Source organism: Lathyrus oleraceus, chromosome 3, assembly GCF_024323335.1.
Source record: "Lathyrus oleraceus cultivar Zhongwan6 chromosome 3, CAAS_Psat_ZW6_1.0, whole genome shotgun sequence".
NCBI lineage: Eukaryota > Viridiplantae > Streptophyta > Magnoliopsida > Fabales > Fabaceae > Lathyrus > Lathyrus oleraceus.
In genome coordinates this window covers 513,234,891-513,306,979 of record NC_066581.1, presented here as the reverse complement: position 1 = coordinate 513,306,979, position 72,089 = coordinate 513,234,891, and the positions used below count along the sequence as shown (strand labels likewise).

Here is a 72,089-nt window from a genome sequence, read left to right as displayed (position 1 = left end):
AGGGAATCTTGATGAATTGTGAAGAAATGTGAAAGTGCAAAATGGAGAAAAATGAGAGAATTCTTGTGTTTTGCTTTTGGATCTGAAAAAATGGAATGTGATTAAGCATTCTGTTATGATTAGATCATTTATACCAAGGCTTAATCCAAAAAAATAATCAAGATTAGCAAATGGAAAGGATTAGTGTAATGTGCATTTTCAAGTGTTAGGTCCAATATGCCCTTTTCCAAACCAGTCCACATATCAGCTCAAAACCAGTTCACACAAGTCCAAAATATCATTTGTGATGTGCTGCAAAAGGTCTCGTATGCATATGGCTTGTATTTCTCAAAATCACCTTTTCATGCCAAAAATGCAAATGTGTTCACTTAAAAAATGCCATTTTGCCATGAGAGTTTTTGATGAAATTTGATTATGCACCATGAAAGATCATATGAAATGTGGTTTGCTCAAAGAAAAATCACCCAAATTGGCCATTCCATGTGAAAGTTATGCCACTTTGAATTTGGGCATTTTCTGAAAATGATTGGACCATATCTTGCCAACCACACATGGGAATTTCAAGTTCTTGAACTTTTTGGAATGGTGAGATCAAGATCTTCAACTTTCATGTTGGACAAAATTCCATTTGAAGCTTGTATGATGAAGTAATTTTGAGGAGAAAAACTTTCCATTTTGGGCAGTTGAAATTACAGGTCACCCGCCAATTTTGGAAACTTCTTGTCTGACTTTATTTTCTTCAACCTTGATCTTTGATACGTCAAATGAGACTTGTATGGACATGAATGAGGCCTTTCAAACCATCTCACACCTTCCAATCCATAAAATCAGGCACAGTTGACCACAGTTGACCACAGTTGACTTTCTATGGTTCCAGCTGAAATTCAGCTTGACTGATGAGCTTTGATCATCCAATCTTTGGCCAAACCACTTCACAATGATCCTTAGACCATATGAACTTGATAAACCCACCCTAGGGCCTTGTCTCAATGAAAATAGCACATGCTTGCTTGTTTGACTGATTCTCCTGACCAGTTTGACCTAATTTGTCACTTGAACTTGCACTTGGGCAAATGGCTATGCAATGCTATGCAATGGACTTTGTTATGCTAATGACCTAATATGAAATGAATGTACACAATGTAGGGTGCAAATTTGAGGTGCTACACATATTAGATAACAAGATGAAGTAATAACAAGGATGTATAAAGATGAGGTAAAATGATAGTGATGAAGAATGATGATGATGATGATGAATGATAGATTGTAAGAATATAAATATTAGGAAACTAACTTGCAATAAAGTAGAAGTTAGAAGTTAGCATTGCATAATATAAATGTTAGAAGTTAGGTTAAAAGAACAATCACTTAAGGACCATCTATCAACAAATCAAAGGACCCAAACATATGCTTCTCCATGAGATAACTTACCATCAATTCAAAGTGCCAAAAATGATCAATTGATCACTCATCAACAAGTTTTGAAGAAGATTGAATCAACCGAAGGATATTCATCTATGGATGATTTGAGATGATGAAGATTAATCAATCAATCAATCACACAAGATGAATAAGAATTGGAACAAAAAGAATTAAAGAGGTAATAGTTAGATTAAAGGGAGTTAATATTGCAAGTAATAAAGAAGATTAAAATCAAATTATAATGCAATTAATCCAATTATTATAATAAAAAATAAAATGAAAATTAAATTACAAAATAAAAAAAGAATAAAAATGGAATTAAAATGCACTTAATCAAATTATACAACTAATAGAATTAAATTAATTGCAAAATAAAGGAAAATAAAAAATAAAGAAATAAAAATAATTGATAAAAATAATAGAAATAAAACCAAATAGTAGAAAATAAAAATAAAAAATGTGAAATTAAAAATAAATTGAACTAAAAATAAAATAAAATAAAACAATTAAAATAAACAAGAAAAAAACAAGAAAATAAAATAAAAGAAGGGGGTATGAACTGAAATCATGGGGTCCAAATAGTGAAAGGGAAGGCCGAATGCGTGTTGGAGGCCCAAGGCAAGGTGTTGACCTGATCAAAACAAAGGTGATCCATCAATAGATCAGTTCCATTGGATCCAAACTGAAGGTCCAAACACGTTGCCTAGTTTACTCACCATAACCACTAGATCTGATTACTAAAGCAAGTATGCACAATCAATGGTCCTGATCAGTGGAGAACACGTGGTCCAAGTCAAATGCGTTGGTTAATGTCCAATCATCCACATCATTTCAAGCAGCCAATGAAAATAAAAGAAATGGTAAAACGTGATTGGATGATTCAAATAAACTCCAAAATTTGGAGGGAAGCAACGCGTGAGCATCGTCTTTAACCTCCATCCATGTTGAAAATCATGTCCTGCAACTCGAGGTTTTAGGTAAAATCAACCATGGATTTCACCTCCCTTATGATCATCGTTGCAGGCTTCACACTTAGGAGCCATTGGTTGGCTCTGAGTGTGGAGAATTTGATCAAAAATTGTATGAACTTCAAAACCTAAAATAAAAATTAAATAGCAATGGCACAGTAATTGAAGCTTGAAGGTTAGGGGAAATGATCAACATATCATCACAAGTACTGTGGTAACTTGTTTTAATCAATTTGATAGTGTTTTCTACCTTGCCAGAAAGTTGCTCAAGTGCAGATTCCGATGGATTTAGGGGAGCTCAGGCACAGTGGTTTCAGTTGGTTCTCTTGATCCTCTTAGCTTCAGTGATGCTCTGGGAAGGTGTCTGGACGCATGGAGTGAACTAAAAGTGCTCCAATTTCTATGACGATATCCTCTGTTTTGGTGAAGGTGCAGTGGGATTATGACAGCGTTTCGATGGCTCTAAAGTTTGGAAAAATGGTGCAACACGATCCTCTATTTCTAGGGAAGGTGATGGTAGCTCATACGTTCCAAATGAAGGCGTGAATTGTGTGATCACCATCTGAGCACGTGACTGAATTGGCTCGGATTGATGAGTTGCCCAAGTGACCAAATCCACTCTAAATTGCATGCAAACCATTCAACAATGATGTTGCAATCATTTGGTTTCTAGAAGCCTTCTTAATTTCGTCCTTTTCTGGTATTTTGTACTGATTTGTATCATGGTATTTTTGTACTTCCCTTGGTACTTGCTTGTGTTTTACTTCACATGGCCACACATCCTGCTCATGGTTTTGGCCTATATTGGGCCTGCTAATGAATGATACTCTTTGCTCTTGGCACATGCTCTTGTTTTTGTGTGTTCATGTCTGAATTTGGGAACTTGGTATGACATTTCAATGGCTTGTCCGAGCTTTTATCTTCATGGACATCATGTTGCAACTTTGTTCCATAGCCATTTTATTGCAGCGTTGCACCAACTCATGGATGATTTTGTGTTTGCATTGACATTGTTGGTGGTGTTGCTTATTGTACCCGAGTTGCACCATTCTTAGACTTTCATCATGGTTGTTTTCATCCTCCATGAAACTTGGCTTGTAAACTTGCATTGGAATATGGTTCATTTGCTTGTTATGTCCATGCTTTCTTTGTTGTTCATTAAGGTGACAAACTTGGAGGATGATATGTTGAACCATCATTTGTGCACTAGGATTGAATGACATTACCTTGACACGAGTGGTTTTAATATGCTTGATGTAATCTTGTACCATGACCATCATTTGCTTACATATGAATCATAACACTAGATTGAATCTTGAACCATGGATGAACTTGAAATTAATGGTATGGTAGCCTAACTTGAACTTGAAAAAATGGAGCACACTTGAATGATGCTTGGTGAATGATGCATACTTGTTCATGACTTGAAAATGAATGATCCCTCATGACTTTAAACTTGTTCCAAGAATCATGCTTAAAATGGCTTTTGAATCCTTATCAGAACCAAGTTAAAAATGAGTTATTTGATACTTGGCTCCATGTCAAGAAAGCTTGATCAATTCTTGGAACAAAACCTTGGCCATGGAGGTATGCTTTTCCACTTTCTTATCACTTAAAAAATGATGAACATTTTGAATTTGCTTTGACTTTTCTTTGATGAAAGTGAACTTTTCATGACATGGTAACAATGCCTTGATTATACACTTTAATTCAAACACAATAATCCTTGAATTCTCACTTGTAATTGATGTGGAACACAACTACATATATGAGCATGTTGAAAACAAACATCCAACTTGAGTGCATAATGGTTAGATATTTCAATAATGCAACAAGAATGAATAAACCCTAACCACAAAAGCAACACACAATGCTAGGTGACCTTGGTATAGCCCTTGGGAAAGCAAATGCAATGAAACCCTAATCCTCATCTTTCAATCAAACCAATAGGTAGCCATGCTTCAGGACCAATGCTAATGAAATTTCATGATGAATGGATGATATAAATGTTAGGGGGGAAATGAGGTTGTGAGAATGGTTTCTACTCATAATTCCATGGTTCTTATTTACCTGATCAAAGATACTTTGAGTGACCTTAATGAATGTCTACAAGGTCTCTTCCAACCGTGATGGCTTCCTTTGAAACATAACTTGTTGGCTTTGTTTCATCCCTTGGTTAACATTTGAATTTTGATTATTATTCCAACGAAAGTTTGGGTGATCTTTCCAACCCGGATTGTGTGTGTTAGAATACAATTGGACCTCCTCACTTTTCCCTTCTAGCGAACACCTTCCATTCGCATGTTCTCCTCCACAGACATCGCACCTAAGTGCTTGTACCTGGCCCACGTTAGATTTAACTAAGCTTCTTTCGGCTAGCTTTTTATTTAACATTTCAATCTGAGCTAAAATAGCATTATGGGTATCAATAGTTAACATACCTTTGGGCGTGCCCACAGTTTCCATCTTGACCGAATTTCACTCTTAGAGTGGTACTAATTCATACACATCTTCTCAATAAGGTCTTTTACTTGTGGTTCAGCCATTTGGCGGATAATACCTCCCGCGTAAGCATCCAATAACATGTGAGTTTGACTCTTGAGACATTTGATGAAGTTTTACATCTGCTCCATATTATTCATGTTGTGAGGCATCTGTGTAAAAAAAGTTTGAATCTTTCCCAAGAGTCATAAAGTGACACATTGAGAACACAAACAACCTCAATTTTACCTGGTCTTTAGTAACATCAGTGGGGTTACACATTGAAGTTGTTTCATAGAAGCGTGCAAGATGCGCCCATGGATCTCTAATCGCGTTCTCGTCGAACATATTTTCTCTTAAACCTGAAAGCACATAATTTTTAATATCAAAGTTAGCAGGGTCTGCCAATACAAACCCTCTTGAAACCTGTCCTTCATCGGTTCGTTTACAATAATCCCCCATAGTTAGGGGTTGTGTAACTGCCATTATGACTTCTTCTTCAGAGTCAGAAGAACTTGATAGTTGCTCTTCTTCTGGTATTCCTCCATCCAGAGTTGTTTCTCTAACTACTTTTCAGAGAACACATGCGGTTCTTTCAATTTCTGGATCCAATGGTATTAATGTTGATCCTGAACTGCACATACACGAACAAAAAATACCTAAATATCACTATGATAAATAAGAAAATAAAAAAAAATTAAAAGACTTAAAAAATAATTAAAAAATTTGCATAAACGTCACCTTGTTGAAAAATCAACAGTCCCTGGAAACGGCGCCAAAAACTTGATGACTTCTCGACAAGTATATTGATATTGTCGAAGTAATAAAAATATCGAATCAACAGGGACTGCCTTCAAGCAAGACAAGATGTGTGAAATGTATATAAAACTAATTTAAAAGGGGGTTTTCGAGTTTCAGTATGAAAAGTAAATAAACGAGTTAACAATATGACGACAATGGTCAGGTTGTGTTCTAGATTCTCATATTCCTCTATTATTGATGTTTGATACCTTGTATGAATAATCTTATCACTATAACACCACAACAAATTAACAAAACCGTTATGGCCAATCCCTCATGAAATAACTCACTAACCACTACTCAGAGGTTTCTATCCCTAGTTCGCCAACGTAAGCAGGGTTAGGCAATGTATAAAACGTTAATTCCCTATGCCACTACTCAGGGTCTCATATTCCTATTCAACCAGCATAAGTATAACAGTTTCCCTAGGTCCAACACATAAACTAATGGTTAGTATTCCCTCTGTGCCTAAAATCAGATTTAAAGAGTATCTCACATAAAAAGCATTAAGAACAAGAAGCAATCGAATGACATTATAGATCAAAAGATTTATACAATGGTCAAATCAACATAGAATCTAACAATATAGAAATAGGTTCATCTTAACACAACCTAACCTAGATGAGCTTAGCTACTCATAATGCAATTAACAATACCATAATTGATAGATAAAAATAATATATGAAATCCCTTGAAGTAATGGACTCCAATGACTTCAAATGCTCTAAAAATCACCACTTGTGCTCTCAAAATTGTGCCTTGATCTCCCAATTTTGTAACCCTTATGAAAATGCAGAAAATCCCCTTTTAAAGGCGTTAGAATGGACCAAAACGAATCAGAAAAACCCAAAAAAAGTAACTATGACGCTCATGATACCTTCCATCGCATGCAATTCAGCTTTAACGACCCTATCACATGCGCGACATTACACAGGATTATTCTAGTGGCTGCATGTTTTTGCTCCCTTTTTGACTCAAATTTTCACTAAGTCCACAATTCTCACACTTAATTATTTTTTCTTCATTCTTTGGTCATTCTTCTTCATTTTAGCTCAACTTTCACTTGTTTTTCTCCGATTCTTCGACTAAACATATGCAATGAGGGACTGTCATCAATACACAACCAACAAAAACAAACATTCCAACTCAATAAAACAACACTAACATTAAACAACAACAACTAAAAATACCTTAAGTCTCAAAAACCATAACAATAACAATAATAATCGCAATAACAACAATATTACTGATACAACCATGGACAAAGTTTTACATACTATAAATATGGCGAGAGAATCGAAGAAAAGTGTTGGTTTGAGGTTCGAGCTTCCTTCCTACTTGGAGAAAATGAAGAATGGTGTTCCGGTTTATTAGGTGGAGAAGATGAAGAATAATGTTTCAGTTCATTAGGTAGAGAAGAATGGTGTTTCTTTCGTTTGCTAGGGTGAAAAAAGTTTATGACACATAATGGAAAGTGAATAAGACTTAACATTCTGATGAATGAGTAAAATATTATTTAGAGTTAGCATCTCGATTTATAGAAAAATCGAGGGAACACAACTGAGGTAAAAATTAGGTTCAATTTAATTAAATAAAATATTAATCAATATATCATGTTGGTTTTCTATAAGACCAAAGGATAAAATTTAAGAGTGTCATTTTAGTTCTAAATAAAATACGAAATTGCAAGAGTTGGGAAACGAAGCTCAAACTCTGAGCTACATTTTCTGTCGATTTTCTACAAAATCGAGGGATAAGATTTAATTTTTTTAAAAATAAAATAAAATAGCTCATTCTAGGTTATTTGCCCTTGCTTTTTCATCGGCTGAAGTGAAAGTTTTGTCATGAAATGTATTATTTGTAGTAGTGTATAGTGTCTAACCGAGTTGCAAAGCTAGGTTATCACTTCGGCTAAATCATGTGACTGAGGTGAAAAATAATTTTTCACCCTGATAATGTTGGGTCACCATGAGAAGCATTCATATTGGGTCAAGAACAACACACAAATGAAAGAGACACCACATATTTACCAAACCTTAAGGTGATAGGTGCATGAGTCCTCTCACCCTCCATTTTTTCAAATAATATAAGACTAACAACTTAGTTGTTTCTCAATAGGTCAATCACTTGATGTGATATATGATAGACTTACCGTTAGACTAAACTTTACATTAGACAACCACTCGATATGAAAAGCAAATCGCATCCAATATAAAATGTCTTTTGTAATTGGTATCCCTTCCTTCATGACTTTTTTTTTGTTTATTCTATTGACAATTATATTCCCCCATTAGAACATGTCTTCGTGTTGGAGTTGCAAAACAAACTCGGTCTGCCGGGCAATGCGCGTTTTGCCCGCACTTTCTCACAGGGTGGATCAAGGTTTTAAACCCCACCCTTAAAATTTCTGCCCCGCCCCGCCTCGTTTTTTGCGGGTTTTTGTTGTCACAGACTTTTACGTACAATTTTGAAATTTTTAAACCTAAAATATTCAATGCCTGTGGACCCGCCCTCACTTTTAAGCGGGATGGGGCAACGTTTTAGGTCCGCACAGCTCCATCCCATTTTTTGTGGCCTTTTGCATAACGGACCTAAACAGTGCAGACATACCCATTTATCACCCCTACCTTCGTGCCAATACTTTTATGGACTCTAACATTTCATTGACATTCATGGAAATCTCTGAACTTGAAAAAAAATTCACTATCCTCATATTTACATATTTTGCATTTGTTTAACCTTTATTTAGCTGGGCAAATTTGACTGACCTAAGACCTATTGTTTGTCATTCTCAAATAATATTTTATTTATTTTCGGTGCATGCAGACTAATTGTGGATTTTTTACCAATATACCCCACTTTTTCGAATAAATTCCCAAAATAATTCAGTTTTCAAAAAATTTCCCAATATACCCCACTTTTAGAGGGAGGCGCCAATTGGATTGGCGCCCCCTCTTAAAAATTGCAAGGAGGCGCCAATTGGATTGGCTAGGGCACCTGCCCTAGCCAATCCAATTGGCGCCTATGTGTAATTTTTAAGAGGGGGCGCCAATCCAATTGGTGCCTCCCTTAAAAAAGCCTCAAATGAAAAAACTTCCAACATGAAAGTTGTAGATCTTTTCAAGACAATGAATTTGGATATAAATTTTTCATCATTTGGATTTTTTATGAGAAAGTTATGGGCAGTTGAAGTTGGACTTCTGAGTTTTTTAACTGTTATCTGAGTCATAATGTTTTGTATTATTGCATGTGTTTCTTTTAGGAATATGAATTTTTGTCCAACATAACATTTGAAGTAGAAATCTTAAATTTTCCAATGCACTTGGTCCCACCTCAAAATAATTAAAAATGAGTGAGTTAGTCCCTGCGAACTTGACCCAAAATTAGGGTTTCTGTCAAAACAAGTGTATGTGAATTTTGCGAAAAGGGACCAACTTCAAGCCCTTTAGTTTGAATGATAAAAGCCTAAAATGACAAAACCTTCAACATAAAAGTTGTAGATCTTTTCAAGATAATGAATTTGGACTAAAGTTTTGCATCATTTGCAAATTTTATGAGAAAGGTATGGGCACCTGAACTTGGACTCTTTGACATTTTATCTGTTATCTGACCTATAATGTTTTGTATTATTGCATATGTTTGTGTTAGAGTTATGAATTTTTGTCCAACATAACAAGTGAAGTAGACATCTTAAATTTTCCAATGCACTTGGTCCCACCTCAAAATAATTAAAAATGAGTGAGGTAGGTCCTTGCGAACTTGACCCAAAATTAGGGTTTCTGTCAAAATATGTGTATGTGAATTTTGCCAAAAGGGACCAAATTCAAGCCCTTCAACATAACAATAACAAGTCCTTGAATTAGGGTTTCTAACCTATAAATTTTTGTATTATGATATGTGTTTATTTTAGAATTATGAAAGAAACCTAATGTTTGGAGTTTACACAAAGATAAATTTGACATAATACGAATTGATATTAATAAAATTTGGATTTTACACAATGAATCCTAATGGTGATGACCGGGATCACCTAACCGACCTCCGGTCCCACATCCCCTAGCTACCCTAACCCTTGGCCCTAACCCACGTTGACGATTCTGCACCGGTGTTTGTTCATCTGATGGTCCAGGAGCGTCATTACCTCCTACAGGAGAAGATCCGTTGAGGTATTCAGCCAACTCAGCATAGTCTTCAGTATTCAATGATGGTGTACCGGCGTAGCTGAGCTCATGACCCATGCCAGAGAAGTTGGGGTGTGGTTGACTCATGGATGGGCGACCAGGACGGTTGAAGGGGGACATGGGTGACAATGATGGGTCTAGGAAAGGTTGGAAAGGTTGTTGGGGTGTTTGGAAGAGATATGGTTGTGGGATGTTTTGGTATTGTGATGTTTGGGGTTCTTGGCTACGGTAGGTGATGGGGCGGTTAGTGTTTTGGGTAAGGCGACTTTGGTAGGGTGATGGTGTGGGTGCGAAGCGATGTTCGGTCGAAGGTTGATGGTCCATTTGTTGGTGGTGGTATGGGGGATGTTCTTGGTTTTGGGGTTGGGTGAATGACATGTTTTGGTTGTATGTTTGTGTGTTTGTGGAACGGAAAGTTTGTCGGATAGGTGGTTGTGAGTAATCGGGCTGAGAATGTTGTTGGGGGTTAGATGTTGAGCCTTCTTGTGTGTAACTTGTCTGGCGTGGGTCGTAGAGGTACATATCATCGGCGATGAATTGAAATCCAACTGATCTATACCAAGCCATATAAGTACGACTTGGTTTTACCTCATTTGGCATGACTGCGTCAGTTAAGACATGGTCATGACGGTGCTTCCACTTGCGACACTCTGATCTTGCGAAGGTTTGCCAAGGGTTGTAGTTCCATTGGTCGTTCACTTTACGCATATGCCATTCTCCTAGGCTAGCTGGGGGATCTGGGATATTCTGGACCATACCAAACTGCAGCTTCACACGATCGGTGTTGTGCAGCTCCACTGTTGTGAACCGTATTATCGGTGTGCATGTTGTCCATACAGCTACGTCTTCAGGGTTGATCTGATGCTCATGATCCATATTAAGGTATGGACGCCAAATGAACTGAAATGTTAAAGACAATAGGATTTAAATGAATGTAGAAAAAGTCAACATAATATGAAGAAATAATGTAATTATTTTGCTTACGTCTGCCGGTCGAAGGTGATCCAACAGGTTGCGATATTGAGTAATACAGTGTCTCGGACATCTGCTGTAATTCATACCGCGTGCCGACCATCTACACAAAAAAGTTAAAATAAATTAGTTATGGGTAATAAACTGTAAGGAAGGAAGTAAAGATATAGCAATTTAAACAACTTACTTTTTTGCATATGGAAAAGTGAAGGGGTTGTTATTGACCGGTGCTAGAGACGGTAGTCTTGACCATCCCCATGTCTTGACCATCCTTCATAGCATCAGGTAATGTGTCAAAGATGACATATCAGAATCCTATATTTTTTGAGAATGGTCAATGCAAGTTTTTCCCCCTAAAGATACGAGACGATGAAGATGTTGAAAGCATGTTTCTTAGTCATGAACATTCAGGCATGGATTGTATCGAGTTGTACATTACTCTACAGCCATGTATACCGTCTCAACAGTCTCAACTAACAGATCAGGATCCAGCTGGTGGAGATGCTGCAGATGATACACAATGGTTAGATGAACTCAACCCAGAAGCAGAAGTAGAGGTCGACGTTATTGATGAAGAAGAAGAGGAGACTGAGATACAGGTTGATCACATCCTGAATAACGACGATGAAGATGAGGCTCAACCACCACCAATACCTCCTACTCATGCCTATATTCCTCCTCAACATATGACAAATATGGCTCTTAACGACGATGAAATGTCCGACAGTGTCTTCTATAATCCGTATCCGAGACCAGTAGGCGAATTAAAGGTGGGAGACATGTTTCGTACCAAAGAGGAATGTGTCTTGGCAATCAAAAAATACCACATGAACAACTTTGCTGACTTTACGGTGAAACACACTGATTCTAGAAGGTATGTTATCGAATGTCGTAACATGCTTTGTAAATTTCATTTGGCTGCATCTTACAAGAAGAAAAATGACTCTTGGGAGATCGCTTCAATAGACCCACCACACAGTTGCGTCGCAACAACCGTTGAACAAGATCACCGTAAACTGAGCACAACTTTGATATGTCGAGACATTCTGCCATTGGTAAATAAAGACCCATCAGTGAAGGTGAGTATAATTATATCCCATATCCGAACAACATATAATTATACTCCATCTTACAAGAAAGCATGGATTGCGAGGACAAAGGTTGTTGAGCAGGTTTTCGGAAACTGGGAGGACTCATTCAAGGAATTACCACGGTTTTTATGGGCACTAAAAACTTATGTCCCAGGAACTGTGGCAATTCTGGAGACAGTGCCAGCAATGATGCCAGACGAAACCTGTGCTACAGGTAATAGAATATTTCACCATCTCTTTTGGGCATTTGACCCGTGCATCAAAGGTTTCGCTTTCTGCAAACCTCTCCTGCAAATTGATGGCACTTGGTTATACGGAAAATACAAGGGTACGTTGCTCATGGCAGTTGCACAAGACGGTAACAACAATGTATTTCCCATTTCCTTTGCTCTTGTTGAAGGTGAAACGGCTGGTGGATGGGGTTTCTTTCTTCGACATCTCAGAACGCATGTCGCTCCACAAGCCAATCTATGTTTGATTTCTGATAGACATGCTGCCATCGAAAGTGCCTACAACAACCATGACAACGGATGACATGATCCTCCTTCTACACATGTCTACTGTATCAGACACATTGCACAAAACTTCATGCGTGCTATAAAAGATAAGAATCTTCGCAAGAAGGTGGTGAATGCTTGGTATGCTTTAACTCAACCGTCTTTTCAATATTATCGTGATGAGATTCGTCTGTCTAATGAAGACGCGGGGAGATGGATAAATAACATCCCAGTAGAGCAGTGGACAAGAGCATTTGACGGTGGTCGTCGATGGGGCCACATGACAACAAACATTGTGGAATGCATGAACGGGGTTTTCAAAGGAATTCGAAACCTGCCGATAACCGCCTTGGTAAGATCAACCTATTATAGGTTGGCTTCTATGTTCGCAACCAGAGGTGAAAGATGGAGTGCAGTGTTAGTGTCTGGACAAGTATTCAGTGAGTGTTGCATGAAGGTCATGAAAGAGGAGAGCATCAAAGCTACGACACACGCTGTAACAGTGTTTGACCGTCAAAGACAAAATTTCAGCGTCCAGGAAACAATGGGCAACAGCGAGGGGAGACCAAATTTAGCCTACGCGGTTAAACTACACAGAAGTTGGTGCGATTGTGGAAAATTTCAGGCCTTCCGCATACCTTGCTCCCATGTCATTGCAGCATGCGCTTATACTCGTCAAGACGCTTACACCCATTTATCTGATGTGTACAAGGCAAACACCATCATGAATGTATATAGTCAAAGCTTTTCAGTACTACCAATGGAGGATTACTGGCCTCCATATGAAGGAGATATTGTTTGGCACAATGAAGAGATGCGTAGAAAGAAGAAAGGAAGGCCAAACAGCACACGTATCAGAACAGAGATGGATTCCACAGATAAAATGATAAGATTATGTAGTATCTGTCGTCAACCAGGACACAACAAAAACAACTGTCCCAATCAAGGAGCATCATCTAGATCTTAAGATTTTTGTAACATTTTATCTAGACCTTAAGCTTTTTGTAACATTTTATCTTGATCTTATGCTTTTTGTAACATTGTATTTTTGTAACAATCAATCAATATATATCATTAAGTTCTTGTTACAACGAGTTTCATAACCAACATCAGTACAAAACATCTGAAAACATAAATAATTCTAACTGATTACAACAATCAAATTAATGTCGTCTCGACCAAACATCATTTCCCTAGCATCCTTATCAGTCTTCATTCGCACCCAACCAAAGATACTGTCAAGTCTCTCAATACTTCTGATTTTTTCCCCTTCTGGTATTTTCCCGTCTAACCATCGAACCAGCTCCCTCTTCAGTTGATCTAACGTGGTGATGTTCCAAAACAGCATCAGCAATTGAGGTTTGTCTCTCGCATAAATCACCTTACCGTATCGGCGACGAACACCAAACATGATAGCCAAATGATTATATGAGTTGTGGAACAATAGGTCACACAACGCATCTATTTATAAGACAAAAAAGGCATTTTATGAGGGACTCGCCAATTGAGTTGGCGCCTCCTTTTAAAACATACACATAGGCGCCAATTGGATTGGCTAGGGCAGGTGCCCTAGGCTAGGGCAGGTGCCCTAGGCTAGGGTAGGTGCCCTAGCCAATCCAACTGGCGCCTCCATTCAAGTTTTAACAACAGTCGCCATATGAACAACTTTCATGTTCATCAAAAATCCATTTGAAACTTGGAAGCTCATCATTCATTTCAAAACATTATAGATCATTTTGACAGAAACCCTAATTTTAGGTCAACTTCGCAGCGACCTAACTCACTCATTTTTAATTATTTTGAGGTGGGACCAAGTGCATTGGAAAATTTAAGATGTCTACTTCAAATGTTATGTTGGACAAAATTTCATAGCTCTAAAAGAAACACATGAAATAATGCAAGACATTATAGGTCAGATTACAGTTGAAACCCTAATTTTAGGTCAACTTCGCAGGAACCTAACTCACTCATTTTTAATTATTTTGAGGTGGGACCAAGTGCATTGGAAAATTTAATATGTCTACTTCAAATGTTATGTTGGACAAAATTTCATAACTCTAAAAGAAACACATGAAATAATGCAAGACATTATAGGTCAGATTACAGTTGAAAAACTCAGAAGTCCAACTTCAACTGCCCATAACTTTCTCATAAAAAATCCAAATGATGCAAAATTTATATCCAAATTCATTGTCTTGAAAAGATCTACAACTTTCATGTTGGAAGTTTTTTTATTTGAGGCTTTTTTAAGGGAGGCGCCAATTGGATTGGCGCCCCCTCTTAAAAAATACACATAGGCGCCAATTGGATTGGCTAGGGCAGGCAGGTGCCCTAGCCAATCCAATTGGCGTCTCCTTGTAATTTTTAAGAGGGGTCGCCAATCCAATTGGCGCCTCCTCCTAAAAGTGGGATAGATTGGGAATTTTTTTGAAAACTGAGTTATTTTGGGAATTTCTTCGAAAAAGTGGGGTATATTGGTAAAAAATCCACTAATTGTTATAGAAAAGATTCAATTATAGAAGTTTTCATTTTTTAATTCAAAATTCACTGTCACAAGTAAGGAGAAAAAACCTTGTGAAAAAGCTAGGTAAGACGAACACAACAAAAGCCATGATTTTCAACATTTTCAATTCTTTTGTTTCCTGTGTAAGAGAATCATCTCAGAAGTTGACCCTATCACTCATCTTTAATGAATCTAGTATGAAATCGTTGAATTTTTCAATGCAACATTTCATTGGTCGTTTTTATATAATGTCTGCATGGTGATATAGTTAGCTGGTGATATACTAAGGTCAGCTTTGGAATTAATTTTCGGTGTTGTATTGTTAGCTGGTGGTGATATAGTTGAACCAATAACTACAGTTGTTTAGACCAAAGCATGTTTCAATATCAAATAATTTAAGCTTTTTTGGAAGTATATATCTTTACAGCTCAAAAGACTCATTATGCTTCTATACGAAATGTGTGAAAACCAATAGCATGTTTTGACCATTTTTTGTTTATAAATTTAATATATTTATGGAGGCTATCAAAGATTAGTTTTTGTCGGAAAAATACTTTAAAGATTAATTTTTATGCACAATATTTACACCATATATTAATGTTTATTTTTATAACTTTTGTCCTCATGTATTTTTTATCTAGCAAATATTTTTTATAGATAATATTATATAACTAATTTAATGCATTTTAAAAAGTTAATGACTCAGTTGAAGTTAACTTCAGCAGCTTCTTATATAGAATTTTTCAAAAGTTTAAGATGATTCTATTTAATTAATATTTTTTATAGATATTATTAATTTGTTTTTTTAATTAAAAACATCCATTCATCTAACTTGCATGCATTTAAAAAAAATTGATTGCCACTTTATTAATATTTAATTTTCCATTTCTTGTATAGTTGATCTAACATTTTTACGCGTTGGTCTAATCAAAGTAAAACTAGGTACCTATTTAATATTATTTAATATAAATGTAATTAAATTACCCTATGGTTGTTGCAATTTATGGCTAACAAAGTCTCTATCCTATGATATTTTGTGTTTTCGTCCACACTATCGTTTTTCCGAATTTTCTTCATTTGGTTTATCTATATATACTTCAATAATTCTATTTCATTCTCTTTCAACTATCATATCCTAAAGTGTATTATTTTTGCATTATGGAGCATGAGAAAGAGGAGTACTTAGAAGAACCAGTTAGTCCTATTGGACAATACTTCAATAGTTCATCTCTATGTTTGTATATTATTGCAGTTTTGGAATTTGAAGTTGCCATTGATGATTTGCAAGCTCTTGCTCTTCTTAAAGATGTTTTTCTACCTATTAGTCCTCGCTTCTCCTCCATCATGGTTATTTTCTTTCTCTCATTTTCATATAATTAAGCCATTAATCTTATCCTATTGTTATTTTTATATACATTCATATCATATTGTCGGGGAGTTCAGAGTTAGAGTTATAGGAAGTAACACCGAAATGTTCTATAACATAACCGTAAAATAGATATTTTAAGATATTAGATATATATATCACTCTCTTAAAATTCAATATAAAATTTATTTATACTTGAATTCGTCACTCATTCGAATCATAACCACTCATATTATTTATATGACTTTATTGACTAGCTTTTTATATCTATGTATGTGTAAATAGGTACAAGAAAAAAATGAGGATAAAAGATGGAAGAAAGTTGATGTGAACTTGAAAGACCATATGAAAACACCAATATTCTCCAAAGGAAAATCATTAGAATTCTATGACAAATCTTTTCATGATTATTTATCAACCATAGCAATAGAACCATTACCACAAGAAAAACCATTATGGGAAATTCACATAGTAAATTACCCTACAAAAACTTCATTAGGAAATATAATATTCAAGCTTCACCATGCACTTGGAGATGGTTATTCTCTAATGGGTGCACTTCTTTCTTGTCTTCAACGTGCTGATGATCCATCTCTTCCTTTATCTTTTCCTTCTCTTAAACCATCAAAATCAGAACCTTCAAATTCAAGTTTTTGGAGAAAAATTTCTTGGACTATGTCATCTGTTTTTAACACCGCATCGGATTTTGGGTGGAGTGTATTGAAGAGTAGCTTTATTGATGATGATAAAACACCTATTAGATCGGGTGATGAAGGAGCTGATTTTCAACCGATTTCGATATCAAGTATTGCATTCTCCGTTGATCACATCAAAGACATCAAATCCAAGCTTGGAGTGGTATGATAAGATTTTTTTCAATAATTATTAAGAATATATTGATATATAGGATGATGATAAATGCACGTTTCCTAACGAGATATCACATCGGTTAAAGATGTGACCGATATAAAAACAAAATGCCGTAAAATTAGAATTTTATAACCGGGTCGAATTGCAATTATGATGTGATTTGTTTGTGAAAATTACCAAATCTATATTTTAATTTATGTACACTATTTTTTTTTAAATCTTGGTATCCGGTATTGCCACCGACTAATATAGTATATCTTATTAATTGCAGACTATGAATGATGTGGTGACTGGAATTGTATTCTATGGCACAAGGCTATACATGCAAGAAATAGAGTCCAAATCCAACACTTCAAATTCAACAGCATTGGTATTAATGAATACAAGAAACATTGAAGGTTACCAATCAATAGAAGACATGCTTGATACTAAAAAATCAAAGGGTCCTTGGGGGAATAGAATTTCCTTCTTGCATGTACCAATACCAAAATTAAATGAAACAAGAATTTCAAACCCTCTAGAGTTTATTCATGACACACATAACATTATCAATAGGAAAAAACAATCTTTAGGTTTGGCTCTTACAGGGACTCTTTTGGACATTGAAGGAAAATTCAGAGGACAAGAGGTTAGTCACATCACATATCATAATCCAAATTACATTTGATAATGACATGTTTTAGGTAGTGTTTTTTTAAATTAAGTTGTTTAAATTGAATGTTACAAAAAGATTTTAAATTACAGTAGACAGCCGCGATATAATCTGTCGTTATTACAATTTTTACATGTGTTGTATTACAGATTACGGTCGTGGCAGAGTGAATTAATGACCACATTGCACAATATAATTCCATGATATGTATTTTCATACTTATAATTTCACATCCTTAATAGCGTCTTAAAAAAGTCTAGCATCATTTATTTTCTTTGCATTAAAACGGTAAATAATGGTATTCGCGAGACACTTTGTAATACTGTTTTGTTGCAGACGTTTTCTCATTAACGGACCTTTTTTAAAAAACTTGGATACAAGCCATTTAAAAAGATTGTTGAAGTTAGTTGTTTTTGTTTGTATGCAGGCAGTAGCTAAACATATTAGGAAGACAATAACAATGTCAAGTGCAGTTGTTACAAATTTGGTTGGACCAGTTCAACAAATGTCTTTAGATAAACATCCTGTCAAAGGCTTATACTTCACATTGGCCGGTGGTCCTGAGGTATATTTTATGAATTACTCATCTATAGTTTTGACACGTCAAAGTGAGTGTATCTGTGTTCGTGTCCGTGATTCATAGACGGATATTAGTGACATGTTCACATATTATGTGACCAAAATTTGTGTTCGTGTCTGTGATTCATAACCGGATATTAGTGACATGCTCACTTATTATGTGACAAAAATTTCTTCAACCTTTACGTTCTTACATTGTTTAGTTTTTTGTGTTGTAGAGTCTTGTGATTTCAATAATGAGCTATATGGGAATGCTAAGAGTTACCCTCAAGACAGAAAGAGATTTCATAGACGAAGAGAGATTGAAGAAATGCATGCAAAGTGCATTTGAGATGATATTCAAAGCAACCATGGAAATTGATTTTGAAACCAAATAAATATTTTTCCTCACCAAATCAAAATGTTTAAAATGGTGTATGTAGTTTAGGATCATTGGAATTGGTTATTGCCGTTTATTTTGTTTTATTTTGATTTATTTATTGTAAGTAAGGATTTTTCAAGCCTTTATTGTTTGTATTTATGTGTCTTTCGAAATGCTAAAGCAAGCTTATTTACTTTTTATTATCCGTACATTTTCTGGTATATCATTTAAGAAAAAAAGTGAAGTCGGTAATAGACATCGAATGAATTTAAAGTTCAAGATCTATATCGTGTGGCTTCTTTAAGAGGATTTGACCAGTTTTCAAATAAGGGAATTACTTTTTCAACACTTAAGGGTACTCCCCACCACCTTGAAAACTAACAAGTGTCCCTATCGTCTGGAGATGCATCTTAAGATAACATTTTTTTACACACTTCTCACTGTAAATTAACGAGGCATCTTACCAATTTCTATGTGCGAGAACATGACTCGGATATGAGTTTAGACAATTTAACAAATTTAAATGGGTGTTTTGACAGTTATATGGATATTGTAGATGATTATATGGTGGAAGACCACATTCAAGGTTTGCCATAATTCCAAGTTTACATTTACATATTATTTCAATACATTGTATATTATATAGAGTTGCAACATGTTAGAAGTAATTTATATTCAGTAGTAGTAGTATTAATTTTATTAAGCTTAACCTATCTACTGTAGGTTAGCATTTTGTCTACGTGATATTATTGTTGTGTATATAAATAAGTTTAACTTTCAACAGTGGGGTGTACAGTGGGTACGTGTAACCATTTGTTGTAACCGTTTTGGAAGAGTAGTGAAAGTTTGTTACTTCAAATCTCTCTCTCTTCTCTCTCTTCTTCATCTTGTGTGCCAATAATTGATATATAGAGCTTCGGTTCAGATCCACAGAGAAACACATGGAAACACGAGTGAAGGGTGAGGCTTTGTGTGATTGATTTTGTTTCTTAAATCCATGTTGAATTTTTTGATCAGAATCGTAACAGAATCACATTTCTTGATTATGCGGGATTGAGAAACACTAGTGTTTTGTGAGATCTGAGTGAATTGCACATGGTTGAAGATGAACGGAAACAGTAAATTGAGTATTAAGCTTCCAGTGTTTGATGTCAAGAAATGGAATTAGTGGACGATTTAGATGCGTGTGTTGTTTGACACTCAAGATGTTCTTGATCTCGTCAACGGCGGTTACGTTCTGGTTGCACTTCCGGAAAATGCAACGGATGCACAGAGGAATGCTCAGTGTGATTTGAGGAAGAATGATCAAAAGGTGTTGTTCTACATCCATTAGTGTGTAGATGCGAACATGTTTGAGAAAATCGTTGATTCGAACGATGGATAAGACTGCGTAAGACACACTGGTACAGTGCTACGGTGGTGATACATCAGTGAAAAAGGTGAAGCTTCGGTCTCTACGTAAGCAGTATGAGAATCTCAGCATGAAGAACAATGAGAATGTACCTAACTACATCTCTAGAGTGATTCTGATCACAAATGAGATGAAGTTGTGGGGAGAAACTCTCTCTGAAGAAAATATCATTGAGAACGTACTTAGATCTCTCACTCCTCAGTTTGACTACATTTTTGTAGCAATTGAATATTTTAAGGATCTTAGCACCATGATAATTGAAGAGCAACAAAAACGTCTATAGGCACAAAAGTTGTGTATGACTGATAGAAACTCTAAAATAGAGGTAGAGTAGCAGGCCCTGAAAGCATCTTCTGGTAAGAAATATCATAAGCAGTCTTGGTCAGAAGCCAGGATGAAATTTAATGGTGTTCAAAAGTCACAACTTCTGAAAGGCAAAATAGTGCTTAGAAGGGGAAGGAGAAGTATGACAAGAGGAAAGTTCAGTGCTACTATTGTAAGAAGTTTGACCACTTCGTTGTTGATTGTTGGTCAAACAAGGAAAGGAAGTAAGCAGAAGAAAACATAGTCATAGGATATTCTGATGATGAACATGTGTTATTAGTGGCTTCTGAGTCTGATAGTGCGTCTTTGGAAGACTGGTGGTACATGGACACTGGTTGTTCAAATCACCTTACTGGATATAAGAAATGTCTGGTTGAGTTTGAATTTGGTAAGAGAACAAAGATCAAATATGTTAATGATAAGTATATGAATGATAAAGGAATGGGAAATGTCATACTAGTTCTAAATAATGGTAAAACCGCATTGATTCAGAACGTGTGGTATGTTCCTGATATGAAAAGCAATATGATGAGTGTAGGTCAATTAATTGAGAAAGGATTTTCAATTACCATGAAGGACAATCATTTGAAGCTCTATGAATGTAATCAAAAGCTGATTAGGAAGTCAGAACAGGGAAGGAATAGAACATTCAAAGTGAATGATAAAACTGCAGACTCTAAATACCTTAGTGCAATAAGTGTTATGAAGGAAAGTGAGTTGTGGCACAAAAGATTTGGTCATCTGAACTTCAGAAGCTTAGGACATCTGAATTCAAAGAAGTTGGTATATGAAATTCCTTCAATTAAGAAGACAAATAAGTCATGCAATGTGTGCATTAGAGGGAAGCACCCAAGACTTCCATTTGCATCTGAAATGCCTCCAAGAGTAAAACATGATATGGGTGTGGTGCATTCTGATGTGTGTGGACCATTTCCAGAACCTTCACTTGAAGGGAATAAATACTTTTTGTCATTTGTTGATGAGTTCAGTAGGATGACGTGGGCATCCCTTATAAAGTTCAAACACGAGGTGCTTGCTGAATTTAAGAAATTCAGAATCAAGGCTGAGAATCAGAGTGGTCAGAAGCTGAAAGTTCTAAGAGCTGGTGGTGGAGGTGAGTATAACTCTACAGAGTTCAGAAAGTTGTATCAATATTCTTTGTTTCTCTTTTTCTGAAATTAGTCATGTCATTATTAGAACAAGTGGGAGTTTGTTGTAATTAATAATAATTCATCATCATGTGTGTCTTCCAAATGACATGAAAATATGCATGTGAAGATTATTTTTGAAATTGAAAATAGGTAACACTTCGTGAAGTGTTGCACTAAGAAGTTTGTATTTTGAATTTAAAAATAAGCAACACTTCGTAAAGTATTGTAGAATGCGAATCAGTACAACTTTTAAAAATTGTTGTTGTACGAGAAACAAAGCAACGTTTGAAAAATATTATCGTAGATGAAACAATGTAATATTTAAGAAAATACAATATTTAATAAAAGAGTTGCTTCTTAAAATACTTATAAAAAAATAATTTCGTTCACAATTCTACCAATTTAATTTAAATTTATTTTCTAACATGAAACCACTTCTAAACTCCAAAATGAAAACCACTTATAAACTCCAAAACTATCTACCAATTTGATTTAATTTTTTTTTTTTTGCCATAACAAAAAGTTGTGATGGTGACTTGAATAAAATGACAATAGATACTAAAACAATGAAAAATATCAATTACCTAGAGATGAAAAACTTAAACCTCACAATAAGAGGTGTCTACGCTTTGGTTTACCTAATTTTGTAGCATACATGAATATAAACAACAAATTAATTAAACCATTAAGACTTCATAAATCTTTACTAACAATAAAGATAACTTAAAATAGAATAAACCGTAATAAGCACTTCCCATGATCCCAAAAACATACAACATTTTAAATATTTTAGTTTGGTGAGGAGAAGTATTTAATTGGTTCTAAAATCAATTTTCTGTGAGATATTGGATCAAACTCTAGTATGATCGAAAGATAGTTTTTAAGTTCGACAATTCGACATGATCTTAGTATGTCGTCGAAGTCTGTTCACATGTTGTAGTTGAAATATGCTAAGATTGTTAGCATGTCGAATTGGACATGTTTGTTATGTCCAATTATTTAAGTTAGTATGCTCTCTAAGTTAGCTTGTGTAATGGGTTTGTGTGTAAAACCCCATTAATTTATTGTGTATATTTTCTTATAAATAACATACTAGTCTCCCATCATTGAATAATGCAAATCCTAATTAGGGTGAGAGAGGTTATTTACTATTCTATAACAATTGTAATCTTATTTCAAAGAGAAAGTAAAGAATAACAGTTTATAACCAATTTCATTGTGTTCTTATTGTTTTCTTCTTTTCTACCCTTGTAGGTTTCTTATCGATCAAGAAACCAATTATACTTTATATTTTTAGCATCCTTTTCACAACAAATTGGTGTGGTGGGGGTGGAGAAGATGTCGTCAACAAAGTATGAGATTGAAAAGTTCACCGGAGTATACGATTTCGGTCTGTGGCACATGAAGATGAAAGCCCTACTAGTTCAACAGTGTTGTTTAAAAACGTTGAAGGGAGCCGCAACCATGGACATTGCGTTAAAGGATAAATAAAAAATGATTGTGATAGAGAAAGCCCACAACGTCATCTTATTGAGTCTTGGTGATAAGATTTTTCGACAGATTTCGAAGGAGAAGACGGCGTCGGTCTTTGGAAGAAACTCGAAAGTTTGTACATGACCAAATCATTGGCCAATCACATCTACCTGAAGCAAGTTATGTATTCATTCAAGATGAGTGAAGACAAAGTTATGGCTGAGCAGTTGGATATGTTAAACAAGTTGATTCTTGATCTTGAAAATATCGATGTAAAAATCGAGGATGAAGATCATGCGTTGTTACTGTTGTGTGCTTTTCCCAGAACACATGCTCACATCAAAGAAACTCTCTTGTATGGAAGAGAGTCTTTGACCTTTGAAGAAGTTGAATCAACCTTGTACTCTAAGGATTTGAACGAATGAAAGGAGCACAAGACATCTGCGACCAGTGAAGGTCTGTTAGTTAAGACGAAATTCACAAAGAGAGATGACAAGTTCGACACGAAGAAGGGTAAAAGTCAGTAGAAGGGCAAGTTCGACGAGAAAAGTGTGCCCTGAACGCTTGGAAGATCATGGAGGTAAGGATAATGGAAACACAACCATTGTTCAAGATGATTACGACTCATCTGATGTTCTTGTGGTTTCAAGCGGCGACTCAAGTAAATAATGGATTATGGATTCGAGTTTCACTTTCCACATGACTCCAAACAAAGACTTATTCGAGGAACTATGTGATCAAGATGGTGGATATGTATTGCTTGAAAACAATAAAGCTTGCAAGATTTCAGGTGTTGGATCTGTGAGATTCAAGCTCCATGATGAGTCAATAAGGTTGTTGACTGAAGTCAGGTATGTACCTGATTTGAAGAGAAATTTTATTTCTCTTGATGAATTCGACAAGAAAGGATATGTTTTCCAAGGAGAGAAAAGTATTCTAAAAGTTATGAAGGATTCAAAGGAAGTATTAAGAGGCGTGAAGAAACAAGGCTTGTATAACCTTGAGGCTGAAGTTGTCAGTGGTTCTGCAGATATTACATCCACGAAACCTTTGTCGAAGACAAAAATTTGGCACATGAGATTGGGCTATGTCGGTGAAAGGGGTCTGGTCGAATTGGGGGGAAAAATCTACTTTGTGGAGAGAAAGTTGAAAAGCTGAAGTTTTGTGAACCCTGTGTTCTTGGAAAATCTTGCAGAGTGAAGTTCAATAAAGGCAAACAAAGAACATATGGATCCCTTGATTACATCCATGCTAATATTTGGAGATTGTGAGGTGTCCATCATATTCAGGAGCAAGGCATTTTCTATCCATAGTTGATGATTATTCCAGAAAGTTATGGATATTCATCCAGAAGACTAAGGATGAAACCTTTAAGAACTTCAAAAGTTAGAAGATTCTAGTAAAAAATCAGGCTGGAAAAAAGGTCAAGAGGTTGAAAATTGACAATGGCCTTTAATTTTGCAATGAGGCGTTCGGCAGTTTTTGTGCAGCCTCTGGTATTGCAAGGCACAAAATTACTGCAGGTACTCCCTAACAAAATAGTTTGGCTGAAAGGTTTAATCAAACCATTTTAGAAAGAGTTAGATGCATGTTGACTATTGTTGGGTTAAAGAAGGTGTTTTGAGCAGAGGTTCTTTCGACATCAACATATTTGATAAACAGATGCCCTTCGACTGCGTTAGATATGAAGACGCCTGAAGAAATTTGGTCAGGACATCCACCAAATCTCGACAAACTTAGAGTATTTGGCTGCATAGCCTATGCTCACATTAGGCAGGACAAGGTCGAACCTAGAGCTTTGAGATGCATGTTCATGGGATACTCTGAAGGAGTCAAAGCTTATAGGCTATTGTACTCAGAGCCAGGTCACAGGAGGTGTATCACTAGTCGAGATGTAGTTTTCGATGAAGTTGATATGGCTTTCAAGAAAATTGATGACGTTAGTCGAAGTGCATAAATATATGAAGAAAAGATGGAACAAGAAGAGATTCATGTTGAGGTGGAACATGTCGATGTTGAATTGCGTATCCCATACCAAGTTGAAGAAGAAACACAAGATGCTGAAGATACTGAGGAATATGAGGAAATTGTCGATGACTACCTATTGGTAAGAGATAGATCGAGAAGAGTCATCAAGCCACCTCAAAGACTTGGGTATGCAGATCTCATAGCTTATGCCTTAATCTCTGCAGGTGTGGTTCTAGACGAAGAACCTAGAAACTATAAGGAAGTAATGAGGAGTCGAAATAAGACTGAATGGTTGAAGGCTATGGATGAAGAGATGAAGTCTCTTCAAGATAACCACACTTGGGAACTGATAAAGAAACTTGTTGGAGCCAGGTTAGTCAGTTGTAAGTGGATTTTCAAAGTTAAGGAAGGAATCGAAGGAGTGACATCGAAGAGATACAAGGCAAGATTGGTTGCAAGGGGTTTCACTTAGAAGAAGGTGCCGACTTCAATGATGTGTTCTCTCCTGTTGTGAAGCACATGTCCATTCGAACGTTACTTGCCATAGTGGCACAGTTCGACCTAGAACTGGAACAAATGGATGTGAAGACTGCTTTCTTGTATGGAGATCTAGATGAAACAATCCTGATGAGGCAACCTGAAGGGTATGCAGAAAAGGGTAAGGAAGATTATGTGTGCAAGCTGAATAGATCTTTATATGAACTGAAATAATCTCCTCGATTGTGGAGTAGGATATTCGACAAGTTCATGGCACACATGGGTTTCATAGAAGTCAATTTGACCACTGTGTTTACTTCAGATTTCAACCTAGATTCATTTGTTATTTTGTTACTTTATGTGGATGATATTGTCATAGCAAACAACAATGTCGAGGATGTAATAAAGGTGAAGGTTGAACTCAATAAGGAGTTCGATATGAAGGATCTGGGAGCAGCATCCAGGATTCTGGGGATTGACGTCCGAAGAGACAGAAAGCAGTCGAAATTATACTTATCTCAATAGACATACCTACGGAAGTTTCGTAAAAATAGTAACACTGAAAAAGTTTCAAAATTGACCCTTAATATGAAAATCATTCATGCTATCAGATGGTAGTTGTGAAAGGATATCAGATGCATATTTGCGACTTCGAACTGCGTCATCCTACTCTACTTGCTTATAGTTAAAATATGAATTCATAACCAATAAACTACTTGATATAAAAGAGAGAAACTCACTCTCCTTAATTAGGCCTCTTTAATTAATCTATTAGAGATTAAAATAGGCATAGACATAGTTTCCAATATAACATTAACATGGAGACATAATCTTCAACAAAAATAAAGAAAGTATAAATATTCATCTTAACTTTATGTGTAGGCATGAGACCCCCAACATATACCTTTATATAATATAGTGTTACTAATGAGATTTGGTTGAAAACTTAAAAAGCATATAATGCTTATAAGCCTTTTCTTTGGTCACAATAGTTGAAGGAAAATCAGGATGATTAACAGAATCAGGAAAAGCTTGACTCTCCAAACACAGTCCAGCATGAGCTTTATACAAATATCCATTTTTACCCTTCACATCCTTAATATAGTTACCAGTATAAAACTGCAAACCAGGGGCATTTGTGTAAAGTGTCAAAACTCTACCAGATTTCTTGTCATGCACTTTTGCTGCCAGTTTAATCTTTTTTCCTTTTTCACCATCCAACACATAGTTAATGTCATAACCCTTAGTCTCAGCTAGTTGGTTGATTCTGCTTCCAATAATCTGTGGTTTGAGAAAATCATAAGCTGTTCCTTTCACATGAGAAAATTTTCCTGTAGGAATTAGTTTGCTATCAACAAGTGTGATTTTGGAGCCAAATATTTGTATCACTTCATTGAGAATGTTGCCACTGTTTTGGCCTCCAATGTTCCAATAAGCATGGTTTGCTAAATTCACTGGTGTAGGTTTGTTTAGAGCTTTTGCTTTCATAATTATGACCAATTGATTTTTTCCAGTTAGAATGTAACTCACAGTTGCAAGGACATCACCAGGAAATCCTGAAATATAAATTGAACAACAATGTTAATGTCATGTATAATGTCCATGTCAACTATTGGATCATATCCATGTTAACATAAAAGAGAGAAAAAAAAGCATAATATTTACCTTGTTCACCATCAAAACTATGGTAAGTGAAAGTAACAATTGGGCTAGGACCTTCTTTCTGATACTTTTTAACTTTCCAAATAACATCACTGAATCCTCTTGATCCACCTGATTAATTTCACAACAAATTAATGAATAAAATGGACTATATAGTTAACTATGGTATAAATCTTATTTTGATGATAATGTAAAAGTTAAACATACCATGAAGTGTATTGTTTCCTTCATTAGCAACTAATTTGTAATGCTTTCCATTTAGATTAAACTGAGCTCCTCCAATTCTGTTAGCAACTCGTCCAACTGTAGCTCCAAAGTAAGTTGAATCGTTCTGCATTTAAATTAAGCACATTTGTTGTATTAGAATTGTTTTAGATTTATAAAGAAATTGAAGAAATTATTAGAAATTATTAATAATGTAATATTTGTATTTTGGTTTTAGTGACCATTTAGAAGTGTTGTAAATGTGACTTTCAAACACCTCTGTCTATCTACTTGGTATTCCCTATTCAATCAATTTACTCTTCTCTCAAAATTACTTTTATCTTTTTTTTATTCTCCAATTAGTAAAATAACTTGAAAAAGAAGTAATCTAAAAAATTGGTATCACAAGTCCCGATTTGATTCATAGCTTTCATCCATAACCTTTCATCCATAACATATGATAGCACAATTTCCAATCAATTTTCAGCCAATCTACCGATGTTTAAAGAAAAATATTATGATAGATGGTGTGCACATATGAAAGTCAAATTCAAATTTTAAGATATGTTTGAAATTGTGAAGGATGGTTTCTTGGTATTAGAGACAAATGTTATTGATGCACAAAGAACTACTCATCGTAAAATGAGCAAAAAGGATGGGAATGATCTTTTCTTTATCCATCACTGTATGGATTCAAGCATATTTGAGAAGATAATTGAGGAGGAAACAACTAAAGGTGCATGGGATATACTAAAAAAGTTGTATGGAGGACATGAAAATTTTAAGAAGATGAATGTTGGTGAAGAAATTGCAGGTTTCTTCTCAAGATTGGTGATGTTGATCAATCAAATGAAATCATATAGAGAAAAGATAACTAAAGTGCAGAGGTGAAAAAAAGTTCTAAGATCTCTAACTTCAAATTCAATCATATAGTTGTGGCCATTGAAGAGTACAAAGACCTATCTGAAATAAAGTTTGAAGAATTGCACCCATTTCTTTTGGCACACGAATTGAGGTTGAAACAAAGAAGTTCAGAAAAGGTTAGAAAACAAGCATTGCAGACCAAGTTCTTCAAGAAAATAAAAGAAGATTCTTCAAAGATCAGTAGAGGGAAAGAAAAGTCAAAGAAGAAGTAGCATGGTGATAGTGGTAACAAGAACTCAAAGAGTCAAGGAGAGACAAACACAAATGGTGTCTCTCATAATAAGTAATTCAAGAAGAAGCCATATATGAAGAAAGTTAAATGTTATTGTTATCGAAAAATTTGTCATTATGCTAGAGACTGCTACTCTAAGGAGGTCATTTTGATGGCCAACACACATTTAACACAATACAAAACCAAATGTGTGGTATCTTGACATATGTTGCATCAATCACATGACTGGCAACAAAAACTAGTTTATCAAAATTAATGGATTAGTAAGAAGACCCATTAGCTTTGAAGATAATAACATGGTTACATAAGAAGGAATAGGAAACATTCTTCTGAAGAAAAAGGATGGACAAGAAGCAATCACATGTGATGTTCTGTATGTTCTTTCCATGACAATCAATCTGATAAGCCTGTGCCAACTACTTGACAAGAACTATTTTATGGGGTTAAAAGATAGTGAGAATAAGGTGTTTGATACGAGCTCCAAACTAATCTTGAAGGAACTTCTGTCAAACAACAAAATATTCAAGATCATGATCAATATACTAGACCATCAATGTCTTGTATCTGTTGGAACAAGTTTGGTTCTACAACTATCCTTGAGTTTTGATGATAACAAAGTATAAAAGAACAATTTTATTTTCTAATAGTTTGTTGAGTGTGCAGACTCTAAGCATACTTAAAGTGATGTAAAGATAAATATGATCAAGAAAGAAGTTGAGTGAAGATAGCTCTGAACAAACCAAGATATTTGACAAAGCTGATCAAATCATACTCTGAACTGTGGTCCTAGGAAGACTCTGGTTATGAAGAGTATGATCTCTGATATTAAGAGATTCTAAACTTTGGACATCATAAGTATCTGAACTCAAGTGACCATTTAAAGAAGTTCTGAGGTTAATGACAAACATGGTTATCATCAGTCAACACTTCTGAAGTAGACGTCTCTTATCCATTCAAGTCTTATCTAGTCATTAGACTATGATGTCTATTCTCAAGGCTCTGAACTCTGAACATGCATTAAATCTCTCATGTGCTGAGTCAATGTTCTAGAGTGTCTAAATGGATGAATAGTTCTTATATATAGTACAAGTTAAGCATTAAATCAATAGTAATGTACTTCAAACGACTATAAAATATTTTCTACCTACTATCCAAGATTTACAACTAAATCTACCTACTCTACAGATGTAGTATACCTTGAAGTTTGTTTCAATCCTATCCTCCAAACGGTCTTATTTTGTTGTCTATAAAGAGGTCAAAGGATTTATGAATATAAGAAGTATGGTTGATTAAAAAGAATAACATATATAGATAGAAGGTTTTCGCACAGAAGAGTGAATAAACTTCATGATGAAGAAAACTCCTTAAATAAAATCATCTTCAAGAAAGAAAAGAATGAAGAATCACATCAAGCTTCATTTCAAATATTCTTTGGTGTAAACCTGAATTTCATTGTGTGTATTCTGGTTAGTAAGAAGCATCTTTGTAAACACAATTATTTTATTAACAGTTGTTAATTTCATTGAGAGACTAAGTTTAGTCATAATTCTCAATAAGTCATTGACGATTAGTCTTTGAGTTGTATTATTTTGAGAGACGAAGGTATAGTCATAATTCTCAAGAAGTTTTAGATAATTGGTCTTTTAGTTATATAATTAGTTTGATTATTGAATTAAGTCCTTATTGAGAAGGCGAAATCAATCAGGCCGGTGGACTGGAAGTAACTTTGTTAATAGAGAACTAGGATAAAAATACTTGTGTTCTTATCTTTATCATTATCTTTGATGCTTGAGATATTGGGCTGCAAAAGTTTTTAAATACATAAACCCAATTTAAACCTCATTTTCTTGTGTTTCTTGCACCTTCAGTATCATCCACAAATGAAGACCAAAATTGAATATGGCATAAGAGATATGGTAATCTCAATTTTAGAAGTCTCAGCTTGATGCATATGAAGAAGATTATGTATGGATTTCCCAAAATCAAAATGCCAAAGCAGTTATGTGAGAAATGTTGCATTTCTAAGCAGGCAAGAAAGGCATTCAAATAATACTTACCTATGAAGTCAAAATAGAAGTTAGAAATTATGCAATCAGATGTGGCCTATAAGAATCCTTGGGGTTAGAATCTCGCGATCTCAAGAAACAACCAAATCCTGAAAGTCTCCAGGTGGGTGGCCCCATCTAGATCCTACAGTTGTGGCTTAACGCCACTTTCAAACCTTCTATGAAATCCAGGATTCCTCCTAATTTAGAGGCGGGATTCAAAGGCCCGAGGCTCACGCAACTCACTTCATATGATAGCAAAGTCGTGTCTAAGGAGGCTTTTAAGCCATATTTTGATATGGTTTACAAATGTAAAACAATTGTTTCGACTATGGCACCATTTTCCAGTCGACAATGTGGACCTGCGTGGTTCAGGAAACCATTTCCACATTCCTCACCCAATGAAGAGAGGGAAATTCATGACATCTTGCTGAAATGCCTCCGACCCGCTCCTTTGTGGACAAAACTAAGTTCCTCTAAAATGGGGATAAGGACAGCTGGCTATCAGCTAAACTTGGTGGCTAGGTAGTTTGGTTTAAGCCAACTATTACCCAAATCCTTAATCCCCAAAGTATAGGCTATATTCTTTTCCATTGGCGAAACATGCGAGATATGGATTGAAAGTTGAAAGGAATTCTTAGTAAAGAAGAAAGAGGTCCTAGATTCTCTTGATTTCTCGCTCTCTTTCCATTGCAATAAAGAGTTTGAGGACTTGTGGTCTCTTTATTACCAAGACAGGCCAGATCCTTTCCTTATGGTCCAGCGCCTGGACGACGCTTTCTCCTTTCTGCAATACTTGAACAAGAAAAGAAAAGGTAAATTTTTCCCATAATTCAAAATCATTGATTGTTGTCTCTTGAGAAACGAGCACTACGGGAGGGAGGTCTATGCCTACCCAAGAAACTTTAGAGGTAAAATTTATAACCTTATTTTCCTTTAGGTTATTAGTTTCTGTCGACCTCCTAATGTTTTATTTTTCTCCTTAAGGGTTGAAAGAAAGGACAAACTTCTTAAGGGTTGGAAGAAAGGACAAACTTCTTATATTGTAGGGCCTTCAATAAAAAAGAGTAAACAAAGCAAGGACGTTGTAGCTTCAACTAGTGAAGAAGCTCTGGTTTGTACTCACTTTGTATCTCACTCTTTTGAATTCATTTTTCATATTATTGACATTTGTCGAAACATGATAGTCTCCATAAAAAGAGGCAGAGTTTGAAATTAGTGACAAAAGCCTCAAGTCCCCTCCACTTATTCCTCCAAAGTCTTGGACGGATGTAGCTATCAGAGTAGTTGATGCCAATTTTACAGATCAAGGGGAAGGTAAAGCCCCTGCAGAATCTTTTGGACTTCGACAAAGGAATACGAATAAGAGGGTTAGACAAGAAACTGTTATGAATTTTGATGATGAAAGGACTATGGAAGGTGATGTTCCTGAACTGAAGAAGAAGAAGAAGAAGAAGAAGAAGAAGAAGAGATGTAGAACAACTCCTCGCCAACTTGCTTAAAGCCCATGGATTGCACACTCAAGTCCATATCCAGATGTTAATAAGGTAACTTACTACCTTCTTTCACTTTTATTTTACTCTGACTATCTTAAAATCTAATGCTGGTTCAAATTCTTTTTTGCTTGGCAAGCCTGTCGACGTCAACCTTACAACCTTCCAGAAACAACTAAATAAATCTTATTCGCATGCTGAATTATCCAGTATCAAGTATACAATGCCTTCGACAACTATTTCACCATCTATCCATCCACATACTGACGTCGAGGATGATGGGCAGTTATTGAGCAAACAGAAAAACTAGAGGGATGTTGGGCCCTATTGCAAAGACTACTGAAAGTCAAGCAGATGAGTCTATGCCTAAAAGGCAAGGTCCATCCAAGCCTGAATAAAATCCTCCTCAGATTGAAAGGTTTGAGGCTCCAACACCAAAGACTGTCGTCAACTATGGTTATGAACAAAAGACACCAAGAGATGCTTCAGTCGAGAAGATTTCAAGTATTGTTCTACCTAACAAAGTTCAAGAACCTACTAAGTCTCCCTCTCATAAGGGTAGGCAAGATCATACACGTTTATCTCCTACTCCAAGATCTTAGTCCCAATATTTTGAGAGCCTCAATAAAATTTCTGGATCGACTCTAAGTACAACAGAGAAAGGTTCAATTAGTAAGAGAGTCCAATTGAGGCCTTCAAGAGAATTGTTAACAACCAAGAAGACTTTATTGATACATCTCATACTTCACATGATGTTCAAATAGATGATGATTTTGCTGAGTTGTTCCAACAGCTAAAATACAAACTTGTTGATATGGACCTTATTCAAACCATCAAGGACAACTCAATTGTTATTTTTGAAATCCAGGGCTGCTATTGAAGCTAAATAAACCAGAGGCACCAAATTCTATTGGTGACTTCGTCTTAGATTTTAATTCTCTTATTGAACAAGATGTTTAAGTTGTTATTCTTAAACATGATTATGTTAGTCGACTTGAAAGGATAACTGAAATCATTCTCCAACAACAAGGCTTAGTTTCTTAGTCTCAAAGTCGAATTGTTGAATTGGAGGCAAAGGCTAAAGACAAAAATAGATTGGCATCTCTAGAGGCGAACATCCTATCCTGGACTCAGCAAATGAACTAGCTACAAATGAAGATTGAAGCAGCGAAGAAGGAGAAGCCTGAGATAAATATTTAATAATTGGATTTTGTCGACGAGAAATCGATCGAAGAGGCCAATGCTGACATTAAACGTGCAAAGGCTGCTCGCAAATTGGAGGGGGAGTTGAACAAACTAAAGGTTGAAGACCTGGTGATCGATAGGAAGCTTGAGCGTACAAAATCACACTTCAAAGAAATGAAGAATAAATTGAAGTCTTGAATTTCTTGTTTCCAATGTTCTTTGACTATTGTTATGACTGCCGTTTTTGGCATTTTTGAATATACACCCTTTTGACATACTATTTTTTTTATACATTATTTTTCTTCTGATATTTTAACTTCTCGCAGCATGGTCGTATACTTCTTTAAGTATTTATCATTTACTCTCAATATTCGACTACCAAGACTTAATCGGTGGGTCACGAGGAGAGCATCCAAGTTGGATCAAATAAAAGTGCATCTATTATATTTTTTTCAAACAGAAACTCTTTCATCTACGTACACGTGTATTATCATTGATATTATTACCACCGCCTCACCATCACCACTATGTCAAGAAGATTTTTGATACAAAGAATCATTATTTTACTCTAGTCATCACCTCTGATATCAATGATGAATCACGTGAATAATATTCACATTAAATTTAGAGCAACCATACAAATAACATATGCACCACACATTCATTAAAATCTTAAAACATTGGATACATACACCACATATTCACATTGTTTTTTTTTTAACAGTGTGAGACTTCCGTACCAACATTTATATCTCAATATAAATATAAGAAATAAATTATTAAAATATATAAACAAATTTGACTTTTTTTTAAGGGCAAAGACTTGACTGTTTAATAAAGTCTTTTTAAAATATTGATACTTACCAATCTAAGATCAATAGGGTGATTTATTCTAAAAGTATCTTTTCCATTTTCAACTGTTATAATTATGTGAATGAATGCTACATCTAAATATTGCACTATCGACATTATTGCAAGTTGCAACCCCATTATTCCCGGGGATCACACAACTCTTTTTCTTTTCTTCTGCAAGATAATATGTTATCCAGCTATTACCAATACTTATGTTTTTTTGTGCACACCTGCATCTACTACATCTAAGTATTTTTCATTTTGGGAATATATATATATATATATATATATATATATATATATATATATATATATATATATATATATATATATATATATATATATATATAATAATAGAAAAGACTTGCTTATATTTTATAATTTAAAGGAACATATTGAAGAATTGAAAATATTTTTTGAATTGTGTATTTAAATATTTAAAAAATTAATTTAATGATGTTTTTAATTTTTTATAAATATTTTTAAAACACAAGTTAGCGAACTACATTATCAATTGTATATTAATAACTTTAATGGTAATTACAGTTCTTAAAAATAGAAATATCCTCAATTTAAATTGTGTCTCTATAATTGAAATTTTTGTACGACTATTAATGCAAAACTTGACGAAAGTTTAAAATTTGCATTTTATCAAAATAAGTTAGGTGTTTAAAATAAAAACAATTCAAAATAAAATTGTAAATATATTTTGAAATAAAAATTATACAAAATCGAATATTATTGAAATGTATTTGGATGTTATTTTATAAAAATCAATGTAATCAAATTGAATTTTTTTAAAAATAAATAAATTGCATACATATATTTTAATACTCGTCTTAATATTGTTATAATATATTATAATAATTTATTAATAACTAATTTTTTTAATTCACTTTACTAATTTAATTTAACATTTTTTCTTACTTTAATATATTATAAATATATTTTATATCAAACCAATAATCTTATCGCATTTTATAAAATTATTATCAATTATAATTATGTTCCTTCTCATATTTTAAGTGGAAAAAAAAGTTGTTTTGACTTCAAAGAGAGAGATTAATTCTATAAATGAGATCAAATGCATGATCAAAATTATAATTTAACTTAATTTAAATATTTTAAAAAATTACAATCATTAATGTATAGATTGAAGCTGATTTTTTATCCTTTATTTAAATTTGATTATACAAGAAATAACAATTGAAACCATCACAATTTTCTATGTAGCCAACCAACTATGACTAATTGGAAGTCAAAGTGGAAAACTAGTGGCCAATGAAAGTTTGAATACACAAAAAAATATATCTATTTTTTTCCAAAATAGAACTTAATGTGACCCTTTTTTCAATGGATTGATGGATAAACACAAAACCAATCCTAATCAAACAATAAACACATACAAAATGTAACTATCAAAGCAAATAAAAAACATATTACCCAAAAAAAAACACTAAATGCAATAGCTATGACATGTTTGTTCAATCTAAGTAGTACTAATTTATTTTTTGAACAAGAAAATGTTATAAATTAAAGTAGATAACTCACAGTGTATTCTTTAATTGAATCATATCCAAGAACAACATCATTCAATTTTCCTAAACACAAAATCATATGCAAAAACATACAAACATTAAAACATGCCATAAATAAACAAAACAACATTCGACAAAGATTAATATAAAGACAAAAAAAAATGATCATACCATCATACCTTTGTTATCAGGAAGAACAAGAGACACAATGGAAGCACCCCAATTAGTAACTTTCAAAGAAACTTCACCTTTCTTCAACTCAAATATCCCAATCTCTTCTTTCTCAAGAGCACCATTTCCAAATCCAAAACCTACTATAAATAAACACACAACAACCTCAAAGATCTTGCTCATTTTTTTCTTGTGTTCCAACTCTTTAGAAAGGGTTCTAATAAATTTAAATATATGATGATGGATCATATAAAAAGGGTAATTTAGAGAGATAGTGGGAACAAAGAGTGTATGAGATATCTTCTAGTTTGAGCTTGTTGTGACTAGGAACATAGCTGGCTTAAACGGACTTGGCATGTTATGTGGTGGTTCTTAATTTTCTTTATGTGTGGTCCCTTATGGTCTTACTCTTAAATCAATAAGTTTTTATTTTCAAGAAGTAATTAAATAAAATTTTGAATAGAATATTTCTTTTTTAATGTCTAAAATTGCTCATTTACATTAACAACATCACGTGCTTCCTTTGGATGCATTGAATTATACTAGTTTTAAATAGGAGTTAAGATTTGCCAAGTTAAGGTTTGATATTATAAAAAATTCAAGTTTTTATTTAGATCTATAATTTGTTATATAATAATTTTTGAATTTATATCGGTGAGATATTGGATCGAACTCTAGTATGGTCGAAGGGTAGTTTTTTGGTTCGACAATCTGACAGGATCATTAGCATGTCGTCGAAGTCTATTCATATGTTGTAGTCGAAGTATGCTAGAATTTTTAGCATGTCGAATTGGGCATGTTTGTTATGCTCAATTGTTTAAGTTAGCTTGTGTAATAGGTGTGTGTGTGTGTGTGTGTGTAAAAGTCCATTAGTTTAGTGTGTTAGTTTTCTTATAAATAGCATATTAGTTCTCATCATTGTATAGCACAAATCCTAATTAGGGTGATAAAGGTTATTTCCCACTCTGTAACACTTATAATCTTGTTCCCAAGAGAAAGTAAAAAAATAACAGTTTATAATCAATTTCATTGTGTTCTTCTTACTTCCCTTTTTTCTACCCTTGTGGGTTTCTTGCCGGTCAAGGAACCGATTATACTTTGTTATTCTGGAATCGTTTTTCGTGACAAATTGGTGTGGTGAGCGTGGAGAAGATGCCGTCAACAAAGTACGAGATCGAAAAGTTCACCGGAGTGAACGATTTCGGTCTGTGGCGCTTGAAGGTGAAAGCCCAACTGGTTCAGCAGGGTTGTTTAGAAGCGTTAACAGACAAAGAAAAAATGACTATGGTAGAGAAAGCCCACAATGCCATCTTATTGAGCCTTGGTGATAAGGTTCTTCAACAAGTTTCAAAGGAGACGACAACGTCGAGGTTATGGGTGAAACTCGAAAGTTTGTACATGACCAAATCGTTGGTTAATCGCCTCTAACAGAAACAAGTTTTGTATTCATTCAAGATGAGTGAAGATAAAGTTCTGGCTGAGCAGTTGGAAATGTTCAACAAACTTATTCTTGATCTTGAAAATATCGATGTCAAGATTAAGGATGAAGATCAAACACTGTTGTTGTTGTGTGTTTTGCCCGGATCACATGCTCACTTCAAAGAAACTCTCTTGTATGAAAGAGAGTCTCTGACCTTTGAAGAAGTTCAATCAGTCTTGTATTCTAAGGATTTGAACGAACAAAAGAAGCACAAGCCATCTTCGGCTGGTGAAGGTGTGTCAGTTAAGGCAAATTCACAAAGAGAGATGTCAAGTTCGACAAGAAGAATGGTAAAAGTCAGCAAAAGTCTTATAGTGGTGATGCATCTAGTATTCTATGTTATCACTATAAGAATGTGGGTCATACAAGAAAAGTGTGCCCTGAATGCCTGAAAGATCATGAAGGTAAGGATAATGGCAACACAACCATTGTTCAAGATGATTTTTACTCATATAATGTTCTTGTGGTTTCAAGCGGCGACTCAAGTAAAGAGTGGATTATGGATTCATGTTACACTTGGCACATGACTCCAAACAAAGACTTGTTTGAGGAAATATGTGATCAAGATGATGGATTTGTACTACTTGGAAACAATAAAGCTTGCAAGATTGTAAGTGTTGGATCTGTGAGATTCAAGCTCCATGATGAGTCAATAAGGTTGTTGACTGAAGTCAGGTATGTACCTGATTTGAAGAGAAATTTGATTTCTCTTGGTGAATTCGACAAGAAAGGATATATTTTCCAATGAGAGAAAAGTATTCTAAAATTCATGAAGGGGTCGAAGGAAGTCTTAAGAGGCATGAAGAAACAGGCTTGTATACCCTTGAGGCTAAAGTTGTTAGTGTGAAGCTACGCGAAAAATACCTGAGTGCGTCGCACGCTCAAAGATACAACAGAGTCGTCATCGAAATTTATTTATTCCCTAAGGAAAGGGAAAACATCGATAAAACTCAGGGGAAGAGAAAAAGGGTAAGGAAGTCGATTATGCAAGGGGAAGATATTAGCACCCATTACACTCGTTGTACTCAACGGGAACCATTTTGATTGTTCTTTGCTCGGATGGGTGTTATTATATAAAGATTACTTTCAATGATAAAGGGAAAAATGAATGGAATAGATAGAGTGCTCGGTGAGGATTAGGACGTTCATGCTTACGTATCCTTATAGTGCAATAAGAAATTCAGGGCTCTATAGTTCATATAACTAAATGTGGGAGATGAAAAAAGTAATAAAGGTATGTTTGAACCAAAGGGTAATGTTTTTTGAACTCATAGGGTAGGTATATCTGAACCAATGAGGAAAATTGGCATTAATCCAAAAACAATGGGTCTTGCCTATATAAGGACTTACAGGGACACAAAAGGAAATGTTTGTCTATACAAGACAAACATCTTTTGGATCAGAGGTGGGAATTGGTTATTGGCCCAAAGGTATGTATGATACTCAAAGAAATAATGTATTTGGTTCAAAGAGAATAGTATATCACTAGGATGGATGATTGAAGTTATTGAATGATGGATGATGAAAGATCTGGATGGTCCCCCAAGGCAGAAGAATTATTAATATGCTCTCCAAGGATTCGAATCCTTATGCCTACGTATTCTCGTCGTGCAATGAAAAATTTAGAACTCCGTAGTTCATAGAACTAAGATAGAAAGAACTGAAAAAGGTGTTTGTCTAAGAAACTAGGACTGGCAAGACAAACAAAAGGAATGAAAGATGATGAGAATTATAACTGGTACCAAAAAACAATGGTATTGTTGGAATCCACAGGGTAATGACATTTGAATTAAAGAGTAAAGGTGTCATGAGTCAATATATGGTATGGCTAAAAAGAAAGAGTTTTTCCTACATAAGGACTTACAAAGAATACAAAAGGGATGTTTGTATAAATAACTAGGATTAACAATAAAAACAAAAAGCTCTTGATTCAAAAGTGAGTTTTGGTTATTGACCCAAAGGGTATATATGGAATCCAAAGAAATATGATATTTGGTCCCAAGAAGACAGTATATCCCTGATGAGGTTGCACAAGACTTGGCAGTCATTTGACTTGAACCATACTCTGAGCAACTGAGTCATTCGTCCCGTACCCAAAGATATTCAGAATGAGGGTAGAAATGCTACCTCTCACCCCTTCTTTACTACTTAAGGCTCATGGAATGTGATGCTCATCATAACTAGCAAGCTACTTAATAATACTCTTTTTGCTTCTCCTTATGATGAAGTGTTGTTTATGAAGAATGAGACTTGACAATCATTTGATTCAAATTGTACTAAATTCTATGAATAGAGATGAATACTCTGAGAAACCGGGTCATTTGTTTCGTGCCCAAAGATATTCAGAATGAGGATATGAATTTTCCCTCTCATCCCTTCTTTATTGCTTAAGGCTCATGAACAATAGTCCACTTTGTCTATAATGCTTAATTTGTACTGACTTGAAGTCTTAATCTTGAACTTGTATCTCAAGCTTGTAAAATCCAGTACAACTTCAACACAAGGGACTTGCCTTATCAAGTGATCAAGGGTTTTTTAATCACTTGTATAGGCTTGGGAGTGAGCATAGATCAAAAAATTTGGTTGATCAAATTTAACTTTGATAAACACAATCAATGGGAATGAAAACTAGTTGAATTATGTATAAGAAAGCCTAAGAAATTAATCAATCAATGTTAAACTTGATTCTAAACAAAACCCTAAAACTAAGGGAATATGTGAATCGCATGAGGTTTCTAAAACCTAACGGCAAAAATGTCAACATACAATGGATCAATCAAATATGGATTAATTTCTAAACCCTATTTTACAAATTAATAAAAAATCTAATTAATATCTAATTAATATCTAATTAATTCCTAATTAAAATTCTATTTGAATGATTATTTACATGATTAAGAAATTAAAACAAAACTAATCAAATCATACATTAATTCTAAAAATCAAATCTCATGTAAAAATGCAAAACATAATTTTAAATCATGTTAAAACAATTAAAATCCATTGAAAATATAAAAGAAAAATAAATTAATATGAAAATAGTAAAAGCATAGGGTGTGTGGCTGGACCTAGGGTGTAGAAAGCCGAGGATTGGGCCCAAGGTACATTCACCAAGCCCAAACAGAATTATGGAGGGGAAATGAAAATCAGACGCAAGAAACACGTGTAAAACGTGTTTCACATTTTACACATGGCTCTCAGTCCAAAGGACTTCATCTCTCACCTCTCTCCCTCAACCGTGTCAGAGCTCACCACCGGTGACGATGGAGCAACAATTCATAAAACCTCATATGACAAAACATTCCAAATTTTACGCTCTACCAGAAAACAATATTCATTTTATCTAAAACCTCCTAGATTCTCCATATCGAGAGAAAACATTTAAGAACCCTAGCTTTTGAAACAAAAATTAAATGACGGATCCTTGGAATCAAAGCCCTAGAGGTTAGAGCTTTGATTCCCATAAATGAGCTCTACATCCTGGCAACTAGTATGAAGTAAATCGATGAAGGCAATAGAAGGCACTCACCTGAGCAGACGCCAAAATTTCAGGTACATTTCTCTGAACTTCTCGAAACTCCTTCTTCTTGAATCTTCTTCTTCGGTGTTTCAATCAGGATCTGAGAAACCGTGAGAGTGGAGAGAAAGTTCTGAGTTCTGAGTGAGAGAGAGATTGCCAAGTGTGTTGAATGAATAGAGTGTGATCAGCATTGCATAGGTACGGGTAGGTACCTAGTACCCGGTACGGGTACTGGTAAGGAGTACGACATTTTTAGAAAAATTAAGGTACAGGTACGCTAGTGTAATTTTTTTAAATACATATAAAAATAATAAAGGTGTTATATTATTTAAATAACAACAAAAACATTAAAATTATAAAACAATTTACTTAAGAAAAGTTAATATCTGCGCAAACATAAATAAATTACACTTAAAAAGTATTCATAAATCATGATATCATTAAAAAGAACGACTTCTAGTTCAAGTTTATCGAGAGAAAGACTAACAACTTCAAAAATATCAACTACATCAAATAGATCTCATTCATCTCCATCAATATCTCACATTTTTGTTGCTCCAACATTATAAACAAAAACTAAAATTTCGGCCCTCTTTAAATTGAGCTTATTCCTTTTCAATGAGTGAATAAATTTAATTGTGCTTCAATTTCTCTCCACAGAAGATGAAGAACTTGGTTGTGAAAGAACTTTTTTATTTCTAAATAGAATAATTAATCTAATTTTTACTTAGGAAAAAAAGTCCAAATTATATCATCTGAAAAAAATTAAAAAAATTTGGGTACGTGGTACCAAATGTGTACCGGTTGGTGTACCAACTTAAAAAAAAACAAAAAAAAATTGATACGGCTTTGGTGCGTACCGTACGAGTACCGGTATCTGGTAAGTACCCGATACCGGTACTTCATCTAAAATGGAGTACCCATGCTTCAGAGAGTGTGATTGAAGGAACTGAATGAATGAACAATGTGAACTGATTTTATAGGGGATGAGTTAACAGAGAAATCCAACTTTTGTTAATCCGTTAGTTCAATGATGCAAAGGTTGATTATAAGTGAATCACGACGTTAGTTAGTTAGGATTGAAGTTAGTTAGGTTAGTTAGTTAGTTAGGTGAGTGAAATGATTTTTGAAACCGAGTTGAGCTATAACTGATTTTGTGAGGCTGAGTCAATTCAAGTTTAGTTCAAATTATGTTAGTGTGAAAATGTTCAATTAAGTTAGTTGCTCAATTTATGTTAGATGGTGTTAATTAGTTAGATGATGTTAATTAGCATAGGTTAAATGGTTTGTGATGAAAATGGAAGTTCAGTTCAAAGCTAATATGGTGAAACTCGATTTTAGGTTGAGATTTTCCTAGCTACTGATGTTATATTGAGTTGTTATTGCTTGGTGTTGGATTGTGAAATGTTATGTTGCATGATGACTTGATGCTTTGCAATTCCTTGAATGAATGGTTAGTTTATGTATGCAGTTCCCTGACTGGATTTAGGAATGATATGATGCTTGATTTGTGAAGTGAAATGATATGTGATGCATGATTTGTTGCTATTGTTTCATGTATGTGTTATTGTAGGATTTATGGTTATCATGATGATGATGCATGCTTGTTAATGTTATGGCCAGCTATTGCTTTGGCTTGCAAATTTAAATGGACAGTTGTTGTGACTTTGATGTGGCTCATGTCAAGTTGTGTATGATGCATGCGTGTATTGATGATGATAATCTAATATTGCAGGTCCATGCTGTTGAAATGCAGGATATTTAGGTTGCAGCATGATGTATGTATTTGGTAAGCTCATGTCATGGTGAGTCTTTGTAAAAGGTTGTTGGTGTATGTGCAATATGTTTGTTCATTTGTTTCAATGACAATTTGAATGGCCAATGGTTTGTTAGGGCTGCTAGCTTTGCTTGGTCATTAAAGGTATGTGGTTGTTATTGATGACATGTCATGCTTGAGATATTTATAGTGTATGTGTATGCTAGGTCATTAATTGTTTAGGTACATGGTTCTTTGGTTTACATGATTACTTATGAATGTTGATTTTGTGTTAAGTGTAGGGATGGTTCATGGTATATGGTTGCAAAGCTTGGCAAGAACAACAAGAGATGACCAAGGCAAGGCAAGGCATGACCAAGTGGATGCAAAATGAGGTTTCTTACTCATGAAGAAACATAATGATGGAAACTTAAGAAATCATGCAAGAATGTAGATGTAATTAGTATTAGGGTTTTAGGGATGGAAAAATGTGATAGTTGACTTTGGTCATGCTAATTGAATGAATGGAAATTTTGTAAAATGTGATAGTTGACTGGTTGACCAAAAAAATCAACAGTTGGCCAAAAGTCAACTTTTGTAAAAATGCATTTTTTTGATATTTTCTTTTGTAATGGACATTGTACATGCTAATTGAATGAATGGAAATTTATTGGATGAATGATATTTATGAATGAAAACATGTTTGAACTTCACATTGAATTTTTGCCTTGAAATCCATGTTTTGAAATTAATCTTGCCATGGAACCTTGAATGGACTTATGGGTTAAAAATGAGAATTAAAACACTTAAACCAAAGGATTGTGACTATATAATGACATGATGGAACAACATAATGAACCAAGAGCAACAAGACCAAATGCATTGTGAAACATGGCCCAATGAATGCACCAAGAGACATAAGTCAATGGCCTATAGGGTAACATGGATCAATGAAATCAAATGAACCAAGAATACTATGGAGTATGAAGTAATAAATGACACAAAGACTTGACTTAAAGTACTTGGATACTTGAGTGAAACATGCCCCTTAGAATGAGGACTTTGAATGAATGATAAACCATGAACCAATGACCATGGACCTATGAACTTGAAATCACCATATGCCTAGATTCAATGGGCTAGGAATGGCCAAATAGCATGTACATATATGTATGCTTGAACAAAGCCTTGGATCAGATGAATCCTCAAGCATGTAGACATGTAGGTCAAATGATCATCTTGATGAGTGATTTCCATGATCAAATAATACATTTGATGATTGATGATGCATGATATGATGATCAAGTCTTCAATCAATCCCAAGGTAAAAAGTCAAACCAACATGGCACACAAATACCAAGTGTTCATGTTTAGGGTTTCAAGATCCAAACCAATAAATCAAGGACTTCAAACCAAGTACCAAGATCCACAATCAACTTCCCAATCTAATGGACCCAAAATTTTGTTGATCAAGCCAATGCTCATAAGGTCAACCATATGTTCCATGAGTATCAAAGTCAAGAATTAGGGTTTTGGTGTATAGGTGAAAACCATGATTGCAATCTCCATTAATTAAAGTCCCAAAGGTCAAGAAACTAGGGTTTCCCTTCTTGATTCCAAATGATGCAACCTCCATAAAACCAAGGTCTCAAGTAACAAGCAATTAGGGTTCTATAGCTTGATCTCATATGATGAACATTACCACAATCTTAGGGCTTGATCCATAAGAAAACCCTAACTTTCATTTGAATCTATGATGATTATTAGAAAGTGTTAACATGAACGAATCATGCATATGTATGAGGCATGAATGGGTACAAATGAATATCAAGTTATATGCTAGATAAAAAGTGAAAAGGGGAGGGGAATTTTTGGGGTATGACACAGTGGCTCTGCAAATGTTGCATCCACGAAACCTTTGTCGAAGACAGAAACTTGGAACATGAGATTGGGCCATGTCAGTGAAAGAGGTCTGGTCGAATTAGGGAAACAAAATCTACTTGGTGGAGGCAAAGTCGAAAAGCTAAAGTTTTGTGAACCTTATGTACTTGGAAAATCTTGCAGAGTGAAGTTCGATAAAGGAAAACAAAGAACACATGGATCCCTTGATTACATCCATGTTGATCTTTGGGGGCCTGCAAGGTGTCTATCGCATTCAGGAGCAATATATTTTCTATCCATAGTTGATAATTATTCCAGAAAGTTATGGGAATTCATCCAGAATAATAAGGATGAAACTTTTGAGAACTTCAAAAGTTGGAAGACTCTGGTCGAAAATTGGACTGGCAGAAAGGTCAAGAGGTTAAGAATCGACAATGGCCTTGAATTTTGCAATTAGGCGTTCGACAGTTTTTGTGCAACCTCTGGTATTGCAAGGCATATAACTACTGCAGGTACTCCCCAACAAAATGATTTAGATGCAAGGTTTGATCGAATCATTTTGGAAAGAGTTAGATGCATGCTGACTAGTGCTAGGTTAAAGAAGGTGTTTTTGGAAGAGGTTGTTTCGACAGCAACGTATCTGATAAACAAATGTCCTTCGATTGTGTTAGATATGAAGACACCAGAAGAAGTTTGGTCGGGACACCCACCATATCTCGACAAACTTAGAGTATTTGGTTGAATAACCTATGCTCACATTAGGGAAGACAATGTTGAACCTAGAGCTCTGAGATGCATGTTCATGGGATACCCTGAAGGAGTCAAAGCTTATAGGTTATGGTGCTTAGAGAGGTCACATAAGATGTATCATCATTCGAGATATAGTTTTCAATGAAGTTGAGATGGCTTTCAAAAAAACTGATGACGTTAATCAAAGTGTACAAATATTTGAAGAAGAGCTCGAACATGAAGAGATTCATGTTAAGGTGGAGCATGTCGATGTTTATTCGTGTATCCCAGATCAAGTCAAAGAAGAAGCACAAGATACTGAAGATACTAAGGAAGTTGAGGAAATTATCGATGACTACCTGTTGGGAAGAGATAGACCGAGAAGAGTCATCAAGCCACCTCAAAGACTTGGGTATGCAAATCTCATAGCTTATGCATTAATCTCTGCAAGTGAGGTTCTAGATGAAGAACCTAGAGACTATAAGGAAGTTCTGAGGAATCGAAATAAGACTGAATGGCTGAAGGCCATGGATGATGATATGAATTATCTTCATGATAACCACACTTGGGAACTGATCAAGAAACCTGTTGAAGCCAGGTTAGTCAGCTATAAGTGGATTTTCAAAGTTAAGGAAGGAATCGAATGAGTGATGTCGAAGAGATACAAGGAAAGATTGGTCGCAAGGGGTTTCACTCAGAAAGAAGGTGTTGACTTCAATGACGTGTTCTCTCCTATTGTGAAGCACAGATCCATTCGAATTTACTTACCATGGTGGCACAGTTCAACCTAGAACTGGAACAAATGGATGTGAAGACTACTGTCTTTTATGGAGATCTAGATGAAACAGTCCTGATGAGGCAGCCTGAAGGGTGTTCAGAAAAGGGAAAGGAAGGTTATGTGTGTAAGATGAATAGATCTTTTATATGGACTAAAACAATCTCATCGATAATGGATAGGATATTCAACAAGTTCATGGCACACATAGGTTTCATTAGAAGTCAGTTCGACCACTGTGTTTACTTCAGACTTCAACATGAAAATTCATTTGTTATTTTGTTCCTTTATGTGGATGATATTCTCATAGCAGGCAATAATGTCGAGGATGTAATGAAGGTGAAGGTTGAACTCAATAAAGAGTTCGATATGAATGATCTGGGACCTGCATCAAGGATTCTTGGGATTGAAATCCGAAGAGACAGAAAACATTCGAAATTATGCTTATCTCAAGAAACATACCTACGAAAGATTCTCGACAATTTTGGTATGTTGAATTCAAAGCCTGTTGTGACTCCGAAAAACCCTCAATTCAAGCTGAGTACAGATCAGTGTCCCAATATTGAGGTTGAAAGAGCTTATATGAATAACATCTCATATGCTAACATAGTAGGGTCTTTGATGTATGTTATGGTTTGTACTCGACCCGGCATAGCATATGCAGTAAGTCTTGTAAGCAAGTACATGGCGAATCCTGGAAAGGCTCACTGGAAAGCATTGCAGTGGATTCTAAGGTACATAAATAGGTCTCTGAACATAATCCGTATTTATGGTGGAATATGTGGTAAAAATAGTAAAGCAGAACTCGAAGGATATGTCGACCATGATTTTGCAGGTTGTATAGATTCCAGAAAATCTATTTTTAGATATGTGTTCACTAGGTTTGGCACAACAATCAGTTGGAAAGCAACACTTCAGAAGGTTGTTGCCTTATTAACCACTAAAGTGGAATATATCTCCCTCAGTGAAGCTGTGAGAGAAACATTATGGCTTGAAGGTTTCGCTAAGGACTAAAACTTCAAGGTCGAGTTATCACTGTTAAATATGACAATCAAAGTTCTATATGCATGTCGAAGAATTCAGCTTATCATAAGCGAACCAAGCACATCGATGTGAGGCTGGATTTCGTCAGAGGGGTAATCGAGTGTGGAAAAGTCCAAGTGCTGAAGGTTTGGACATATCACAATGCTACTTATATGATCATCAAGAAATTACCAAGTTGCAAGTTTTTCCACTATATGCAATTGATAAAATTGCATGAAGAAAGCTAGTTTGTTCCCTTGTTGTTATAGAGTTTGTCCCAAGGTGGAGATTTATGAGATATTGGACCGAAATCTAGTATGGTCGAAGGGTAGCTTCTTGGTTCGACAATCCGATAGGATCATTAGCATGTTGTCGAAGTCTGTTCACATGTTGTAGTCGAAGTATGCTAGGATATTTAGCATGTCGAATTGGACTTGTTTGTTATGTCCAATTGTTTAAGTTAGTTTGTTCTCTAAATTAGCTTGTGTAATGGGCTTGTGTGTAAAAGCTCATTAGTTTAGTGTGTTAGTTTTCTTATAAATAACACACTAGTCTTTCATCATTGTATAACGCAAATCTTAATTAGGGTGAGAGAGGTTATTTGCTACTCTATAACATTTGTAATCTTATTCCCAAGAGAAAGTAAAGAATAACAATTCATAATCAATTTTATTGTATTCTTCTTACTTCTCTCTTTTCTATCCTTATGTGTTTCTTGCCGATCAAAAAATCGATTATACTTTATTATTGTGTCATCGTTTTTCACAATAATATCTCATCCTTTTGTAAAAAATTTGTATAATATTTTAGTCTACTATATGTGAATATACTTAAATAAGTAATTAGATATAGGTTTAAATGAATTATTGAAAGAATAGTCGATTGATATTATTTATATTTGGGTTTAAAAATATAATTATATGTAATATCATATTTTAACTTTGTTTTATAATAATACATTTAGATAGGGATAAAAAGAGGGTTAACTTGCTCCTTTGTCTTAAAAGGGGTGGGATTAAGGTGTTGAGTTGAAAATCTCACTTCGTTCATTTTCATTTTTCTGGCAGGTTAAAGGATGGTGATAATAATTGTATCATATTAAATAGGTACTCATAAAATATATCTATTACGAGTAGACTAAAAACATTCAAATGGATATAACCATGAGCATTGAGTAATTAACCATTAAATTTAGCCGAAATGAATGTGTGTAAAAAATCATAATATATATTGCCCCGTAATCAAATTATATTTGTATATTTTTAATTTAGATTATTATATAAAAGTATTTATATCAATTTTAAATTAGACTATTGCACGTTCTAATACAAATGTTTTCTTATTTCATAATTAAATAATAAATTTCTTGAAATTATTTTAAATATTGTTAAAATTTTAAAATAATATGATATTTTATAATTTATTAATTTATATTTTTATTAAAAATACAATTAATGAATACACATATTTAAATAATCGTAAAATAAAGATACATTCATACAAATATGAGTTTTGATAAGTGATATATATATATATATATATATATATATATATATATATATATATATATATATATATATATATATATATATATATATATATAATGTGAATATACTTTAATAAGTAATAAGATATAGGTTCAAATGAAATATTGAAAGTATAGCCAATTATATTATTTATATTTGGATTTAGAAAATATAATTATATTTAATATCATATTTTAACTATCTCACTTCGTTCATTTTTTATGACAGGTTGACGGATAGTGATAACAATCATATCCTTTTAAATAGGTATTCACAAAAAAATTCTATTACGGATAGTGTAAAAACTTTCAAATTGATACAACATGAACATTAGGTAATTAACCACTAAATTTAGTCTACATGAATGTGTGTAGGAAAACCTTAATACCTATCTTATCCCATAATCATATTATATTTATATATTTTTAATTTATATTATCATAAAAAAGTGTATGTTTATCAACTTTAAAAAATAAATCTATATTAAACTATTGCGTATTCTAATAAAATATTTTCTTATTTCATAATTAAACAATAAAATATTTGAAAACAAATTTAATATTGTTAAAAATTTAAAATAATATAATATTTTATAGTTTATTGATTTATTAATTTTACTAAAAATGAAAAAATACAAGTAATAAGTACTGTATGAGTATTTAAATACTCTTAAAATATAGACATATGTACAAATATGAGTTTTAATACAGTAAATTTCTTTTTTGAATTGTGGGTATGAGAAATGGTAATATAGTACATGCCAACCCCAATATAGACCTTATCAATATTTTTTCAAAAAAAATATTAATTAATTTTTTTATAAAAGTAATGTAAAACGTGTAAAATAAATAAATATAAAGATATTTTAAAGACCCTTATATATGTGTTATTGAGTTCACTAAAATATACAAAAGTTTTATTTTAACCTAATGACCAACATGCCTCCTATCATAACCTCATTTATTTAGTGGATTAGACTAAGCAGATCAATTAGTAGTGACGAATTAAAAAATCTCAACTCATTCAACTCATTTTATCGCCCCTATGGATTGATTGAACTTAATTGAGTTAGTTTTAAAAACATTGACTTTAATGAACTAGAAAATAAATTATACTTAAATATGGACTCATATTACAGTACTTTGTCTTGGCCTAATATGTATTGTGTGAAAAAAATCGGTTATCCATAGTAAATTATTATTCAAATTGTTCTATTTTTAAAAAATTAAATCAAATATTAAAATAAAAATTTTGGTATCCATTTTATTATCCAAATATAAACGGTTATCCATTAAAAAAAATTGGTTTTTTATTGGGTATCCAAATTTTATATTTGTCTGTTTTTATGTTTAATCACATTATAAATCAATTTTATATTTTAAATTTTTTTAAATTTTACAAAAAATTATTTTAAAAATAAAATTCAGAATTTTTTTTTCTTTTCAGGAAAAATATTATATTTGGATTTTTTTTTCAAAAAAATTATATTTGATATTTTTTTCAAATAAATTTATTATTTCCTTCTAAATGAAAAAGATATTTTTTATCAAAAATATTTTGTATTTTTTCCAGTAAAAAAATGTTTTTTTAAAAAAATTAGATTTTTTTAAATAATTTTTTTTGATAATTTTTTTAATTTTCAAAAAGGTTATTTTTTTAAATTTTCAGGATAAAAAAAACTTTTATTTTCAGAAAAAAAAAATTTAAAATTTTAATTTTTTATAATTTCAGAATAGAAATTATTATTTTATTTTCAAAAAAAAATTATTTTCTATTTCTATTTTTTTTAAATAATTTTTTTTCAGTTATTTTTATTTTCTGGAATAATTTTTTTTTAAGATTCTTTTTTTCAGAATATAATTTTATTATTTTTATTATTTTTTCTTTTTTCTTAATATTTGATTTATTTATTTTTTAAATTGTTTTTTTTATATTTTTAAAATTTTTAAAAAAAATATATTTTTAAACCTCATAAAATTTATTTATGAACAATTATGAGAGATTTTAGAAGTTTGAACAATTTTTTTTATGAATTATTTATTTTATGAACAATTATGATTTATAGAGATATGATTCATAATTATTTTATTTTATGACCGTTTTTATGTAACACGTCATATTTGGGATTATTTTTAATCAATATATTATTTGTGGTGATTATAAAAGTCAAATTTAAAATAATTTTTTAAAATAAATATTTTTTTTACATAGAATAGTTTTATAACTAGTGAAAATAAAAAAACTTGGTTAAAATAAAAAAAATATTTTTGATATAAAATTGATTTTTTAAAAATATAATTTTAAAAACTGTTTTTTTTTATAAATTTGGTTTTGAAATTGATATTTTTAAAAAAAATAAAAAATTGGTTTTAAAAAAATTGATTTAAAACTGTTTTTTTAAGTTTTTTTTTTATTTTTAAAAATTGGTTTAAAACCGAACCGATCCACTTATAAACCGGTTTTAAGAAAATAAATTGATTTTATGAAAATGGTTTTAAAATCCAAATTGAATCGTATATACGGTTCAATTTGGTTTGATTTATGATCCATGCACACCCCTACTAATATGTGCTACTCGGCCTTAAACAAACCGACTCTTCAATTTTTTTATAGACTATAATCAAAAATCGTTAATATATAATTTACTTATAAGCATTATTTTTTTTATTATTATAAAATATTTTTAAGTACAATTCACATTTCCATGTGATCAAAACAATATATAGAAAATCAATTGTTATACTCAACCTTCAAAGATTATAAAATATTCTCAAGCGTGAACTAAAGAATGGTCGAAAAAATCTTAGAAAGTGTGAGAAAAATACATGTAAAGAAAGACACATTCGAGAAATACGAGGACAAAACATGATCAAAGTGTTAAAAGATCAATTCTCTCGTATACTTGTACAACAAGTTTTAGGTAGTTAGCATAGCTTTTTCCAAAAAGTAACAGAGCTGTTAGACATGCAGACAACATTATTAAATACATTGTTAAAATTTTTTTTCAAAAATACTAGTAATATGAATCTAGGTGATTACATATACAACTATATGCAACTGTTATATAGTCATTATGAATTTGATGATGACAACACGGTATGTCAAACAATATTATGTGAAATCGTTATTTTTCAAGAAGGAGGAATAATGGAGATGTTCTATTTAAATAAAGATGTTATTTGTGAGATCAAGATGTAAAGTCAAATTTAATGATAAAACACATATGATCAAACACCTATGATCAAATAATGTTTGGTGAAGTCTTTGATGATCTCCTGTCCAGTAATCCCTAATGATGACTTTATCAAAGAAACTATATAAAACCTCATCAGTTAGAAAAGTCAAGTTCCATATAAAGTGCTAAATCATTTATTAATCAAGTAAGGGAACTCGAAACTTCAAGATTGTGAAAGAGAGGAAGTGTGAAATTCACCTAATCATGTGTGTGAGTGATCAATTGAATTTAAAGATATAATAGTAACTCTCGAATTACTAAGGCAGCTCACACACATACTCCAATATATTTTAAGACTCTTTCAATTTACTAAACACCTTAAAAAATTTAGAAAACTATCAAAACTTGTGTGGAATTGAACAAGGAGTATTCCTAATCAATTGAGAAACATTTTACATTGTCTAATTGATTAAAGATTTAGTCCATTCAATTAAATCAAGAAAAAAAATCCTTAATCGATTAGAAATACTCATAATCGATTAAGTCACGTAACCATTATAGGTTTACTTTTTAAAATTAAGTTTAACTTCATTTGAAAGCTCTTAATCAATTAATAAATAAGGTTAATCATTTAAGTAATTTAAAAAGCTCATGGATATTTTTTTTTGGGAGCCAAATCTTCTCCTATAAATAGAGGAGTTCTCCTTATTTCATTTTACATTAGAAATCAAATTTAAAACTATTATTTCTCATTTTCTACTCCATTCTATTTCATATGTTCATATTCTTCATAGAAATTTTCTTAGTGCTTTGAGAGTGAAAAATATGTGACATCGTGTTGTTCTGATGTTGTGGTATTATTATAATTTACTCAAGTGGATATTATTTCTTGTGTAATATCTTTAAGAGAAGTTTTATTTTGACTCTTGAAATTAACCTGATAAAAATTTTAATTGTTTCTTGAGCTCATCCGGTAAAAAAGCTCTTGTTTATTTTGGAGATTAGCTTGTTGAAATCTCTTATTTGTTTTGGGGATTAGTCTATTAAATATCCTGTTTGATTTGGAAATTAGCCTAATAATATCTCTTGTTTATTATGTGAGATTAGCTGATTAAAATCTCCATTTAGTTGTAAGAAGGTTTTTGGTCGTAACATATGAAAAACTCACATTTTTAATGGAACTCTCAAAAGTAAACTGTATGGGATATGAGTATGTAAAGTGGTTAGATCGAACACGTATCATCTCTAATGCATTTTCTCATTCCCTTATCACTTTATTTTTCATTGCTTTATTTTATGTACACCTTATTTCTTTATTTCCACTTCTTCATCATTCATTCATTCTTTCTTTTTTTGGACTATTTATTCTTTATTTAAATAATAAAATAAATTTAAACCTTTTTACAAACCAAAATTTTTATATCATGACAATAATTTTCAACAAATAGAGTTTACATTATCCCTATTTTGCTTGGATTCACTTAATCAACAATTTTAATATCTGTCATATTACGATTTAGCGTATGAAACGCTCGATGGAGAAGAGGCCCGATGGAGAAAACATGTAACTAAAATCTAGCTTTAGAATTCCATGTTCATAATGTAACATTAATGTTTATCATTCTACTCGTTTTGTAAGTATTTTACTTACTTTCTTATAGTAGTAGTTTTCTTAACTACTTTTTCAATAGAATCTTAAACAATCATTAATCAATACCTACAAATCCAAAAAGTATTCACACGTTTATTCTATAAATAGATGGAGTAACCCTTATTCTTATAATGAAGAAAAGAAAGAACTCATAACATTGTATTCACAATATTTTGCAGTTGCAAAGTAAATAAAGAAGTTTTCCACAGTTTGTGGGCAAAGAGAAACTCTACAGAATTTTAATTTTTCTTCTCCTTCATCGTTCTTTACTTTATTTCTTTCTCAATTGTTCTTTTCTTTTCATTGTTATTATGTGGGTGATAACAATCTTGTTCATCAAGATTGATTGAAATTCTCCATAGGTTTTTGTGGATTTCCAATATCTGGTATCAAGAGCTCCGGTTTAATCGATTTGTGGGAAGAAAATCACCATGGCAACGAATCATCCAAACCGACATTTTCCATCAAATCTTCTGATTCTCAAGAACAACAATTATGAGAATTGGTGCGAGCAGATAAATGTTGTGTTTTGTTATCAAGATCTTTGGGATCTTATGAAGGAAGGAGTAGCAATGCTTGCAGAAGACGTGACATATCAAGAAAATGCTGCACATAAAGAATTGAAGAAGAAAGACTATAAAGCTCTCTTTATAATCCATCAATGTGTTGATGCAGATAACTTTGAAAAGGTTTGTGATGCAGAGTCAGCGAAAGAAGCATGGGAAATTCTGGAGAAATCGTTTGGAGGCGCGGAGAAGGTGAAAGAGGTGAGGTTACAAACTCACAAAAGAACGTATGAATTGCTTCAGATGGAAGACAATGAAAGCACAACTTATTTCTTCACCAAGGTTACGAAACTAGTGAATCAAACGAAGGTATGTGGAGAAGTGTTAACATCAAGATTTGTTGTTGGAAAGATCTTGAGGTCGTTGGCTCCAAAGTTCGACCACGTGATAGTAGCCATAGAAGAGTCGAAAGATTTGTCAAAACTGACAAAGGAAGAGCTTCAAGGGACGATTGAATCTCATGAACAAAGAATGGCGAAAAGAGCTGCATGAAAGTCGAAGAGTGATATGGCTTTGCAGGCGCAATCAGCAAAAGAAAGGAAAGGCAAAGGAAGTTGGAGTGGCAACAAAGGAAGAGGAGGCTACAACAATTCGAATGATCGAAATCAGCAAGAAGGAAACTGGTCGAATCTGAGAAAACCCTGGAACCAAGGCAACCAAAGAGGTGGTGCTGCAGGTAGAGGAAAAGATGGTGGTCAAAACCCAGACAAGAGTCACATTTAGTGTTACAACTGTCAGAAGTATGGTCATTATTCTAGTGATTATCCAGAAAAGCAGAAGAGTCAAGAAACTTATGCAAAGCTGGCGAAACATGAAGAATAAGAGACATTGTTGATGGTTACAACAAGAGATGAAGAGAAATTCAAGGACCAGTGGTACTTGAACTCAGGATGCTCATCACACATGTCTAGAAGGAAAGATTGGTTTGTAAGCAAAAAGCCATCAATGAAGAACATGGTGAAATTTGTAATGACAACACTCTAGCAGCTTAAGGTGTTGGTGATGTTCTGATTATGAGGAAAGATGACAAGAGGTCAGTAATTTCAAATGTGTTGTACATACCAGGCATGAAGAGCAATTTGCTTAGCATAGGGAAGTTAGTCGAAAATAACTACAATGTGTCGATCGAAGACAAGATGATGAGAGTTCTCGACTCAAATGGAAGGTTGATCTTGAAGGCTCCAATGTCTTAGAATAGAACCTTCAAGATTGAGCTAAATGTGATAGAGCATAAGTGCCTTGCAACATCAGCCAGCAGAGATGAATGGATATGACATTATAGACTTGGCCATCTCAATTTCAAAGACATCAGATATTTGAAGAGTGTGAAGAATGCATGTAGGCGGAGCAGCATAAGAACAACTTCAGTAAGGATGCAAGAAGCAGGTCGAAGGAAATTCTTGAAGTCATATACTATGATATATGTGGTCCTCTCTAGATGGATTCGATTGGAAGTAACAAATACTTTGTTACATTCATAGATGATTTCAGTCGAAAACTGTGGTCTTACCTAATCAAGTAGAAAAGTGAAGTGATCGAGGTATTTGCCAAGTATAAATCTATGGTCGAAAGACAGAGCGGTCGAAAGATCAATATTTTGAGGACTCATGGTGGTGGAGAATATGTGTTGAAAGACTTCGACGCATTATGTGTGAAAGAAGGGATAATGAATGAGGTGTTTCCACCCTACACTCTACAGCAGAATTGAGTCGCAGAAAGGAAGAACATAACCATTATGAATATGGTTAGAAGTATATCGAAAGTCAAGTATATACCCAAAGAATTATGGGGAGAAGCTGTATCGATTGCGACATATATCCTGAACAGATGTCCGACGAAGAAGCTAGAAGGAATCACGCTAGAAGAATGTTGGTCTGGTGTCAAGTCCAACTTGAGTCATCTGAAGGTTTTTGGATCTATAACAAATAGACATGTGCCATATCAGTTGAGAAGAAAACTTGATGACAAGTCAAGTTAGATGATCCTGATAGGATATCATTCGATTGGAGGATACAAGTTGTTCGACCTAGTGAATAAGCAAGTGGTGATCAACAGGGACGTGATCATATATGAGCTTAAGGAGGGGATTGGACAGAGAATGTCAAGAAAGATTCAGTGAGAATCTTTTATGATGAACCATCTAGTGAAGTCGAAAGAGAAGTTCGACAGGAAGAAGTCAGAGGTGAAGCAGGCCCAAGCATACCTCAAAGAACAAGACATATGCCTTCTAGGCAAAAGTCAGACCGGTCAATGCAGCTGAGGCATTGAAAGATTTGAAGCAGATGAAATAAATGGATGAAGAACTTAAGTCAATCGAAGTCAACAACACTTGGTCACTTGTCGAATTTCCCCAAGACAAGAAGGCAATCGATGTGAGTGGGTATACAAGGTGAAGTTGAATCCCAAAGGAGAAATGACTCGACATAAGGCGAGACTTGTGGCGAAATGATTTCTTAAAAAAGAAGGAATCGACTTTGATGAAATTTTTGCACCTGTTGTTAGGATTGAAACAATCAGGTTAGTTGTTGGTCTAGGAAACATAAACAACTGGCAGATGTGCCAGATGGATGTGAAATATGCATTCCTGAATGGCCCTTTAGAAGAAGAAGTTTATGTTGTACAACCAGCTGGGTTTGTGAAACAAGGCGAAGAAAGAAAGGTGTACATGCTGCATAAAGCCCTGTACGGACTTAAAAAAGCTCTAAGATCTTGGAACAAGAAGATAGATGGCTTTCTAAGGAAGAAGGAATGTGTGAAATGCAAATCTGAACATGGAGTATATGTAAAAAGAAGTAAGGGTGAATTTCTTATACTATGTCTCTATGTCGATGACTTGTTGATAACAAGTAGCTGCAAGAAGGAGATCAAAGACTTCAAAGGTGATCTAAACCATCAATCTGGCGAAGAATTCGATAGCACGTGGTCAAAGCAAGCACATCGAGATGAGGTTCCATTATCTTCAAGAGCATGTAGAAGATGGGAAGATGAATATGGAACACTGCAGAACTGAGAATCAGATTGTAGACATCATGACGAAGGGAGTGCAGGTTGAACTGTTTAAAAGACTAAGAGCTATGATGAATGTAGATAGCTTAGACACAATGAATTAGGTGGCGTGTTGAATTGTAATTACTTTTGTCGAAGCATGTTGCTCGACAGAAGCAAGGAAGTGTCGAACTACCTAGTGTCTTGAGTTGTATTAGTGTGTCGAAGTGTCGAAGCATGTTGCTTCACATAGGATTTTGACTTAGGTCTATTTTTAGTAGTGTTAGCTATTTTGGACTTTTATAGTTTTAGGTTTTGGCTTGGGGTTCAAGTTAACCTAAATCTATAAATAAAGGGAGTAACCCTTATTCTTATAATTAAGAGAAGAAAGAACTCATAACATTGTATTCATAATATTTTGCAGTTGCAAAGTGAATAAAGAAGTTTTTCATAGTTTGTGGGCAAAGAGAAACTCTACAGAATTTTAATTTTTCTTCTCCTTCATCGTTCTTTACTTTCTTTCTTTCTCAATTGTTCTTTTCTTTTCATTGTTATTGTGTGGGTGATAGCAATCTTGTTCATCGAGATTGATTGAAATTCTCCATAAATTTTGGTGGATTTCCAACAGTATGGCGAGAAAGCATTAAAATACACTTTATTTTAAAAATAAGGAAAATAAATTAATTAAAACTTATTTATCTCTCAAGTTTTAAAACATACTAAAACCATTAAAATGAAGTTATGAAATTATTAATTAAAATGTTTAGAGCTTGTGTTCGGGGTTTGCTGTAAAACTTGAGTAAGAAGAAGATGAATATGTTATGATGATAGTTGCACAAAATAAATTTCAAAGTGTGTGTTTACACTAAGTTTTAGGTTTGATCCGTCCCCACCAATTTAAGCAAATTGGATGCAAATGGATAATCCGACGAATCCCCTTCATGATACTTTGGAAACTTTAACATGAATCGCACATTCACATTAAGCATATTGATCAACGAAATTTTACAGAATAAAGTTTTCTCATTTATTCTAGTGCACTAGAAATAACATAAGTAACTGAATTTTTAACAAACTCAATTTCTCTCACTCATCCCAATTGTAAGTAACTTTGAATTTATATATATTAGCCCAAACTCAAATGCAAATCAAATGAAAACTGAAACTAAACAAGAAGAGAAAATAACATAACTAACTGAATTTTTAACAAACTCAATTTCTCTCACTTATCCCAATTGTAAGTAACTTTGAGTTTATATATACTAGCCCAAACTCAAATGCAAATCAAATGAAAACTGAAACTAAACAAGAAGTAAGAAGAGATTTTGGGAAACTGATAATATGTGGGGAAGAAAAATAGTGTGTGTGTGTGTGTGTGGGGGGGGGGGGGGGGGGGGGGGGGAGAAAGAAGAAGAAGAAAAATGTTGGAGGGGAGAAAAAAGAAGAGGCAAGGTAGAAAATAAGAAGTCATAAGAGATTTTAGGAAACTGATAATGTGTGGGGAAGAGAAAACTTGCAGCGTAGAAATCACGCAACAAACTTGCCATGTGAAAATCACACCTCAAACTTGCCACGTGAAAATCACGCCACAAACATTAAAGTTGTCAGCTCATTCAATTTAATCGGCCAATATTTCCCACTCAATTTTTTTTTTTGAATTTTGGTTAGCGACGTGAAATACATGTCGCAACTAATTTTTGGAAAATTTTACAAGTCCCTCCCCCCAATATGAAAACCTAACGTTTACTATTTTTATTATTTTAAATATTTAGTGACGTGATTTTCACGTCGCAACCTTCCTTTTTAGCCACGTGGATTTTACGTCACTAAATCACATGGTTGGATACAACTTTTCTTGTAGTGTGTTAACACTAATCACATATTCACATTCAATCAACGAAATTTTAGACAATTCAATTTTTATCACTTATTCTCTTAAACTAATTTGAGTCATTAAATCCTTATGTATCCACTATCACGGGTTCAAGTATACTATTTTGTAGAAATAGATCAATTAAGAGCTTTTAACTTGCCATTCCATATTATCCCTTACCCCCCCTCAAAAAAAAATCCAAAATACCCTTGCTAATATTTACCAATCAAATTTTACTTTTCTTTCAAAATTTTCACTTTTTCTAACATACACAAACGAAATGTTTTTGTAGTTGTTTTGAAATTTCCGGTACACCATTTTTTGCATTTTTCAAGTTTTACGCATTTATACCGGAAATTTGAGAAAATCCGAGAAAAAATACCGAAAATTTCAAAATATCCGGTATCCAATACCAAAAATTTTCAAAATTTTCGAAAAAACAAAAACTTTCAAAAATTTGCAAATTTCCATTATAGCGGAAATTTTGAATATATTTGAAATTTTTGGTAACATAGCAGAAATTAGGGAAAATGCTTTATTTGTGTGGTCTGGAGCCGGCATGGTCATCTACAGATTCCTGTAGCGATTATATGTAGTTCTTCACCATAGACAAAATATATTTTATATGTAACAAGTTTAAATTAAATGTTTTATCGCCCTTATATGATATTGATAGTATCCTTTATATGTGATATAAGTGACAGGTATTTGAGTCTCGGTCTGAAGTATTAGCCTAGGCACAGAATATTGGCAAACAACATGGTATTATAGTTGTGAAAATCATGCCACAAACTTACCATGTGAAAATCACACCCCAAACTTGCCATGTGAAAATCACGCCACAAACATTAAAGTTGTCAGCTCACTCAATTCAACCGGTCAATATTTCCTACTCAATTTTTTTTTGAACTTTTGAATTTTGGTTAGCGACGTGAAATACATTTCGTAACTAATTTTTTGAAAATTTTACAAGTCCCTCCCCCCAATATGAAAACCCAACGTTTATTAATTTTATTATTTTAAATATTTAGTGACGTGATTTTCACGTCGCAACTTTCCTTTTTAGCCACGTGAATTTCACATCACTAAATCACATGGTTGGATACAACTTTTCTTGTAATGTGTTAACACTAATCACATATTCATAATCGATCGACGAAATTTTAGACAATCTAATTTTTATCACTTATTCTCTTAAACTAATTTGAGTCATTAAATCCTTATGTATCCACTATCACGGGTTCAAGTATACTATTTTAGAGAAATAGATCAATTAAGAGCTTTTAACATACCATCCCCATATTATCCCTTACACCCCCCCCCCCCCCCCCTCCGAAAAAAACAATTTTTTTTAGAAATTTGCAAATTTCCAGTATACCAAAATTTTTGAATATATTTGAAATTTCTGGTAACAGAGCAAAAATTAGGGAAAATGTTTTATTTGTATGGTCTGGAGTCGACATGGTCATCTAAAATTCGTGTAGCGATTGTATGTAGTGCTTCACCATAGACAAAATATGTTTTATATGTAACAAGTTTAAATTAAATATTTTATCGCCCTTATATGATATTGATAGTATCCTTTATATATGATGTAAGTGATAGGTATTTGAGTCTCGGTCTGAAGTATTAGCCTGGGCATAGAATATTGGCAAACAACATGGTATTATAGTTGTGATTGTTCGTTATGATACTGTAAGTGACCAACGAGGTAGGAAAGATAAATTGATTATGGGTTGTGAGTGAGGATGAAGTTATAAAAGGAAGAATACATCTGAAAGCAGTAAATCCTCATGAAAGTGAAATGCCCTTTTAGGATGAGATATGCGCCGAGGTGGTTGAAAGGTAATGGTTAGGTGTGGGTTTCATAATCATAAACTATCTGAAGATTTAGATGGTCATGACATATTGGATCGTCTAAAAGTTCATGAGAGACATTTATGAACGAGACGAAGAAGTACAACATAACTCCACGATACATAGTTTCTGCCTTGAAAATAAAGATTTAGAAAACTTCACCAGTGTTACCCAAATGTATAAAGCGAGAGCTACATACAATGCGAGCAAGAGGGGTTTATTGACAAAAATGAAAATTTTGTTGACTCTTATTCATAGAGAAAAATGTATGTGCTTGATAAGAAATAGGGAAGATTCAAATGTTGTTGCTGATATCTTCTGGACACATTCTCATTCAGTGAAGTTGTTGAATATGTTTCATTTGATGTTGATTTTTTATTTTAAATACAAGACAAATAGGTAATGGCATCGTGATCATACCTTGATATCATTTCGACATACTTTCATTTATCATATTTTTGATTATTTGCATCGTGATCATACAGGTACTGACTACCACTGCTAGATATTGTTGGCGTTACGTCAATAAAATTGACGTTTTCGGTAGGCTTTGCCTATTTGGAGCATGAAAGGAAGGAGAACTTCAAATGGTCACTGAAGAAGCTCAAAGAATTTTTCTCTTCCGAGAAATTGATATCGAATGTTGTAGTGACAGACCAGAAACTTGCGTTGATGAATGCAATTGAAGTTATGTTTCAAAATTCAACTCATAGGATATGTTAATTCCATATTTCAAAAAACGTTAGCATGAAATGTAAATAGTATAATAAATTAGAAAGACATGAGCATGTCAAGGATCTATGGAACAACATCATGTATGCTAATAGAGAAACTGAGTTTGTCACACACCTGAAGCACTTTGAGACAGTTTGTGTTGATATTCCTTTGTTTGTTAAGTTTGTGAGTGAAACATGGTTGACACCTTATAAAGAAAGGTTCGTTGTTGCTTGGACTAACATAGTCACTCATTTAGGAAACACAACAATGAACATGGTGGAGTATGCTCATTGGAGACTAAAAAACATGTTGACTACAAGTCGGGGAGATTTATGCCGAAGTCGGGATGTTGTGAACACCATGTTGAAGTTGCAGCTACGTTCAATCAAGGTCTCCTTACAAAAAAGTATTGTCAATATTGAGCATCAATATAACACTATATTCTATACCAACTTACATTGTTTTGTTTCAAGACAGTGTATACAACACATAGGGAATGAACTAGGAAGGGTAAAATTTGTTGGTACAAGCAAAGATGCTTGTCGTTGCTTCATTAGAACAACATGTGGGTTACCTTGTGTGTGTCAACTTGTCGGTTTCCAAATACAAGGCATTCATGTTCCTTTAGATCCAATTCATGTTTTTTAGAGGAAATTACACATTGAAGAGCATGATGTCAATCATGAAGATAGTGGTACAAAGTTGAATTTAGAAGTAGGGTGTGAAGAGTTAAAGACATATTTCAATTCTTTGGATATTGTAGGCTAGAGGGTGTTGAAGAAAAAGGTTCGGGAACTAACACATCCATCCACAACTTCGATGTGTCCACCGTCGGTGAAGTATAAGCCAAAGAGGGGAGTTAAGAAGAGTAGAAAGGGTGAAGAGAGTGATTTGCATCGTGATTCTTCATAGTGGGAGTATGGTGAGGGCTCGCATGGGAGTCAGACTACAAAGAGACCATACATGAAACCAATAAGAATTCAACCGTCAAGTCTGCTAGATCAAAGTCAATCGTCCACTGCATCTTCGGGGTAGTTTTACTTGTCTCAATTTCCTGGTTCCTTTCATCCGTATAATGATGGAATTGTTGATGTGGGTGACAATAGAAATTGTGGTTTTTAGGCTATTACAACTTTACTTGGGTGGTGCGAAGAGCCATGGTCGTTGGTTCGGATGCAGTTAGATACTCAAGTTCATCAACACCCTAAATTATTTTCCAATTTATTCTATGACACAGTCTCTGAAGTTAGAAATGCCTTAAAAGCATAACATTTGGGTGTGCATGGCCGAGAAAAATGGATGTCGATTCCTCATATACGTTACCCTACTGCTTGTAGGTACAATGTCGTATTTGTCCCACTGTCAAAGAGACTTAACATTACCTTTTTCCTCCATACCTTAGCTCCACTTATGTATATGAGCAGGCATAAAATCATTGTTGTTGGTTTTGTCAACGACAACCAATGGATTCAGGTAAAGTCGAAACCTGATAGTCCATTGCTTCCCATCACTGACCGTTGAAGACATAATTATATTGAAGATGCAAAAGCATGAGAATCAACATATGCAGGACGAATTAAGCTCTGAGAAGATGAAGTTAGGAAGTCATCCTAATTTGTTATGTAATCTTACACGTAGAATAAATTTTATGGAAAATATGTATTATTATATGTGACGAATATTTTATCGAACCATTTATGCAGGCCGCTATGTCAAAAATATTGAAATTTCATGTTTTTGGAAATTCTGAGTTCATACCAAAAAAATTTGCAATTTTGCAATTTCTGAGATTTTTGGACATTTTACGTGTAATTCATAATTTTCGGTATATCTTAATCGGAAATTTTGAAATTTTCGATATGTTTTCATCGAAAATTTAAAATTTACAATACATGTTTCACGGGAGCAGTAAATATCTATAATTTTATAAAATTTTCGATATAGACTAAAATTTCTGATAACATTCTTTAAATTTCAAATTTTCCAGATTTTTCCAAAGGTATTAAGATAAACTTACTCAAAATATAGAGGGGGTGTCAGGTTCAAATATGGAGTATGTGTCAAACTATATACTTGCTTGTTTTAATGGAAAATAGGATGGACCGAAAGTTTGGCCGGAGAGTAAGGAGGGGATGGTCCATTGGGGCCAATTTCATATGCCTTTCTACAAAGGATCTTTATCTCTAACACATATTTGACAAAAGCTACTATCTATTTATTAATCTAAGAAAATGCTTTACTAAAAAATAGACGGAGAGAGAAAAAAAAATCTTATTCTAATATTGAATCCAGATATAAACTTAAAGATTTTGAAATTTGGGATACCTCTAACTAAAACTAGACACAAAATTGAGTGATAGATATTTAGGATATTCGAATACAATTATTTTTGTTTTTGAGGTTTGACCTAATTCTCCTAAGTTATATTTTAGTTTAAATGTCAACTCTATTGATTCTAACTTTTTTCTTTTTGAAAAAAATTATCATTACATGTTTGAAAATCTCGTTTATAGATAATTTGTAAGTGTCGTGATTCTAATATGTTTTTAGAACTAAATGCACTTAAAAAAATTTAAGAGAATTTTAAAAAGAAACACACAAGATTCAGTGACTTTGAGTTCATTGTAAATATTAGGATAGAAACTCTGATTACTCGTACACTCAGAAAAAATTACATAAGTTTTTGTCATTTTCATAGCCTTCGAAGCATTTCGAAGAATCGTTAGTAGTGATTCTATATCAATTTAAATTATCGTTTGTCGTAAGTCTAATTTATAAAAGCCTCCATGCAATAAGGGCACTTTCAACAATGAAAATTGTTACAAACATACTCCATTAGAGCTCAGAAATTAGTCTCTAAATATTATGTAAACATTTGATAAACATCATTGACATGATACTTGTCATCAATGTTGAGCCTCCATATACATCTATCTACTTTAAAATCTTGGAAAAAATGTTATCCAACAAATACACCAAACATCAATTATCAGATGACACCTCTACCTTCAACATCCATTATTCATCTCCCATTCGTATTTTAATGTGAGATATTGGATCGAACTCTGATATGATCGAAGGCTAATTTTTTGGTTCGACAATTCGACAAGACCCTAGCAAACCGTCGAAATCTGTTCACATGTTATAGTCGAAATATGCTAGGATTGTTAGCATACCGGATTGTGTCTGTTTATTATGCCTAATTGTTTAAGTTAGTTTGTTCTCTAAATTAGCTTGTGTAATGAGCTTGTGTGTAAAAACTCATTAGTTTAGTCTGTTAGTTTTCTTATAAATATCACACTAGTCTCTCATTGTATATCGCAAATCCTAATTAGGATGAGAGAGGTTATTTTCTATTATGTAACACTTGTAATCTTGTTTCAAAGAGAAAGTAAAGAAGTGTAGTTTATAACCAACTTGTTGTGTTCTTCTTACTTTCTTTTTTTTCTATCCTTGTGGGTTTCTTGTCGATCAATAAATCGATTATACTTTGTTATTTCGGTATCGTTATCACAATAAATTGGTGTGGTGAGCATGGAGAAGATGTCGTCAATAAAGTATGATATTAAAAGGTTCACCGAAGTGAACAATTTCGATATGTGGCGCTTGAAGATGAAAGCCTTACTGGTTCATCAGGGTTATTTAGAAGCATTGAAGGGAGCCTGAGCCATTGACGTTGCGTTAACGGACAAAGAAAAAACGACTATCGTAGAGAAACCCCACGACGCCATCTTATTGAGCCTTGGTGATAAGGTTCTTCGACAGACTTCAAAGAAGACAACGGCGTCGGGGTTATGGGTGAAACTCGAAAGTTTGTACATGACCAAATTGTTGGTCAATCGCCTCTACATGAAGCAAGCTCTGTATTCATTCAAGATAAGTGAAGACAAAGTTCTGGCTGAGTAGTTGGATATGTTCAACAAGCTGATTCTTGATCTTGAAAATATCGATGTCAAGATCTAGGATGAAGATCAAGCATTGTTGTTGTTGTGTATTTTACCCATATCACATGCTCATTTCAAAGAAACTCTCTTGTATGGAAAAGAGTCTCAGACCTTTGAAGAAGTTCAATCAACCTTGTTTTCTAAGGATTTGAACGAACGAAATGAGTACAAGTCATCGTCTACTGGTGAAGACCTGTAAAGGCTCACAGACAAGCATTTAAGTGGATTCCAAGAACATCCATGTGAGACTGCATTTCATAAGAGGGGTAATTGAGTGTGGAGAAGTTCAAATGCTGAAGGTTTCGATAGATCACAATGTTGCTGATATGATCTCCAAGACATTACCAAATTGCAAGTTTCTTCGTTGTATATAGTTGATAAAGTTGTATGAAAACATCTAGTTTGTTCCCTTGAATAAGTTGTATTATGCGAGGGACAACCCCTCGTAAATTTTCTCTTTCCAGTATTGTGAGGGGCAACCCCTCAGTGTATCTGACAGGGAAAATATTTTGCTTATCCATTTTTCCACTTTCCACGTCCAAGAGGCAACCTCTCACAGATTAAAAATTCAAATTTTAAAATTTGTACAATCCAAGGGATCACCCCTCGCAAAGATAATTTTTTTTTACATTTTGTGAGACGAGGGAAAAATCCCTAGGGATGTCATTTTTCTGTCCGACAAAAAAAAACTAACAAAATTAGTATTTTCGTGTAATAATTCTTCTCTCTGCAAAAAAGAAGACAATAAAAAAAAATTTAAGCCAAAGAATTGGAGATAACCATTCCTCGCACTCTTACAAATGAAGTATAATCAAAATATTAAAAAATTACTCAATCATTGGTCTTATGATTCCTAATGAGCTCTTTGTAGATGAGAGAGAATCAGAATGCATAAATATATTGAAAATTCAAAACCCATAAATTGGCAAAGAATTTAGTAACAAAAAAACCAAAGAATTAGCTATCTTCCTAATCTCATTTGAATTGGAAAATGCTTTTAGACATAAATTATATTTTCCTCTTTTCTTATATTTAAGTTTCGAGTAGTATATAGTTTGGACCAATTTCTAGGCTATTTATATTACAAGTTACGTAATTTTTCCTTTTTCATATTGCTAATTGCCAAACCATCTTAATTAGTTTCAATTCAATGTCAAGAAGAATAGATCGTGTTCTTTGTTTACTCTTCTTTTGTGTTCATGTGGTAGTACTTTTTGCTACACACCTAGAATCAAATGTAAGATAAAATCACTTCCCAAACTATCCTATTCCATTGTTTTTCTTGAGTTTTTTTTCCTAATCTAATAAATTTTCTATTGGTCCATTTCTTGTAAATTAGTGGATAAACCATAGTGGAGATATGTACATCAGATGTTATGCCTACATGGAGCATAAGATAAACCCCACTACTAAAAACTTCACGTTTAATGACTTAATTAGAGAATAAAAAAGTTTAAAAATCGATTACTATAATGTTTAACGATCAATAAAATGACTATAATTTTTCGATGAAAAAAGTGTTAGTTGTTAACCTTTAACAACGAATTCTGTGACTGGAATATAATGATCGAATAATTTATTTAGTCAATATATGACTATATGAATGTATAAATAAAAGAAAGTGGTATATATGGTTTATAGGTCAAAATATATGACAATGAATAAGCTGTAACATTTTCTATTCTATCTTTTATCGTTTGACATATCTAAGAATATAAAGATTTGTTATTGTTAATACTTCTTTGTATATGAATTATGCTCATGTCATGAAAACTATATTCGCATGATTTGTGCTAATCCTTTATGGAAATCCTCCAAATCTATGAAGAATTTCAATCAATTTTAATGAACAAGATTGTTATTATCCACATAATAGTAATAAAAAGAAAGAACAATGGAGAAAGAAAGTGTAAAGAACGATGAAGGAGAAAAGTAAAATAATTCTGTTACAAAATACTGTGAATACAATGTGTTATGAATACTCTATTCACCTCTGTTACAAAATAAGGGTTACTCCCTCTATTTATAGATTTAGGTAAACTTGGACCTCAAGCCAAGACCCAAAACTATAAAAGCCCAAAATTATAAAAGCCTAAAATAGCTAACACTACTAAAATAGACATAAGTCAAAATCCTGTGTGAAGCAACATGCTTCGACACTTCGACACTAACACAACTCAACATACTAGGTGGTTAGACATGTCCTTACTCTGTCGAGCAACCTGCTTCGACACAAGGAATTACAATTCAACACACCACCTAATTCATTATGTCTAAGCTATTTACATTCATCATAGCTCTTAGTCTTCTGAACACTTCGACCTGCACTCTCTTCGTCATGATGTCTGCAATCTGATTCTCAGTTCTGCAGTGTTCCATATTCATCTTCCCATCTGCCACCTGCTCTAGAAGATAATGGAACCTCATTTCGATGTGCATGCTTCGACCATGTGCTATCGGATTCTTCGCCAGATTGATAACTGACATGATGTCGATTTTCATGGTAATTGCTCCATGACTCTTCGTTGTTATCACTTTGACCAGATTCACCATCCACGTTGCTTGACATGCACAAAGAGAAGAAGTTATGTATTCTGCTTCGCACGACGATAATGCCACTACTGGCTCTTTTCTCGAACTCCGAGCAATTGGTGCACCACCTAGCATAAACACATAACCAGTTGTGGATTTTCGATCATCAGCATCACTAGACCAACTTGAGTTGGTGTATCCCACTAGTTTGCATTATTTTCCTTCATCAGCTGCAGGAAATAAAATTCCATAGTCGAGAGTTCCTTTCAAATACCTTAGTATCCTCTTCGCCGCTGCTAGATATGATACATTTGGCTTCTGCATGAACCTACTCACCATACCTACATTGTATGCTAAGTCAGGTCTTGTATGACAAAGGTATCGAAGTGACCCAATAAGTCTTCTATATTGGGTTGGGTCGACATCATCTTCATCTGAATCTTTCGAAAGTTGTAATTTGGGCTCAGCTGGAGTCGAAGATGGGTTGCAATCTTGCATCTCAAATCTCTTGAGTATTTCGTCTGCATGGCTTCTTTGGTGCATAATCAAACCTCTACCACTCTTGTAGAATTTGATGCCAAGGAAATATGAAATGTCACCTAGATCTGACATTTTGAATTCCTTGTTGAGATCACCTTTGAAGTCTTCGATCTTCTTCCAGCTATCTGTTATCAACAGGTCATCGACATAGAGACATAATATAAGCAATTCACTCTTTCTTCTTCTTACATATACTCCATGTTCACTTGTGCACTTCACAAATTCCTTTTCCCTTAGAAAGTCATCTATTTTCTTGTTCCAATCTATTGGAGCTTGTTTAAGTCCGTACAGGGCTTTATGCAGCCTGTACAATTTTCTTTCTTCGCCATGTTTCACAAACCCAGCTATTGTTCATGTTTGCTAGACCAACAACCAACCTGATTGTTTCGATCCTAGCAACATGTGCAAAAACTTCATCGAAGTCGATTCCTTCTTTCTGAAGAAATCCTTTCTCCACAAGTCTCGCCTTGTGTCGAGTCACTTCTCTTATGGGATTCAACTTCACTTTGTATACCCACTTCACATTGATTGCCTTCTTGTCTTGGGGCAATTCGACAACTGACCAAGTGTTGTTGCCTTCGATTGACTTCAGCTCTTCGTCCATTGCTTTCATCCACTTTGAATCTTTCAATGCCTTAGCTGCATTGACAGGTTCGACATCTGCGTAGAAAGCATAATGTACCAACGCACCTTCTTCATCGACCACATCATCTGATGTAATCACACATTCTTGCAACCTTGCAGGCATGTGTCTTGTTCTTTAAGGCCTGCTTGCGCTTGCTTCACCTCTGACTTCTTCCTGTCGAACTTCTCTTTCGACTTCACTAGTTGGTTCATCACGAAAGATTCTTACTGAATCTTTCTTGACATTCTCATTCCAATCCCATTCTCTAATCTCATCTATGATCATGTCCCTGATGATCACCACCTACTTATTCACTGGGTCGAACAACTTGTATCCTTCAGTCGAATGATATCCTATCAGGATCATCTGATTCTACTTGTCATCAAGTTTTCTTATTAACTGATATGGCACATGTTTATATGTTATAGATCCAAACACCCTCATATGACTCAAGCTAGGCTTAACACCAGACCAACTATCTTCTGGCGTGATTCCTTCTAGCTTCTTCGTCGAACATCTGTTCAGGATATATGTCACAGTCGACACAGATTCTCCCCATAATTCTTTAGGTAGATGCTTGCCTTTCAACATACTTCTAACCATATTCATAATGGTTCTATTCTTCCTTTATGCGACTCCATTCTGTTGTGGAGTGTAGGGTGGCACCATCTCATGCACAATCCCTTCTTTCACACATAATGCATCGAAATCTTTTGACACATATTCTCCACCACCATCACTCCTCAAAATCTTGATCTTTCGACCGCTCTGTCTTTTGACCATAGATTTAAACTTGACAAATACCTCGAACACTTCACTTTTCTTCTAGATCACGTAAGACCACAGTTTTCGACTGAAATCATCTATGAATGTAACAAAGTATTTGTTACCTCCAATCAAATCCACTTGAAGAGGATCACATACATCAGAGTATATGACTTCAAGAATTGCATACGACTTGCTTCCTGCATCCTTATTGAAGTTGTTCTTATGCTGCTTTGCCTGCACACATTCTTCATAGACTTCGTTTGGAATGTCAATTTCTGGTAATCCTGAAACTATATTTCTTCTCTTCAAATCTCTGATGTCTTTGAAATTTAGATGGCCAAGTCTGTAATGTCATATCCATTCATCTTTGTTGGCTGCTGTTGCAAGACACTTATGCTCCATCACATTAAGCTCAATCTTGAAGGTTCTATTCTGAGACATTGGAGCCTTCAAGATCAACCTTCCATTTGAGTCGAGAACTCTCATCATCTTGTCTTCGATCGACACCTTGTAGTTCTTTTCGATTAACTGCCTTATGCTGAGAAAATTACTCTTCATGCCTGGTATGTACAACACATTTGAAATTACTCTTGCCATCTTTCCTCATAATCAGAACATCACCAACACCTTCAACTGCTAGAGTGTTATCATTTGCAAATTTCACCATGTTCTTCACTGAGGGCTTTATGTTGACAAACCAAACTTTTCTTCCAGACATGTGTGATGAGCATCATGAGTCCAAGTACCACTGATCCTTGAATCTCTCTTCTTCTCTTATTGTAACCAGCAACAGTGTATTCATCACTTTATGATTTATTGATTAAATCAAAAGCAAAGCATACAAAGAATCGAGTCGCCACCGCACTTTTATTTATCCAAAGGAATGGCTAAAAAGTGAACAAAAGCCTAAGAAGTTTTACACATAGAAAACTAATGAAAAGATCAGAGATCTGGGTAAGGGGTTAATTACGCAATGGGAAGGTGTTAGGCACCCAAAACGTCCTAGGTACTCCTAGGGAACCTCTTTTCACAACTTGTTATACGAAATGTTATTTGTTTATGAAATATTTATTGTGCAAACATGGATTGAAGGGATGAGAAAAGAATATACAAGTTATTATTTTTGTGTTTGAACGGATGAACCCGTTGCCTACGTACCTTTCCATGGAAGGTAAGGATCAAAACGCCGTAGTTCGGCTAAAAGATTTCCAAAATATGAGTGGATTCATTTTAAACAAAAGCCCTAAGGTCTTTCGTTATCCATGGGAGAAAACTCAACCTTATACAAACAACAAGTCCACCATGTGAGAAAAGCTTCAACTTGCTAGTGAGGGGTTAACCCTATAATAAGCAAGGAAGTCTTACAATTCAATCACTAAGGACAAAAGGTGAGATTAACATCAACCAACTAGGATAAATCAAACCTATGGCTAATGTATGAAAACTTATCAAGAATGGACAAAGCCACAAAACAATTGAATGAGTGAAATTAACCAATTAGGATTATTCACAAAAGATGGTCAAAGTATGATTAGAATTCAAATCAAAAGAAGTATTATGAAAATGAAGTTTGAAAAATCAAAGGCCTAAGGCCTAGGTTTCTAATTTGAAAACAAATGAAAATGTTTGCACAATAGCTTTTCTTGTTTTTGGATTAACATGCAAATGGAGGTTTAAAGAAACAAAAGGTGGGAGGGTGAGGGATGTAAAACTTCTCAGATGTTCACCTCTTGAGACCATATGTAGATGATTCAAGTGATTCCTTTGGAATAGGCAACAATGCAAATAACAGATGGACAAAGTAAATGGATACCGGATGCCAATCAATGGACTTATTCCAATCTCATAAAACAAAATGGATACCAGATGCCAATCAATGGACTTACACCAATCTCCTAAAACAAAAAACAAGGATACCAGATGCCAATCAATGGGCTTATACCAATCTCCTAAAACAAAGAGAAACATGGATACCAGATGCCAATCAATGGACTTATACCAATCTCACAAAACAAAATGGATACCATATGCCAATCAATGGACTTACACTAATCTCCAAGGAATGATCATAGGAAACAACTGCCAATAAATGGACTTACAATTGACTCCTCACAAAACAAAACAAAGATAGGATATGGAGTGCCAATCACTGGTCTTATGTCCACCTCCACAAATGATCATAGGAAACAGATACCCAATCAATGGTATTACATCTGACTCCTCACATAAAGCAAATATGCTATGAAAAGCAAAAGCAAGCACATGGAATGATGCAAGTAGATATGCAAAAGCAAACATGAAAGATGTACAGT

General features: G+C 34.0%; 2 protein-coding genes across 2 annotated transcripts; one reads left to right on the top strand and one right to left on the bottom strand.

The window, feature by feature from the left end:
- Positions 1-16,057: 16,057 nt before the first annotated feature.
- Positions 16,058-18,936, top strand: LOC127128537 (wax ester synthase/diacylglycerol acyltransferase 4). Its single transcript, XM_051057881.1, has 5 exons — positions 16,058-16,263; positions 16,568-17,140; positions 17,424-17,780; positions 18,232-18,369; positions 18,602-18,936. The coding sequence occupies exons 1-5, from the start codon at positions 16,075-16,077 to the stop codon at positions 18,758-18,760; spliced, it is 1,416 nt and encodes a 471-aa protein (XP_050913838.1). The 5' UTR covers positions 16,058-16,074; the 3' UTR covers positions 18,761-18,936.
- Positions 18,937-26,233: 7,297 nt separating this feature from the next.
- LOC127128536 (uncharacterized) lies at positions 26,234-36,249 on the bottom strand. Its single transcript, XM_051057880.1, has 5 exons — positions 35,863-36,249; positions 35,697-35,746; positions 27,418-27,541; positions 27,214-27,321; positions 26,234-27,104 (listed from the first exon to the last, which is right to left on the bottom strand). The coding sequence occupies exons 1-5, from the start codon at positions 36,101-36,103 to the stop codon at positions 26,473-26,475; spliced, it is 1,155 nt and encodes a 384-aa protein (XP_050913837.1). The 5' UTR covers positions 36,104-36,249; the 3' UTR covers positions 26,234-26,472.
- Positions 36,250-72,089: the final 35,840 nt, after the last annotated feature.

What these genes read in the sequence shown, in the direction of transcription:
- LOC127128536 (XM_051057880.1), bottom strand. Translation starts at nt 36,103, where the DNA reads ATGATCCATCATCATATATTTAAATTTATTAGAACCCTTTCTAAAGAG. An exon ending in TGTTCTTCCTGATAACAAAG is followed by an intron (nt 35,747 to 35,862) that starts GTATGATGGTAT and finishes TTTTGTGTTTAG; the next exon opens with GAAAATTGAATGATGTTGTT. An exon ending in TAGTTTTGATGGTGAACAAG is followed by an intron (nt 27,105 to 27,213) that starts GTAAATATTATG and finishes TTTATATTTCAG; the next exon opens with GATTTCCTGGTGATGTCCTT.
- LOC127128537 (XM_051057881.1), top strand. Translation starts at nt 16,075, where the DNA reads ATGGAGCATGAGAAAGAGGAGTACTTAGAAGAACCAGTTAGTCCTATT. An exon ending in CTCGCTTCTCCTCCATCATG is followed by an intron (nt 16,264 to 16,567) that starts GTTATTTTCTTT and finishes ATGTGTAAATAG; the next exon opens with GTACAAGAAAAAAATGAGGA. An exon ending in GAAAATTCAGAGGACAAGAG is followed by an intron (nt 17,781 to 18,231) that starts GTTAGTCACATC and finishes GTTTGTATGCAG; the next exon opens with GCAGTAGCTAAACATATTAG.